At 36.4% G+C, this 72,089-nt stretch overlaps 5 protein-coding genes across 8 annotated transcripts in view; 2 read left to right on the top strand and 3 right to left on the bottom strand.

Moving 5' to 3' along the window:
- The window catches only part of LOC132050166 (urease accessory protein D), a 9,405-nt gene extending 2,038 nt beyond the window's left edge, over positions 1-7,367 (bottom strand). Inside the window, exons 1-8 of one of the 3 annotated variants that reach the window (XM_059441259.1) lie at positions 7,160-7,367; positions 7,001-7,066; positions 5,896-5,970; positions 5,745-5,789; positions 4,904-5,137; positions 1,066-1,148; positions 735-903; positions 1-90 (exon numbers count right to left, since the gene is read on the bottom strand). The exon at positions 1-90 is cut by the window's left edge and continues 622 nt beyond it. In XM_059441259.1, the coding sequence (XP_059297242.1) occupies positions 10-90; positions 735-903; positions 1,066-1,148; positions 4,904-5,137; positions 5,745-5,789; positions 5,896-5,970; positions 7,001-7,066; positions 7,160-7,258 (852 nt within the window). In that variant the 5' untranslated portion in view covers positions 7,259-7,367 and the 3' untranslated portion in view covers positions 1-9. The remainder of the gene's footprint in view (positions 91-734; positions 904-1,065; positions 1,149-4,903; positions 5,138-5,744; positions 5,790-5,895; positions 5,971-7,000; positions 7,067-7,159) is intronic. The other 2 variants (XM_059441258.1, XM_059441260.1) reach the window with 2 other exon arrangements.
- Positions 7,368-16,739: 9,372 nt separating this feature from the next.
- LOC132050164 (uncharacterized) lies at positions 16,740-17,754 on the top strand. The gene has a single exon (XM_059441256.1). It carries the CDS (start codon positions 16,852-16,854, stop codon positions 17,497-17,499), a length of 648 nt encoding a protein of 215 aa, XP_059297239.1. The 5' UTR covers positions 16,740-16,851; the 3' UTR covers positions 17,500-17,754.
- A 603-nt stretch (positions 17,755-18,357) lies between these two features.
- Positions 18,358-18,932, bottom strand: LOC132050165 (pectate lyase-like). The gene is made up of 2 exons (XM_059441257.1): positions 18,646-18,932; positions 18,358-18,542 (listed from the first exon to the last, which is right to left on the bottom strand). Exons 1-2 carry the CDS (start codon positions 18,846-18,848, stop codon positions 18,497-18,499), a joined length of 249 nt encoding a protein of 82 aa, XP_059297240.1. The 5' UTR covers positions 18,849-18,932; the 3' UTR covers positions 18,358-18,496.
- A 9,895-nt stretch (positions 18,933-28,827) lies between these two features.
- Positions 28,828-42,333, top strand: LOC132050162 (uncharacterized). 2 transcript variants are annotated; one of them, XM_059441253.1, is made up of 9 exons: positions 28,828-28,969; positions 30,632-33,909; positions 34,021-34,101; positions 38,879-39,031; positions 39,444-39,607; positions 39,706-39,853; positions 40,383-40,505; positions 40,840-40,927; positions 41,862-42,333. In XM_059441253.1, exons 2-9 carry the CDS (start codon positions 30,946-30,948, stop codon positions 42,062-42,064), a joined length of 3,924 nt encoding a protein of 1,307 aa, XP_059297236.1. In that variant the 5' UTR covers positions 28,828-28,969; positions 30,632-30,945; the 3' UTR covers positions 42,065-42,333. The 2 variants fall into 2 exon arrangements, with proteins under 2 accessions (XP_059297236.1, XP_059297237.1); XM_059441254.1 differs by lacking the exon at positions 28,828-28,969 and adding an exon at positions 29,381-30,131.
- Positions 42,334-42,886: 553 nt separating this feature from the next.
- Positions 42,887-54,045, bottom strand: LOC132050163 (potassium transporter 11). The gene is made up of 9 exons (XM_059441255.1): positions 53,898-54,045; positions 53,239-53,419; positions 52,025-52,250; positions 49,533-49,778; positions 46,688-46,738; positions 46,309-46,569; positions 46,018-46,185; positions 44,640-44,894; positions 42,887-44,031 (listed from the first exon to the last, which is right to left on the bottom strand). The coding sequence occupies exons 2-9, from the start codon at positions 53,368-53,370 to the stop codon at positions 43,001-43,003; spliced, it is 2,370 nt and encodes a 789-aa protein (XP_059297238.1). The 5' UTR covers positions 53,371-53,419; positions 53,898-54,045; the 3' UTR covers positions 42,887-43,000.
- Positions 54,046-72,089: the final 18,044 nt, after the last annotated feature.

Below are 72,089 nucleotides of genomic sequence, written 5' to 3'. Positions count from 1 at the left end.
GCGTACACTCTACACTTCCCAGACCACACCTGGTAGGATTATACTGGGTATGTTGTTGTTGTTGTTGTGGTCAAAGAAGAACCTCTTTGACTCTCCAAATAGTAGATGTGTCAAACAGAGGGAATAGCAACTAAAGCATTATGGGTCAGATATTTTTGAAGTCTTGAAAGACCAACATGGAGAGGGGGCCAATAAGTGAAGGGGGGAAAAAAAAAAAAAAAGAGGACAAGAAAACTACAAAATAAATCAAATGATAATGAAAGCAACACATGCACGATCCGAGTTGAAATATTTTGGGGTTGACTTGGTTGTTAAAGCAATTAACAGATTGAATAGATAACTGTCTCAAATTTATAGGAGTGGTGTATTGAGAGCAATGATTAGTCTTATTTGCAGAAAGACCTACTCCCTCCGTCCCAATTTATGTGACACACTTTCCTTTTTAGTCTGTCCATAAAAGAATGTCACCTTTCTATAATTAGAAACAACTTAACTTTAAAATTCCCCTTTTACCATTAATTAAATGATTTACAACCACACAAATGCCTAAGGTTTGTTTTAGACCACAAATTTCAGAAGTGTTCCTTTCTTTTAAAACTTTGTGCCTGGTCAAACGGTGCCACATAAGTTGGGACGGATGGAGTAATTGATGTGCTCAAACACTAGCGTGAAATGCACAGGTCCTGCCCCAGCAAGGCAACTACAGATATGGAGTAGGTGTTGATGTATGATACCTTTGGACCAAATACGCTGCACGAAGCAAGGAAACTTGGTTTGGTCAAGTGATGATCATTATGTCTACTAGTGTACTGTCTTGAACCAATTGTAATCATGTGTAAACTTTGAGACATTATTTTCTTTACATCTTCCTGGATTTGGTTTTGGACATGCTTCAACTTTGGCCTGCAAACAAGTAAGAAAGATTCATAGGTTAGAGCAACCTCCTTTTTCGCAAAACAGATGAATGCTAGCTTAAAAGGTAAAAATTACACAAGGAATGAGAAAAAGAATGACAATGGGGGAGTGAAGAATACTTTAAGTACCAGGTGAGTAACCTATACATACCCCAATAATATCACCATCGCGATCACTTGATAGTCTTGCATACGCTCAGCAAGACCTGCATCTGTTCCTTGTTCTAACAATATCTGATTAAAAGTAAAACGGTTAAAGGCTGAAGCATGACATGAAAAAAACATGATGTTCAGATGAGTCGCTCTAAATATCTAAGTTGAAATAGAAGATCAGTGTGACGGAGATTGCCTATTGGTAAAAGGAGCACTCATGGATATGCAATGGACTAAGTGATATTCATTAGTGGCTAAGATCTATGTTGCTCGTACTCTACAAAATCCTTGCCACACCCGTGTCGAGACAACATGGGTGTGGGTGTGGTGTGGGTGTGGGTGTGGGTGTGGGTGTGGGATGCACACCGGATTTGGTAAACTGAATTTAGGTACTTTGACTACATCTGTGACCGAGAAGTATAGATTGATTGGGTATTTGGTTTAAATTTGGGGAGCTATATAAAGTAAGAGAATGTTTTGCTATTACACGAGATATCTTATGAATGAAATATAGGTGTTTAAAATAATAACTTTTATTAGTTTGAGTTCAATAGCTTTAATTAATCGAGACATATACTCTATATGTCGTAATATACATTTATTGGTCGTATCCCAACACCCGTATCCCGACTTGGATCCATACACTGAAATCCTAAAATTTATATGATGAAAAAACTGACCTTTAGATCCGCACCCGTATAGGATACCTGCACCCGAGTCCAAACAACTTAGGCTAAGACCCTTATGGAGATGGAATGGGAACATCATGAGTCATGCTCAAAATGAAAGGTTGGTTCCGTGTTATTGAGGTATAATATAACACATTTATGGAATAAATCTAGTAGAGCGACAAGCGTAGAGAACAGACATCAGGGTTCCAGCTAAAAGGCAGGGAAGTGTCTAGGGTGGAGATGTTGGGGTTGATATAACACATTTTTGGGCTAAATCTAGTAGAGCTTAGTTGGAAAATGGAGAAGAGATATGATATATCATTTAGCAAAAGGCATTATGAGGCAAAATTAGGAAAAACTACAAGAAGCTCAATGGAACCATTGAAAATCTCCAAGCAATGTTATCTACAACACCAGTAAGAGAAGAATAGGAGCTTCTTTTTTTTTTTTTTTTTTTGATAAGTAAAGATTTTATTAAGAAAGTACCAAGTTGGTACGGAAAAAAAGTACAGGACCTAGCAGCAAACTCTTTAATCCATATTACATATTATCTCCTAGCAAGTGTAAAAAGTTCAAATACTTCTCCATGCTATCTATAGTACTGCTATTACACCAAAAGTACAGATTTTTAAATGCATTTGTTTTGTACTCTAGAAATCTGTAACTTCTTTCCATCAAAGCATGCCTTGTTTCTTTCCAGCCATAAGGTCCACATTATGCAATTGGGAATAGTTCTCCATATTGGTTTTAAGCTCTTTTTAACCTCCTGAGATTGCCACACTTCCAACAGGCTACTAATTTTCTCTGGTAACACCAAAGATATGCCCATTATGCTAAAGAAAAGTTCCCAACATTGACTTGAAAATCTGCAATGCAAGAAAAGATGTTCAACTGTTTCCTCCTCTGAATTGCAGAAATAGCATCTACGACACAAGGAAAAAACTCTCCTTTGTAACTTGTACTGTGTTTGGCAAGCATCCCTAGCTGCTAACCAACCAAAAAAAGCTGCTTTCGTAGGTGCTTTGGTTTTCCAAATCATCTTCCATGGCCAGTTAGGGATTCCTTGACTAAACTGTTGCAACAACATTTTGTAGCAGTTATTGACTGAGAATACCTTATCATTGATGTTGACCCAAACTAGCCTGTCTGCTCTGTCTTGTTCTATTGAGCATGAGTTCAATTGTTGAAGTAGTTGGCAAAAACTGTCTATTTCCCAATCATTTAGATTTCTTCTAAAAGTAACACTCCATCCAGTTGCTGAATTAAATTCTACAATATAACCCTCTTTATTCAAAGCACAGTTGAACAAGTCTGGAAACCTGCTCTTGAAGCTCTCATTTCCACACCATGTGTCCATCCAAAATTTAATCCGCCTACCATTTCCCACTTCCGATATAGTGAACTGTAGAAATTCATCCCACCAACTACTAATCATCTTCCAGATTCCCCCACAACTTTTCAATTGTGAAGGATTTTGTTTCCACCCTACCTTTGCACCATATATAGCATCCAAAACTTGCTGCCAAGTCTCATCACCTCCCTTACTATATCTCCAGAGCCATTTAAAAAGTAAACTCTTATTATGTATTTTCAGATTCCTTACCCCCAGTTCACCATCCTTCTTCTCTTTAATAACCATTTGCCACTTGATCAGATGAGTCTTTTTTCTGTTTGAGTTTCCATCCCACAGAAAGTTTCTCCTATAGAGTCTAATTTCCTTTCAACTGTTGTAGGCATACTGAACAAAAGATATAGTGTATGTAGGAATCTCATCCAAGACACTGTTAATAAGAATCAGCCTGCCCCCAAAAGATAGGTATTGTTTTTTCCATGGAGTGAGCTTATTCTTGCACCTATCAATGACCCCTTGCCAAATGCTATTGTCCTTTCTTTTTGCCCCTAAAGGCAGCCCCAAATAGACAGTAGGAAACTTCTCTACTTTACAACCCAGAATGTCTACCAGCTCTTCTATATTCTCATCAACATTTATGCTAAACATGCTACTTTTAGCCAGGTTAACTCTTAGCCCAGTGATTGCCTCAAAACAAAGCAGAACCCCTCTCAAATGTAGAATATGATCTCTATCAGCTTCACAAAACAAGAGAGAATAATCAGCATACAATGTATTATTATCATACCCTCCTGGTCATTTCTGCCGATTTTGAGCCCCCTCATCCAACCTAGAGATTCTGCCTTCCTCAACATGTTGCTGAGGATTTCCATTACCAAAACAAAAAGATAAGGTGAGAGAGGATCCCCTGTCTGATTCCTCTTTGCGAGCTGAAACCTTGAGGGTTACCATTGATTAAAATGGAAAACTTCACTGTCGAGATGAAAAATCTTATCCAATCTGTCCATTTCTCACCAAAATTCATCAACTTCAACAAATACAGTAAGCCTTCTCTAAATCAAGCTTGCAAGCCACACCTTTTTTCTTTCTCCTAAACAGATTATCTAGACTCTCATTTGCTACCAGGGAAGCATCAGCTATTTGTCTTCCTTTCATGAAAGCATTTTGATTAGGAGAGACCAACTTGCTAATACCTGCCTTAAGTCTCTCTGCGAGCAATTTGGAAACGATTTTGTAAGTCTCTCTGAGAAAGCATAGCACAAGGGAGAGAATTATTCTTTGTAAGTTTTTTCTTATACCATTGTTGAAAACGTTTAGCTGCTTCTTTTTTTTTTTTTTTTTTTTTTTCTTCTTCTTTAAGGCTTTCCTGTTAACAAATCATGATACCATGTTCTTTTGCTTTTGATTCCTTGTTATGTCAGTACTCGACATATCAGATTGTGCAGGGTTACAACCATCCAGGGGCCATCTGCAAGGAATATCCAGTCCTTGTTGACACTCTTAATTTAGATGATGCTAAGATCGCTATACATAGCAGGTTACGTAAGATAGAGCCAAGATTGAAGGGGAAAAATAAATAAAACTCTAACATGAAATACAGGCAATAAAAGAAGTGATGGACAGGTTAAAGGCAAAAACCACGAAGTTTATTCCAGTTATCTAAAAAGGGAAACTCCTACTGATGTGACTATCTATGTTTCTAGCTATGGAAATAGTAGATTGAAACAACTGATAAAGTTATACTTTATAAGGAATATATAGTATTTTCTACACATTAAATAAAAAATACAGACTGATAAAAGGAAGAAACTTACTGTATCAAGGAATAAAGGTTCATCACCATCATGAAAGATGTGATTCGTGCTCTTATAAAGATCAAAATCCCATTTTTCTCCTCTTTCATGACGGCCACTAGTTATCCAATCGACAATAAGCAAACTTGAGTCTGACATAACTTTGAACACTTGCCTCTGAGAATATTTTGCGGTGGAGAAACAGGTCACTGGATCTGGAATTACAGCCAAAAAGGCATTGCTTCCTATTCTTGCCTACTGCATGGCATAAACAGCCACTTTTACTAAGATGGCTAGCTAGGGATCAAATGAGATACTTAAAAGGAACCAAAATAACAAATAAGAAAACGAAGATAATGATATGCTCTTTAGAACTTACTACATGTTCTCCAACAAACCTCATCATCTGTTTACCAATTATTACATTTTTGAAATGTAAATTCTTTGGAACTGATATTGACAAAGTTAGCTCATAACTCTACCCATCGTATTTGATTGCTAGCTCCCTATATTAACTAATGCAAACACTGAGAAACAAGGACTCCATTCACACATAACTTTCACCTCAACCATTTTGACACTGATTTCAGGTTCTCAATTTCCCTTTCTTCCTTTTCCTTCTTGTCCTACGACTATCTCCCTAAAATATAGGGTTCTTTTGCTTTTTCTGCGTCATCAAATTCAATGAAATAACATGCTGACTAAAACCTATTTTTTCTTTTTTTGGATGCATGCAATGGCTTTTAGAATTTGCAGCCTTATGCAAGTACCATATTTTTGGGATTTATCCAAATGCATTAAGAAGTTATACACCTAAATAAACACACAGAAGAATAATTTAATTGTCTTAGAATGGCATTACCTCCAACACTTGTTCAGAACACTTTGATTCCACAGCTTTATAGACCTGCAATGGAAATTTTACTGTACTATAAAACATGAAACAAGCTAAAAAGGCCACACAGATATGAACTTATCTATTTGTAAATAATAAAAATCCAAAGAACTATAACCTTGGTAGAAGCTTGAGTGGTCAAAACAGTGGTGCAACCATCTCCCACTATAATATCACATGCTATAGAATCTCCCTGGAAGCAAACATATACCCACATTGAATTAGCTTTAATCAAATATAGACATTGAATGAATAAAACCCATAATGCGAATCAGCATAACTCTAGGGGGAAAAAATCTGTTTGCAGCCACAATTTCCTTAAGGCTTAATACATAGTAGCCCCTTGAACTTGCCAACGAATTCCATTTAGATACTCGAACTAGGGTTTGTTCCAACTGAGCACCTGAACACATAATAAAGTGTTTTTATAGACACTTAAGCGTCTATTAGGTAGTTACGCTAACCACATAAAATATGTCATCTCCTTTAAATATACACATCAGCCTCAATTGGAATATGACTGAGGTTTTGCGGCTTATTGAGGCAAATGCATATAGTTAAAGGAGGTGACATATTTAAGTGTTTAACTTATTTATGTAATCGACGATTGAGAACACGCACTGAAGTTTTAAAAAAATAAATTGAGGTGAAAGTGTGTAATAGGAACAATTTATTATGTGCTCAATGTCAGGTTTTCCCTGAATTTTCCTATCTTGTTTGGATTCTACCATAATTATGTTTTATTTCAAAAAAAAATCTTGATGGAAAAGGTTTCCTTGGTGGAAAAAATCTGTTCCATATTTGAATAATCCTTTCCTGGAGGAAAAGTTTCGAACTTCTATAAATTGAAGATTCGTCTCTTTCACACAAAACACAATAGTATCCACAATATAGTCTTTTGGGGTCAAGAGTTTTATTCAGAGGGAGATTTTTCTCTACAATTTTTATAGTGTTTTATATTAGTTTTTCATACGTAGGTCAATTGACCAAACTATGGAAGAATATTATGCTTATTTAAGTATAGTTCTATTTGTTGTCTGATTTATCTTGCAATTATTAACTTCTACATGACGTCGTGTTATTTCGATTCCAACATTCAATTGGAACAAGCCTCAGTTCAAGTGTCTAAATGGAATTTGTTGGGAAATTTAAGGGGCTGTCTATGTATTAAGCCTTTCTAAAACAAATTTACAATTTTGGGTTCTGGAGGGCAGATGACCTACAGAGACAATTCCTCCACCATAAGTGATTGTGTAAATCCAAACAGCTTCACTTTCAGAAGAACCCACCTATTAAAATGAGATAAACAAATCAAGATTATAACTTTAGTGCATATTGAGCTATGCTAGGTGACAAACTGGGGAAATGATTGATAAGCTGACCTTTCTGGGGATGATGAATTTGAGGGGATACTTTGAGAAGCACTTTGTAACTGTTGATTTTCCTCTTACTTTCTCCACTATTACTTTCCCTGTTTCCATCTCTCCAATACTGCTCTAATTCAGAATTGGGTTATTTTTTCTTTGTTTTGCCTAGCCTTTTGAGTGTTCCCTTGGCCTTTGGTCTGTTACTAACCCTATGTTTGGAGAGTCCGCGACTTAAGTGACACCAAAAAAAAAAAAAATTGAAACTAAAATAACACAAAAAAAAAGAAGTTATAAAAGTAAGTTTCACGCACTGAAGGACCAAACCGTAACTATTTGAATTTGGTCCTTTCACACACAGATTCTGTGCGTGAAAGATGCTAGGCTACTTTTTTTTTTAAAAGCTATCAAAATCACGTTTTTTTCATACTTTGGGTAAAGATTAGTCGTATTTTAAAACCCCAAAATATCAATATTTTATATAGAACTTAATATATAATTTTTTGCGTACAATAACGTCGGCTCATTACATCAAGTATACCTAAACATTTGGATCGTCGTTTTAGCGGTTGTAATGCCCTTAAGTAAGTTTTGTTTGTTTGGAAACTTGTCATCTTTAGATCTAAGTGTCATATTTTATAGGGTTTTGATTTAAGTGTTTTATTATTTAGCCAAGTCGAATGTACAAATAAAAATATTAGATTTAAAAATAATTCATCCAATACGAGAGGTTCAACCAAGGTATAATATATCTCATCCAATGCTCCCACCAAGGTTTGATCTAATGTTGTTGGCATAAAAAAGAAGCAAGTAAAAAAGAGAGGCTAAACTACCAAGCCAAATTGGTGAAAGCAACAAAGTAGACTATTTTTTATTATGTTCACTAATGCTATCTAACTCGTTTTCATAAATTGAATTTCGAACCTCGAAATTGACATTCAAAACATCATCACCACGGGATTTTGATCTTGAAATCTACTTTTTATCATCAAATTTTCACCAAGCAAGAATGAAAATCGTGCACCAATTTGGGGGAAAATTCAAATTGAATGGGATAATGGGCGTTTTTTGGAAAATCGGCCTAGCCAAACTCGAAAAAATACCCTGAGTAGAAAAAAAATCGCGTAAATCGGACATCCGAGCGCAAAGTTATGACCATTTAAAGTTTTAACAATTTACAACTAGTTTTCTGCCTATACTCCTATTCTTATTTTTTATTTATGTCAAATCTTCTATGATACATAAATTAATTAAGGTCATGCCACAACGTTAAGGGTTTAGAGCTACTCAAATTTAACATTTAACTTGGGAATATATCAATTTTTTTCGTCCCACTGTAAATACAATTCAACATTTGTTTCCATTAGCAATCATAAAAATGCAAATTTGCCTCCCTCTATTTGGATTATTTTCAATGTATATACCTCATATGTATGGGCAACACGTTTTTTGGCCTCTCATTTTTTGGCATCTCGTGTGGGAAACAAGGCCGTGGTGGTGCAGGTATGTCTCGTGGTGGCAGAACATTTCGGAGTAAAAGAGCCTCTCGTACTTGAAGTTTTATTTTAAATATTTTGTTATTGTAAAAATGATGTATTAGTTAATGCAATGAATTATTTTGAACCTCTCGTGTTGGATGAATTATTTTTTAATATAATATTTTTATTTGTACATTCGACTTGATTAAATAATAAAACACTTAAATCAAAGCCGTATAAAATATGACACTTAAATCTAAAGATGACAAGGTTTCAAACAAACAAAAATTATTTCGGGGCACTTTACAACCCCTAAAACGACGATCCAAACATTTAGGTATACTTGATGTAATGAGCCGACGTTATTGTACGCAAAAAAATATATTAAGTTCTATATAAAATATTGATATTTCGGGGTTTTGAAACACGACTAATCTTTGCCCAAAGTATGGAAAAAACTTGATTTTGATAGCTTACAAAAAAAAAAAAAAAAAAAGTAGCCTAGCCTCTTTCATGCAGAGAATCTGTGCGTGAAAGGACCAATCCCAAAAAGTTACAGTTTGGTATCTGTGCATGAAACCTACTTTTGTAACTTCTTTTTTTTGTGTTATTTTGGTTCCAAATTGGATCTGATCCTACATCGCTGCTCAAGACTTTAGTGGATCGACTCTATTACATAAGTTAATTCCTAATTTTTATCTCACATCATGAGATAAGTACGCAGTTATTATTGTATCGGCCCAAAACCTCGCAAATTGATCTTTTTTGTGTCACTTAAGTCGCGGACTCCTATTTGGATGGTTGTTTCCCGTGGTTCATTAATCTACAGTATGGTATGGTACAGTATGATGTTGTATTGTATTAGACTGTATTAATGAACAGAATGTTTGGATAGAATGTATCGTTTGTTGTGGTTTAATAACATTTGTATTGTTTGGTTTAACTATATGGTACTGTATAATAACTTGTAAGTTTACTAAAATACCCTTAACTCTTAATTAAAAATTAGTTTATATATATTAATAAAACTCAGGTAAAGAATAAAATAGGAACTTTAAAAAATAAGTAGGTATTGGGTGGGGGTGGTGGAGGGGTGGGTGGTTATGGGATGAGGGTGGGGGTAAGTGGTTATGGGAGTGGGATTGGGTGGGGGTGGTGGAGGGGTACGTGGTGTGAGATGGGTGGTTGTGGGATGAGGGTGAGGGGTAGGGTGGGGGTGAGTTGTTGTGGGGTAGGGTTGGGCGATGGTAAGGGGTAATAGGTGGTGGTTGGGGTGGTAGGGGTGGGTGTGTGTGTGTGTGTGTGTGTGTGGTTGGGGTGGGTGTGGATGGGGGTGAGTGGCAGGGGTGGGGTAGGGTGGAGGGTGGGGCAGGGGTGGGGTGGAGGTGAGTGGTAGTGTGGGGTGGGGTGGGGTGGATGGTGGGGTATAATGGAGAAATGAAATACGTAACCACGAAAAAATCACCAAATCCGTGGTTACAAAAATTGAGACTTTTCATGGTTATATAACTATGGGATCAACTACGGGTTTACAACACCATACCATATAATTTTAAGAACAAAATTAGAAACAAAACATGGTTTCATAGAAAATCATATATTAATGAACCACGGGAAACCACCATCCAAATAGGGGGTAAGGAAAAGAAAGTAAATGAAAGGATTGAGGTATGTTCAAAATAGTCCCTCATGTCTGAGGTAAGGTTTAAAATAGTCCCTTAAATATGCACTCAACAGTTTTGACTCTTTTGAGATTGTCAAAAACTTAATAGTTTAGTCTCCGTCAAATATTATTGAAGTTTTCTGTTTGGTTTGATGGAAACAAAGGAAAAAAGGAAATTAGCGGGAACTCACATTTAGAAGTATAATTTTTATAGTTTCTGCTATTTTCATTTATTTCTAGAGTGGGGTGCAGCCTTTTAAGGTGTAATTTCTATAGTTTACATCTTTTAGTGTCCAGTGTAGTTTCTTGTATAGCATATTTTAGAACTTCAAGGAACGTTAGTTTTTTGTGTTATACTAGTCAGTGAAAAGTATCTAAATGGCACAGTCAGAACCTACTTTAAGTGTGTAAATGAAACATGATTTAATTAAGATATTTAAGTGAAAAATCTTGACGACCACAAGGAATTGTCGATGGATTTGGCCATAGAAATTCTGCATATGATTACTTAAACTTAAAATACAAAAAAAAACAAGAATATTTCTAATATATCTTCAAGGAAATAATTCGACGATGTGTTTCAAGATTCTGAACTAAGTCACACGTGTCTTATTGAGTTTCTCTATGTTTAAATCTCTATCTTTGGGTCCCGTTTGGATATAATTTGAAATTATGATATGAAATTAGTGATTTGAAATCAAGATGATTTGAAATTGAAGTTTTGTTTGGTCATGCAATTTAGATTTCTTAAGTTGTATTTTACTCATAATCATAAAACCCCATAGGTTGTGAAAATCATCAAAACTTTCTCAATTCGTATACAATCTTACCTAATGATCAAATCACAGTTCATAACAAAGTTAATACGCTACTAGAATACCTTTTTTTTTTTTTTTTTTTTTTTTTAAAAAATAACATTTATTGATCGAACTTTTGCTAAATAAAAAGAAAATTTGAACATAAATTGTAGTTTCACCACTCTTTAATATAATTCTCTCACATGATATGAACAACAAGTGAACATTAATAAAGGTTGGTAGAAGTAAATTTAGTTGGTAAGAGTAAATTTTTTATAAATATACTACCAACTTGTAAATCTTATTTTATATTTGATATAAATGATTGGCAAATATTTCTACCAAAGATCTTTATTTTACAAAATATAAACTTATGGGTTAAGTTTTATATTTAAAAAAAATAAATTGAAATCATGCCTTGTTGGAGAATTTGAAATTTGAAATCATAATATGAAGTTGAAGTTGAAATTTTGTGTAAATTTTATAAACAAACACTGATTTAAAATCAAAATATGAAATCATGATTTCATATCGCATGTTCAAACGCTTTCTTAGTAAGATTATTTAAGAATTGAAAAAGTTTTGATAGTTATCACAACTTGTGGAGATTTTTATGTCTATGAGAAAAAGTACAACTTAAGAAATTCAAATTACATGTCCAAATAAAACTTTAACTTCAACTTCAAATCATCATAATTACAAAATCATTAATTTTAAATCATGTCCAAATGGCTCCTTAAAAAGAAGTAAACTAGTATTATGTGGAATGAAATTTATTTTTAAAATGTCGCAGATCATTCCTTTTTATTTACCCAAAAAAGGGGTGTGTTGTTTTCCATCCATTTCCAAACAAATAGCAGAAGGATAAAGAAATGACATTATTGTTCCTGTGTTTTAGGAGAAAAGGCTAAAACTAATTTTGAGATTCATTTCTAAGGGTTCTCCCAACTATCTGCAAGTGCCGCTGTCATATTCCTTCGTCAACTTAAGGTCAGTCCTAATATAGTTTGCTCTATCAACACCCAATATTCATTTGCTGATTTGTGGTGGTTATTCAGTTTCATTTCGATCTAGCAATAGATAAAAAGAAACAAAAGTAGTTTATCTGGAAACTGCGTAGTCACCCACTTATTCTAGTTTCGTTACTCATGAAAACAATAGAGCGCGGGTGTGGCTCCAGGCCAAATCCCAGTTTTTTTTCCTTCAAAATTATGCAAGATTTTCACCAAGCGGTTCCTCCATTTCAAAATAAGGAGCCACACCCCTTGAGAAAACTACTCACTTCTAGAAACCAACATGTATTTTTACTACTCCCTCTGTCCCAAAATAAGTGTCAATCACCCCCATTCAGAAATTAATGAATACAACATACAGTTTACTAAACTACCCCTATATTTATTGGATGCTTTTTGAGAATTCTGCAATATTAAACAGGACTACTTCATTAATGCTAAGGGCATAGTTGGAAACATATGTCAATTTTTGTCTTGAATTCCGCAGGTGACACTTATTTTGGACAATTTTTTTTTGCTAAGGTGACACTTATTTTGGGACTGAGGGAGTAACTTATTCTTAATAAATACCTTCAAAAAGACTAAACTCTTTAGTAGTTTCTTGGTTATGTAAAATTTCCTTTATTTAAATAAGGATAAAATTGGAAGTACATCATTAATGCCTTCTTGATTATGTGAAACACCACTTATTTTGAAACAAAATGAGAAGGTAAAAACACCACTTATTTTGAAATGGAGGGAGTACTACATATAAATAAAAAATGTTGACCTTGTATATACAGTATGATTTCAGGCTAAGGGGGTTCGGATGAACCTTTTTTACTCCTCTAGCTCCACCCCTGGGTACGGGGCATTGTGGTTTTTTTTGTTCATTTTCTATACATGTAGCGGAGGCAGGAGGCCGATTTAAATGTTTGTGTCAGAGAAATGATGTAGTTGTTCTTTTATTTTTAATTTAGGAGAAATAATCATCCTTATGTTAAAGAGGACCACGAATCTGCGATACCTTTTTAAGTATAATTAATCTTATTTGGGGTATGAAAAAAAACCTTACTAGCATCCAAGGATGTGGCCTAGTGGTCAATGAAGTGGGAGGAGAACCATGCGGTCTTAAGTTCAAATACCAATGGAGGGTAAAAATACTAGGTGATTTCTTCCCATTGGTGGACAGAGTTACCTTGTACCTGTTGTTGGTGTGAGGTAACAGGTATTCCGTGGAATTAGTCGAGGTGCCGGCAAGCTGACCAGAACACCATGGTTATCACCAAAAAAAAAAAAAAAAAAAGAACAAAAAAACTTATTGGTGTATCTGCTTCTATTTACGATGCTTCATTTCATTATAAGGCTTAACTAAGGAGCATTGGTTCAGTACATGTCAAGGTCATGGGACCTAATAGCGTTGATCACCTTTATCATCATCGTGTCCATTGTGCAATCTGTCTTTTGTATATATAAAGTAGCAGTTATATATTCTTAATAAGTACTGAAATCATGCAAGTATTTCAACATAACATTTGAATTTCTATTTCTCAAAGGAAATATTCGTACTCTCTTTTTGTCTGATATTTCTAAGATTAGCAACTGAAGCTCCAAAAGGCTGAATTTATTTGTATAACTCCTCATCTCCCCGGCTTTGCTTTTAATATCAATCTTTGTCTTACAGTTACCCTGTTCTCATGTATCTAAATTGCAATCTTTGTACTTGTTAGTCCTTAATCACTATGCCGCTAGCCTTTATACTTTCTAGGTATAAGTTCATTTATGTGTGTGTCGCTGTGTGTATATATGTAGTGCTCACCTAATGTTTTGCCACACTCGTAACACATGATATCCTACAAAAGGAAGAACTACAAAAACAAGCGCAGTTCACCAAATAGTTCCATGAAATCTTTTTCTTTTTTCATTGCAACTCTTAGTAGTTTTTTTACTGAAAAATTGTATTAAATTTTCATTTAGCTTTTCTAGATTTGGAAAGAAGACCTTAAGCGGGATGGGGTGGGCTAGATTTGTTGCAGGGAAAGGCTTCACCCGCTCCGCTTGCCATCCATAGCTGTTGCCCCTGCTCTAACATCTTCTATGAGCTTTTTCAAAGTTGTCATTTTGCTTCTGCTTCTCCTTCGTAAACACCCTTCTATTTCACAGACTACTCACAGTAATTCCTTTTTGCTCTTGGTTATTAAATTGAAATTGAGGCTGCTATGCTGCTACTTGGATTCGATCGAATTACCATGTGCAAGACCATGCACAAGTAATTGCGGACATTAGCATTGTAACTTTACTATCACACATTAATATGTGATTCTCCAAGTAATCCTTAAGGGGGGTGGTTGAGATATAGTAAGTAACAACCTATAAATCCCTTGTTCAACTACCAGTTACAACACATCAGTTTGAGCCCGTCTACTCGAGCTTTAGTGGGTAGGTTTACTTGGCACACGGACAACTGGAGAATCTCCGAGGACTCTTCAAATGTCTTGGTTGCAATTAGCATATTCGAGCCACTAAGGGAGCAAAGTGGAAAGAGAGCCATTATTGGTTCCTAGACAGTGGGTCGGGGTGGAGTTTAGCATATAAAAAAGGGGATCTAATTGGTACCTATGCTTGTGGGCTATAGTAGGTTGCCGGGTGAACTAATCGAGGTGCGTGCAAGTTGGTCTGAACACTATCGTCATAAGAAAATTACTCCATACCTGTGTCCCGATTCAGCCACCTTTGCTTGACCTCGAGTAATAAAGGAATACTGGGTCAAGAGCAAACATTCAAACCCATTCAACATGCAATCCCAATTCAAAAGTGACGGTAAGCATTACCAATGGAGAAGGAAATATATGCAGTAGCGTTCAATTCCACCATCTCCTTTTTTCAAGGCATAATAAATATCAGAGGATGTGTATCCAGATTTCTGGAATTATTGCCGCTATGTTTCTGTGAAATTGCATAGTTGGTTGGTGCCTTTCAAAATAAAGTGTCTATTGGTTTTAGAGAACAATTGCTATCTAAACTTTTATCAATGCTGATGCAGTGCAAGCAGGGGCGAGCCCACATATTAACGAGTGGGAGCTCGATCACCCATGATTTTTTACTTGAAGTATAAATTATTTTACAGGTCATTAGTAATAAGTTATATATGTGGTGACCGCCCATGATACTACCAAGTCACTAAATTTATTTTACAGGTCATTAGTAAGATACCTGTCGAAATGATTAATTTTCTTTCTATTTTTCTTCTTTTTCTTAATTCACATGGATTCTTTTGTTTTTTCTTATTTTCTTAATTCACACGAATTCTTTTGTTTTACCTTTTTGGCCTTTCTTTTATTCATCGTCTACAACACACCTGCTATCTTCTCACCTAGAAATACAAACTTCTTTTTTTTGGATAAGGTAAAGTGATGGCGTTTCACTGGGACATTTGGTTCTTCTCTCTTGCAGCTAGGGACGAACCCTCTTAGAGCCAGGTGGGTGATTGAGCACCCATGGCTTTAAAATCGTGGGTCTGCCAGTGTTTGAATGTTACACTTCTTCATGACTTAGATAGGTTGTTGTAGAGAGAATGACTATCCTTACTGTTGTGAAGTGAAAAGACCATCAGATATTGCACAAAAGAAAATACTTATTGTTTTCCTCTCAACAATTTAAAAAAAAAAAAAAAAAAAGCTTACCATTTTCCCCTCAGGTTTAATGAAGCAACAGATTTTACGTTTTTGTTGTCCATTAGACAATTGGTAATATATGTTCCGAGTAGGAAATATAAACTTGAGCAAATGCTGCACTTTTTTAAGGGAGTTTTCAAAAACTTATTCTATATGATTTTATCAATGTTTGGGTGTGATTCTGGTGGTAAATTGGTATGTACACTGTGCAGTGGTGTATATACCTTCTTATTAGTGTAATAAGCTTTAGAGTTGTGTTGCACCGAACGGTGTGGCCTAGTGGTCAATGAAGTGGGTTGAGCACCATGATGTCTTTAGTGTAAGAAGATTTAGAGTTGTGCTGCACCCAAGGGTGTGGCCTAGTGGTCAATGAAGTGGGTTGAGCACCATGAGGTCTCAGGTTCAGTACCCAGCAGAGACATAGCACTAGGTGATTTCATCCCATCTGTTCTAGCCTTGGTGGACATAGTTGCCTAGTACCTGATGCTGGTGGGAGGTCGCAGGTATTCCGTGGAATTAGTCGAGGTGCGCGGTAGCTGGCCTGAACACCATGGTTATCAAAAAAAAAAAAAAGCTCTGGAGTTGTGCATAACATATACAGTTATGCACTTGTTAACTTGCTTCTAGTTCATGCCTGAAACTTTTTGTTTTTTCTTTTTGATCCTAAGTGCTCTCACTATATAATTTGGAAGTGGAATTAGAGCTTCCATCTTTTTCTTCTTGTAAAGTTGTGTATAATGTATACAGTTATACACTTGCTTCTCATTCATCCCTGAAACTTTTTATTTGTTCTTTTGATCGTACCTGTCACTATATAATTAGGAAATGGAATTAGAGCTTCCATCTCTTCTTCTTCTTGATATATAGTCTAATATCTATATAAAAGCTTTAGAGTTGTGCATAATATATACACGTTCACACCTGAAACTTTTTATTTGTCTTTTTGATGCCAAGTGCTGTCACTTCATTATTTGGAAATGGAATTAAGAGTTTCCATATGACCTTATTGTTGCGTTTTGGTTTTTGCAGGTCGTTGATTGACCTTTTGAAGGATCGGTAGATGGTTACTTTCTAGTTCTGTTCCCCGTGCAGAGGAGGATTCGGAAATGAGTTTGATTTCACGACTGCGGCATCATTTGCCTGGTGTACTCTTGAGACAATCTGTTCAATCCAATGTGGCTGCCTCCCATTTTGTTACCTCAACTGTGTTTACTCGACACTTTGGTCAGCCTGCTAGGAAAGAAGAAGAAGAGGAGGAAGAAGTAGATATTGACCAGAGAAAGCTTCCAGCTGATTATGATCCTGCAACTTTTGATCCTACTGAGCATCGGAGTCCTCCATCGGATAGGGTATGGAGTCTTGTCGACGAAGTTTCGGGACTTACCTTGGTTGAAGTTGCAGAACTATCCTCCATTATTATGAAGAAGTTGGGTATGAAAGAGCAACCAACGGTTGGCGTTATGAAGGCAGGGGCTGCTGGATTGGCAGCGGCAGCTATGAAGGGAACAGAAGCAGCTAAGGAGGAAAAGAAACCGGAGAAAACTGTTTTTGAACTTAAATTGGAGTCATACGAGTCAACTCAAAAGATAAAGATAATCAAAGAAGTCCGAAGTTTTACTGATTTGGGACTCAAGGAAGCAAAGGAGTTAGTCGAGAAGACTCCTGCTGTTTTCAAGAAGGGAGTGTCAAAGGAAGAAGGTGAACAAATAATTGAGAAAATGAAAGCTCTTGGAGCAAAAGTTGTTATGGAATGATAATGAACAAAGTATTAGGTTTGATATCGGGTTCATCCAAAAGTATTTTGAAACTAGATTATGCTTCTTTCGGCTATGCAGTTTTGTAGTCTACTTTTCATTCCTTTTTCCAGAACCAGAACCCCTCGGTGTGGCTCACAAATAATTTTGTCCATCGTGTTTGTTTGACATGCTTGGCAGAAGATGAACGTGACTTAGTTGTAGTCTGCTCTTCTTTGACTCTTCTGCGGGATGAATGATTCTTTTCTTATGGGTGGTTGGTTTGGAAGGAATTGTGTCTTACCGTGCTCGTTGCATCTAATATGCACAGAGGGATATGAACTTTTCTCTTTTGTTCAATATGTTCTATGCAAAATGCTTAGGCTCGACTTAATTCCTTATGCAGAATCCTTGATTAGCTTAAAGAGATGCTGAATATTGCTGATTTCTAGATCATTTGAACTTCCATCTTTTGCATGGCAGAGATTAGCTTTATGATTAGTCTTGTAAAGTGCAAATAGATCTGCATTTGTACTTTGTTGTGTCGAAGTATAGAGAACTGGTAATTGTGCCCAAGTACACAAAATGAGGAAGATAACTGGTGCAATAAACATCCTCTTCTCATGGAAAAGCACAAAGTGACATTAACATCCTATTAATGCATCAAGGCAACGAGGGAAGAAACAAGAAGTATGATTTCCATCTCAATCTTAAAAGTGTGAAAATAAAATCAACATTTGATAAAACTATATCTGCTTATATTTGAAGTGTTCATTGGTTCCGTTTTGGGGGTTGAGGTTCTCTAACCACTTTGGTGTATTTGGTACATAATAAAGTATCTTCTTAGACAATATTTTTGATGAAATTAGTCGCTTTAAATTTCTTAAGAAGTGTTTTTCTCAATAAGAACATTTTACAACGGGAAACCAAATAACACAATTTCTAAGAGTATACCACTTTCCCTTACAAGTATTATTAACTCTTTTAAGTCTTAATTCATGTCTCAGCACCATTATCCTCATATCATCTCCCTCAGATACCTCCTTGTGCCGTTTAAGATTGTTCTGCAATGTTGGAGAAGGACTAATGTTAATTAAAATTCATTTAGCTTTTGATAAAAAAGTATTTTAAGAAGAAAAAAAAAGCAAGAGTTACAGAAGCAGTTACTCTCCAACTTCCTTGTTGAAAGTTTCAGTGAGTTGCTCAGGATTTTCATTATAAGCAGCAAGAGAAGACTTGATGGCTTCTTCAGCTTTCTTTTCCAAATAAGGGTCAAAATCAGCAATGTTGGCATGCAACTTTGGGATTAATGAAGCAAAAAACAAAATGGAAAAATGCAATATAACTGAATTACAACTAACAGAGGCCATTGTTTTCCTTTTTTCCCCCCTCTACAACTGTTGATTTTGGTATTGCAGGTGAGTTCCCAAAAGGTGGGGAAGAGAATGGCGACAACATATACACCATACAAGGAACAATGAAAGATAGTAACTTAAGGGGGAACAACGTACGGATGACCAAATAATAATTTGAGGTTGACCCCAACGGTTTTCCTAACTACTACTTTTGAATGGTTGTGTGGAAAAAAAAGTCTAGGGGTATGATTTCTCTCTCCTTAATCAGAGGTCTGACGATTCCTAAGAATGAAAATGTTTTAGTAGGGAAGCTTATCCTTATAGAGACTTGCGCCACGTGAATCCAGATTAATCGGACCAATAAATACCAAATGCCGAATGATTAGGGAAACAAAAAGACAAATAGAGAAACAACAAAGCGGATTTAGAATATTGTTAAACTATATTTATAGTAGTGCAAATTCGTAGTCTTGAAGATGATAAAAAATGTCATAAAGTCGGACATTCACTTTAATTTACCTTTGTTATAGACTATAAAAATGCCCTTTTAGGGAAACAAGTCTCTATCTCCGGCTCTAATGTCTTCTTTTTCAACAAATACGTTAAAGGAGTGAATATATAATACCTATGGGTAAATGCTAAAGAGATGACTCACTGATTATGTTCATTCACGAAGATAAATCGGGGTAAAAGATTCTCCGCGTGTAAATTAGAAAGGGCGCTGAGCTTTGCAATCAGCCCTGAGGTCTTGAGAACTCGTGGATACAATCAAATAAGAATCTAATAGAGCCCACATCTCCCCTGTAGAACAGAAACATGTCATCTGCAAATCCCAACTATACTATCTGGAGCATATTGGGTGGTAGTTAAAGTTGAGATTCAATATCATTATCTTCAATAGTCTGTTCAGATTTTCCATGGCCAAAACAAATAAGAATGGGAAGAGTGGATCTCCCTATCTCAACCCCTCTCTAGCTTGGAATGGTTTGGACTGTCTCCGTTTGGACTGTCTCCCATTTATCACAACTGAACAAGATACAGTGGAAACACAAACCATGATCCAGTTAATGAAGACATCAGGGAAATTTAAATTGTGCAGTACTTGTTGCAAGAATAGCCACTCCAAAGAATTATATGCCTTCTGCATATCCACCTTTAGCATACGTCTATGGGATATTCCTTTTCTACCATAACCTTTTACCAGTTCATGTCCAAGTACCAAGTTGTCAGTAATGACCCTGCCAGGAACAAAGGAACTTTGACTAGCATCAACCAAGTAATCCATTACCCTTTGTAATCTCTTTATCAGGATTTTTGAAATGAGCTTATACAAGATGGTACAACAAGAAATGGGCCTAAATTCTCTTATAGTTAATGGATTCTTTACCTTTGGGACAAAAGTGACAATTGTTGCAATTTATGGGTCTATGCCTAACACCTGTATTGAAGAAGTCCTAAACAACCTCTGTGACATCCTCCCCAACTACTGTCCAAGCTTTCTTAAAAAAGCAAGCATGGAAACCATCTTTCCCCGGGGCTTTCAAGTTATCAATATCCTGTAAACACTGCTAATTTCCTCTATCTTGATTGGTGCAATAAGTTCCAGCTACTGACTCCTACACAAAATTGGACCATTATTCATGACAGTAACTTGTATGGCTGGTAGTTTATCAGCTGCAGTACCCGATAGACTTTTATAAAATCCTATGATTTCTCGCTCTATATCCTCCTCATTATGTAGAGTGGACCCATCTGTATCATTGAACTATGAGATATGATTCTGGGATTGCCTATTCTTCATATTGGCGAAGCAAAAGGCAGTGTTTGAGTCCCCTAACTGCAACCATTGAACTTTAGACTTCTACCTCAATATACTTTCTTCAATATTTACCTATTTTTCAAGCTCCAATTTTAGGTTCCTTTTCTGGTCAAATAAGTCATGATTATGATAGGGAATCCTCGTATGTTCTTGTAGCTCCAAAAGATCCTTCCTCACCTGTTGTATCTTATCATCAATTTTAGGGAAGGCTGCATTTTGAAGTTTCTTAATAGCGGTCTAAACTTTGGCCACTTTGAACCACACCTTTTGCATATTAGCTCCCTGAACATTACTAGTCCATGCTTCTTACACCTTCCCCAAAAAAAATTGTTGTTGAGCTAGATAGTTAAAGAATCTGAAATTTTTAGACCTTGATTTATGATAGCTCTAAAAATTGATACACAAGGGAGAGTGATCGGATATAAAAGGATCCATTGCTAGTACTTCCAATTGGGGCCAATTTGTCATCCATGCAACATTTACTCGTGCTCTATCTATCTTGCTATGCACACGGCTATTTGTCCATATGAAGAATCTCCCTAAACTCTTCACTCAGTAGTTCTAATGTCTGTAAGGAAATCAACAACATTTTGTACTTCTCTATCCTGTATTTGGGCACCCCTGTTTTGTCATCAACTGTTAATACTACACTAAAATCCCCCATAATCAAACATGGGCTAGAACAATTTGCATCCATCACTCTAATCACTCCAAAGGCTTCTTCTATCCTCCACAGTGTGTAAACCATATATCCCCACTTTTTTCTTAGTTAGAGAGACTTTAAAAGAAAAGAAATAAAAAAGGGGTTCTTTAAAAATAGTTATTTTATTAGGAAAAGAATGTATTTTTTTTATTTTTAAAAAATACGTTTATTGAGAAAATGACATTTTTAACCCAATTAAGTAACAATAGACTCATTTGGACCAAACTATCAACAGCAAGGCCATTTTAGACCTAACTATTAACGAAGAACATTTTTATTCAATTTCGCTTAGTTCAAGGGTATTTTGACCCTTTCTCACAAAACATTTACTCCGTCTGTTCACTTTTACTTGTATACTTTTGACTTTGCACGACCTTTAAGAATTAATAAATGAGGTATATATTTTATCATAATATCATATTAATTGGTGTATAGTTTCAGTAGACTTGGAAAATAATTCAGAAATGAGTAATTAATGCTTAGGGTAAAATAAGAATTTTATTTTATTTTTTATCTTATTATGTTAAAGTGGATAAGCAAAAATGAAAATTTATGTCATTTTTTTGCACGGAGTGCCCTTCTTTTGGGGTGGTCTTTAAATTTTGCCCCTCATATTTGTGGTCTTTAAATTATGCCCCTCGTATTCATTTCGTCTTTAATTTTTGCCCTTCGCATTGCAACTTTGAGCTTTCGCGGCTGTAGAATAATGAGGTTACGAGTTCGAACCCCGCTCAAGCATAAATTTAAAAAAAAATCGCAAGACAAGGTTTGGGTCGCGTGTATCTTGCGGACCGTATACTTTTTGTTAAGAAATTACACATTTTATCTGGGACCGACATCTCATGCCTTATGGGCAGACTTGGCGCTATAAAATGTCTTGGGTCCGCGTAACTTTGATAATTCCTTCACAAAGTTATGGATCAAGATAAAGTACCCATTAAAAGTTTGGTATCATGCATTTTGATAAGAATAAAAATTATGAGAATTAACCATTTCTATCTTCGGAAGAAAGAAGTGGACTCAAAAACCAGTGTTGAAATCTTCTAGTTTGTTCGTTTGTTCATGAATTACATGATAAGAAGATAGTGATGAAGCACACAGCAGTTTCAAGATTTGATTACAAACATAATCACGGTTAAGGCATGATACCAACCTTTTAATGGGCATACTTTTAATGGGCAAAAGAAACTTATGCGGCCGATAACTTTGTGAAGGAATTATCAAAGTTATCTTGGACCCCGATACTTATACCAAGTCTGCTGCCCATAAGGCATGGTATCTTGGTCCCATAACTTTGGTAATTCCTTCACAAAGTTATCTTAGGTGGGGCATACTTTTAATGGGCAAACTTTTATGTCGGATCCGGCGTAAACTTTTGAAAACGAATTATCAAAGTTATACATGTTTTAGGACCGGCATACTTATGCCAAGTCTTACATAAGGCATAAGCATGTAGGGTCCGCATAACTTTTGGTAATTCCTTCACAAGTGTATGCCGTTAGGGGGGCATATAGCGAAATTTAAACTTGCCTTGCGAATTTTTTTTAAAATTTTATTTTAACGCGTGGGTTCGAACACGAACCTATGGATTTTAGCCGAAGGGCAAAATTTAAAGATTTCAAATATGAGGGGCAAAATTTAAAGACCACCCCAAACGAAGGGCAATTCTGCGAATTGCCCACTTTATGTTAAAGTGGACAAGTAAAAATGAAAATTTATTTTTATAAGAGTTGTAACATAAGCCCGGCCCAGAACAAAAATGATGCAAAAAAAAAAAAATTTAACCAAAATACCCCAAAAAAAAAAAATATTACCAATATACCTTTAGCGCGATTTTCTTTGCGCTAAATCCTAAATAACGATACGCATTAAGTGTTTTTTAGCGCGAAGATAAAGGACTTTTGCTTGTTGTCCTATAGCGCAGTAAAATACTGCGTTATAGTTCTCAACTTAAGCCGATCGGGTTCCACTGCGATCCCTCCAAGTCGATTGAAAAAAAAAAAAAAGGAAACGGCCGTTGACGAAAAAAAGAGGTGGTCCCACTTCCAAAAACGTCACTTTCTATTAAATTTCGTCCGGAAAGTTTAGATTCTCGGTATATTCAAGTCGAGGAGCAAGATTCTAAGTTCAAATTTTGGGGAAAAGCGGCGTAGAACTCGATTAAATAACTCTACAAAATCTTGATTAAGGTTTTTTACTATGAACTTTTGTTATTACTTTGTTATATACATTATATTCTAAGCATGCTAAACATTTAATCCTTGCTATGTTTTTTTTTAAAAAAAAAATAATTTTTTTTTGTTCTTTTTCGGACTGGGCAGTGGCTGTTGCCACTGTTCCGATTTTTTATTTTTTTTTTGGTTTAATTCAATATTTGTTAAATGTTTATGAATTGTTAATTTATTAAATGTTTATGAATTGTTAATTTGTTATATGTTTATGAGTTGATAATTTGTTAATTATTTATGAATTGTTAATGAATTATTATTTTGTTAAATATTAATTATGAATTTATTAGTTGTTAAATATTGTTTATGAATTGAAAGAAATTGATTGGTAATGAATTATTATGTTGTTAACACTTTGATTGGATGATTGTTATGTATTATTTTGACATTTTTAGTATTGTGTCATATTGTATAGGACCAAATCAATGATTACATAAAATAGGACCTTTCTGGAATTTACATAAAAATTATCTAAAAAAGTAATCAAAAACAAACATTGTATTTAAATTAACAACATAATATAATACAATAGGTAACAACCATCCAGATAAGTTGTAAATGATTATGAATTGTTATCTATATAATTTTAAAAGCGTGACTATATATATGTTAAATAAAAAAGATTATCTAAAAAAGAATAGCTAAGTTCTTCTTTTCATAAATACATGGTTAACGATAAAAATGTAAAGATTATCTAAAAAAGTAACAATCAAACAAATTGTATTTAAATTAACAACATAATATAATACAATAGGTAACAACCATCCGGATAAGTTGTAAATGATTATAAATTGTTATCTATATACTTTTAAAAGCGTGAATATATATATGTTAAATAAAAAAAAATTATCCAAAAAGAATAGTTAAAGTACTTCTTTTCATAAATACATAAGTTAACGATAAAAATGTAAAGTATGTAGAAAAATATGTGGTCGACGAATATACTTTTTAGTCTAATTTTATCGTAGCTGTGTTGGTTATTTGGTCAACTAAAAATATATCACATATTCAAAATAGAGTTCTAAACAAATATTACTATGAATTTCGATTCTCAAACTAATTAACATAAGATGATTCTCAAAAAAGTCTTTGCCATCACATATGTGTCCTTACTATCACATATTAAATTTATTTATATCCATATTAATTATTCACAAGATATAATACTACATAATTCACATATTCCCTACAAATTATTAATTAGTTAATATAATTTATCTTTCATTTCAAGAATAATGACTAATTTAGTTTTGTACGGATCGGACTCTTTCATGGATCCGAATGTTCCCCACAGGCCCGATGTTCCCCCGGGGCCGATGCTCACGCGGGGCCTCTGTTCACCGGGACCCTCTCGATAGATCAAGATTGTCGTTACAAGACAATCATAGATCGGTCTTATTATGGGTCGGTGCTATAGGGATATCTACTAGCTCGCCCCCGTCAGGCTGAGAGGCAGGCCGGCTCTTTTACGCGAGCACCCCCACGCCCTCGCGTCTTGGAGATATTGTTTCGGGGCGGCATCTACCGTTGCGTGTCCGTTGGTCGAGTACGGTATGATTGGGCGCTCACTGCGGCCATGGTTGAGCGGTGGAGGCAGTAGACACATACCTTCCATCTTCGCACCGGTGAGGCCACGATTACACTTCGGGATGTGGAGGTCCTATTTGACCGGTAGATGGAGAGCCATTATACACTCGGTACGAGCCTCCTCCTCGGTCGGACGTGGGCGACGAGTTGACTAGGCTCACCCACCGTGCTGTTGCCCCGGGCCGGATGTCGGGACGTACTCGGGTTCGGATTAGTGCACTCGCACTTTTTTGGAGGTCTTGATCCGGTTAATGACGGCACCCCGCGGACGGCTCGTCGATCGTCATGCCCGTTTGTGTCCGCTTATTATATTCGGGGGCATCTTGTTCCCGAATTCATCGGTGCCTTTGTCGGCTTACGTTATTTGGTTTTCTTGGAGCATCCGGACCGCCCGGGGAGACTAAAAACAGGGGGGGGGCGTTTTGGCGTATCTTTACGGATGTACGTGCCGAGCGTCTATTGGAGTTGTGCGTATGTGTGTGGATTTTTTGTTGTTCTCCGTAATATTTTAAGTATGCCTTCCTTTAATGTAGACAAAACTGAAAAGACGATTTAAAAATCGTATTTTCTAATATCGCTGTACGCTTATGGGCATGGGAGAGGATGCTGCCTTTTCAGCCCGTACCTAGGCATCACCTCGACATTGACATGCCTTATGCGAGGAGGTGGACAGCGGGTTTTGATCGGGATGTGGATATGCACCACAGTATTCTACCATTCCGGGACCAGCTTGATCACATGACGGACGATGCGGTAAAACAATTTAAATTTACATTAATAATTTAATTAAACGTCTTTTCGACTTGGTGATCACTGATTTGTATGTATATGTTATGCAGCTATTTATATGGACGCCGTACGCTGCTATATTAGATGGTTTGCCGGCCTTCGTAGGAAGGTTGGGGGGTTTAGATGTCGCGGTGTCCATTGATACACTGGACATCGTAGAGGAGCATGCCCGAGCGTGTCTTACGGCGGTTGGGCATACACGAGGTATACCCCGACTGGCCGTCATGAGCTCCGACACTACCCGTCGGGACGATCGAGTACACTTGCCGTTGATGATGATTTCAGTTTTCATGGATGTACGGACTCCGCCGATTGGGAGAACACAGAGCGCTTGCGTTTATGCGTCGGCCATTTGACTCCCATTCGGCATTACATGCGCCCCGTATCATCAGATCACACGCCGATTGATCGGCAACCCGGCTTGCGTCCCCACGGGATGTAGGATACTCGACACGGCTCGCATTTGGCGGTATTGGTAAGTTTATCGTATTTAGATTTATTTAATCGTTAAATGTTACGTTTTAAAAAATAACTTTTTTTTTTTCTTGAACACAAATACGGTGGTGGCCGTACAGCGTTTACGCATGTTGGGGTTAGAGCATATGCCTTGCCCCCGGCTTGCGGGGCTTGCGGCGGAGATGGTACGGATAGCGAGAGGATGGTATCCGCGGTGCATGCGAGATTAGGCGCGAGGGAGGAGCCTATTCGGAGGGGTGACTATCGAGAAGCCGCTGTGAGGAGGAGGGGGTGCTCCCGAGAGGCGCGGCCGTGCGTAGCCAGGACGCCGTGCTTTGCCGGGGACGCCGTGCGCGTGGCCGCGGTGGTCTTTGCCCGAGAAGACCTGGTAGTGGAGGACACCATCTGGTAGATGAGCGCGGATGAGGCCTATCCCATTCCGGGGCGTTCACGGTCTGTCCATCCGCCCGTTCCGGGCCGTGGCAGCTTCACGCTGGGGACTCACCTACGTTTTACGCCGGCGCTCTTGCTTTGAGGATGCCGGGTCGTCATCTCAACCGAGCCGTAATGCATACATGAAGGAGCGTGATAACGTTGATTGGGCGGCGTTACGCGCTTCATTAGGCGATGAGCGGCTCGCGAGGAATTTAGGACCCAGGATTCTTGACTTCGATGAGTTTTTGATCCCGTTAGTATTTAAAATGCTTATTTGTTCATTTAAATTATTTATTTAAATATATATATATATATATATATATATATATATATTTTATATTTTTTAGGATTTTAGGATTGGTCCACCGTGAGCCACCCACTCGTGAGAGCGTTTTCTCATGGGTACGTCGAGCCGGTACGGCTTTCTCATTGGCTCCATTATTCGTAGTCTCATCCCGAAAAAGGTTCGGTGTCTTCCCATATGACCTTTTTATTACAATTTCTTTTATTCAACATAAGGTCAATATTTAATATATATATTTTATTATTTAAAGTACTTATTTTAAATATGTATGTTACTTATTATTTCGTTATTTTGATATTTTAGGATTCGACGCCAGCGGGTCCGCAAGAGCGACCCACTCAGGGCATTACGGGTCGACTGTAGAGGGAGTAGGTGTCTTCTCATGAGACTACTGAGGCGCATGTAAGTTTTTTACTTAAAACTACTTTTATTCAATATAAGGTAAATATTTATTTAATTTTTATAACCTTTACTTGGACTTCGAACAACATCTCGTCCAGGAGACTACCTCATATTCACCACCACACCCATCTGAGGAGCCTACAGACCCATCTCGGGAACTGCTGCGCGCCGTCGACACACGAGTTTTGATTAAATAAATAACGTTAATATATTCAATATAAATAAGAAATGGTACTAATTATTATATACTTTTTAGGTTCATCCTTCGGCGCCTGAGGTAGCGACTCCGGACGAGGAAGTGGTTGGAGTCTCCGGACCTGCTAGGCCTGAGGTTCCGAGCGTGCCGGCGGGAACGGATCCCAGAAGAAGCACGTTCTAGTCAGGCGCACGGGTTAGGGGAAGAGGAGATGATCATGACTTGGAGCGTCGGTTAGTAAGAGGAAGAAGGACGATGGAGACGACGGCGAGGCGGTGGGGATGGCCGAGCCTTAGGCCTAGGAAAGTCTCCGGCATACTACATGTGGGACCCATCCTCGATAGTGTATATACATTAGTGTTGTACAATTTATCGTAAATATAATATATTTTTTTGCATATTTATACATATTATCTTAGTTTTTATTATTATTTATAGTTTCACACCCTAAATTGATTAAAAAAAAAAAAAAAAACTGACACGTTCGAAATAAAGTTAAGCATTAATTTAAAAATAAAAATGAAACCCTAAAAGATAAATAACGTAAAAGTAATGACTACAAGTCTTCAAACAAAAAAGGACTTGAGCACTTTTCAACCACTAAAACGACAATCCAAAGTATTGCGTATTCTTTATGTATTGAGCCTATCTTATTAATTGTACAAATATAAGTAGGTTCTATATAAAATATTGAAGTTAAGTCTCAAAGTGATTAATATCGGGCTAAACTACGAAAAAATAGGAGTGAAAATTGAGTGAAAAGCGCTTATAAAATCTTGCGCTATAGGCACTGAATAAAGTCCTTTAGCGCGATATTTTCTTGCGCTAAAGCACTTAACGGTAATTACAGGCCCGGGATTTGATGCTGCGATAAAGGTATATTAAACATTTTTTTTTGTTGGGGTATTTTGGTTAAAAATTTTTTTTTTTGCATCATTTTTGTTCCGGACCCACATAAGCCTGGCGCGCGTGCAAGTGTTTTGAGTGGACGAAAAGAAAACTTTGTGGAAAAAGTAGCGTATCTAAGCGTACTTTAGGGAGCAAGTAGCAAATTGTTCATTATCAGTCAGTCCCCTTTAACTAGAAAACAAGACAACATTTGACTCTTTCGTTCTTACTAACTATGGCAAAACTGTAGAGATCTATCAGTTCCATACGTCGATTTGCTTCTGCTATTAAATGTAGATGTTTGTGATGACAACTTCCCATCTATTACGGTAATTAAACTGTTTATCATCATACAAATTGCTATTTCTTTTTAAGTTTGGATTTTAAATGGTATGCTTGATTTAACTGAAATATTTGGGTTTGTTGATTTTCTGCCCCACCTTGATCGTTTAATTAACTACGTGTTTAGATCATTTACATCAAACTTATTTTTTTTGTTGATGAAATAATTGATTTCATTAGAAGCATCAAGAAGATGCAATTACAGGTAAGGTTATGCTAAACTCAGCATTATATAAAGACACTTATGAGACGTCTTTTTTACTTTCTTCGGAGATCATAGGTTCAAACTTTAGTAATCATAAAAAAAAAATGAAATTAGTTGCTGTGAAGGTTGAAAGAGTGAGGAAAGTAAGTAAAACAACAACAAGAAGATCCACAGTATAGTATAATCTCACCAGGTGGGTTCTGGGGAGGGTAGAGTGTACGTAGACCTTACCCCTACCTTTGAAATGGTAGATAGGTTGTTTCCAATAGGAGAGAAGAAAATGCAGCAAGATAATAACATAAACAAAGTGAAAGAAACAAGCAGGTAGTACTAGAGATCTAAGAATAAGCAAAGGTAAAAAGATACTAATACTCCTGACACGGAAAAAGATACTAATAGTGAGGAAAGTAAAACAAAGGAATGAAAGGCCGCCTTGCCTTTGATGTTGTCTTGTCTTGGGGAGCATCGAAGCTTGCTTCATCTCCAGAGTTTTCTTGGTCACCGAGGTTAGTGTGTCTTGCTGGGAGTTGAATTCTGGCTTGTTAAAAAAAGGGTCTGGAAAAGTGTGGCTAATTTGTTCTTTTATCATATTAGCCACACTCTTCTGTTAGTCGATCTTGATAGGGAAAGAATAACTCCTCTTGGAAGAAAACTAAAGTATGTGAGGAACTTTTGGCCGAATTTTTTTTTACCAGCACAAGGTCTTTGCACCAAACATATATGAATGACATGTGTGTCTTGACCTTTTTTTATCACGAATTATGAATATAATTAGTTAATTCTTATGTATTCTCTCCTTGGTTTGTATTTAATGATCCTCTTAGAGTATTTTTAACTTGGCTTGGTACAAGCGTTCAGTCCCGGATTGTGTGACGTGCCGCTTTTGAAGACATCTTTTTATGAAATGGAATAAAGTTTTAACCTTTAGGTGGAGTTTTAGGATGGTAGATACATTTTGAATGATATCTTTACGTATGTTACCTTGCTTAGGGCATGTAACATGTCAACCCTTAACTTTATCTGGTTTATCATATCCTGATGATATACTAAGAGCCTGTTTGGATTGGCTTATAAGTTGGTCAAACCAGCTTATAAGCCATTTTTAACTTATTTGGGTGTTTGGAAAAAAATAGAAACAACTTAAATTAAGTTAAAAAGTGCTTAAAAATAAGCCAAAATCAAGAAGTTGCTCAACCCCACCTTATTTTTTTTTTTGGCGTAAAAGCCATTTTGGTTTGATCAACAACTTTACCCTTTTATCCCTTATATTTTTTGTTAATTCCGATACCACCTTTACTTCTGAAAACCCTTTAAGCACTTTTATCCAAACACGTAACTGCTTATTTATAAAATAACTTTCAGCACTTAAAAGTACTTTAAGCACTTATGCTTAAAAGCCACTTTTTTCAGCTAATCCAAACGGGCTCTAAATGTTCGTGTGCAGGTTGTAGCTCTTTGCAAGGATCAGCTTTTACCTAAAAAGGGCAAGCACAAGGTACACCATTAGAAGTTCTCAGTTAGGATAACTGAAAAAGAGTCAGCTATAGCACATCTGTCTATTTACAAGGGTCTTCTGTTACCTAACTGCTCGATCAAAAATTCTAAAAGAGATAGCTAAATAAAATCAGTTATTACTCATTTCTTTTTAAAACATCCTATTGAGAATAAAGTTTGCTGTTGAGATTGGAAGTGCTTACTTGCTTGCTGTTCCATGGTGATTAAGTCTCCTTATGGGGTGAATGTTAAGAATCAATTACAATGGATAGGGATTTTGGAAAGGGCATGACGGGACAGCAAAATAACTTTGAACAAGCTCGTTATAGTTCTATAGACACTAGAACACAGGTCATTGGTTCTTCAAACCAGAGATTTTTCCAGGATCCATCCAGTTCTATCAATACAAACATAAGACCACCTGATCTCGCTGTACCAGTTGGAGCTAGGCCAGTAATGAACTATTCCATTCAGACTGGCGAGGAGTTTGCTCTGGAATTTATGCGCGAAAGAGTTAACCCAAAGCAGAACCTCATTCCTCATGCTACTGGGGGGACTGCTGGTGCAACTTCTTATATGGACCTGAAGGACAGACATGGAAAATCTCATGCAGGTTCTGAAAGTGGATCAGATATTTCCATGACCGCCTCAGTTGGAAAAACTCGAGTTCAACATCACGAGAGGTCTACGTCTGTAAATGAAAGGATAAGCAACCACCAAGCTGTGCAAACTGGAACTAGAGCCTCATCAAGAAATAACAACATCCATGGGATTCAAAGCCATATGTCTTCCAGATCTGGTACATCAACAAAGTTGAAGTTTCTCTGCAGTTTTGGTGGTAGAATTATGCCTCGTCCAAGTGACGGGAAACTTAGATATGTCGGCGGTGATACGCACCTCATCTGTGTAAGAAATGATATTTCTTGGGAGGAACTCAGGCAAAAGATGTTGACAATATTTAACAATTGTCATACAGTAAAATATCAGCTTCCTGGTGAGGATCTTGATGCATTAGTGTCAGTTTCTTGTGATGAAGACTTGCAGAATATGATAGAGGAATGTAATGTACTAGAAGGTGATGGATCACAAAAATTGCGGATATTTCTCTTTTCTTACAGTGACTTGGACGATTCTCTGGCTGGTGTGGAGAATGTTGAAGGAGATTCAGAGATGCAGTATGTTATTGCTGTCAATAGCATGGACTTAGGTTCAAGAAGAAACTCCATTGCTCTTGCAAGCACTTCAAAAAATACCCTGGATGAGTTTCTGAGTGCAACAATTGCTGGGGAGAATGGTCAAGTTGCTAAGCGTGTAGCAGGGGCTGATACTTCTGATCCAGTCATTGACATGCCTCTAACAAGTCAATCTGCTCATGAAGGAGTGTCAATTTCTTCACATACCTTCGACTCCAATCAACCAAGATACTTGGGTCAAACTGTACGTCATGGCGCTGAATGGCAACCTTTACCCTCTTCCATACCAGTTGACAACTTCCCAGGTGTAGATGGCAGAAGCCTGGTTCTTCCATCTACGCAAGTGCAGTATAACCATGGTTATCATCCACCAAACTCTTCACAACTTACAGATGACTTTCTTGTAAACTCGGCCCACGGTTACATGAATTGGAAAGAAGGCATGGCTCTCGAGCAGTCTCATCAGAGCTCACAGGTGAATGACCAAGAAACACATGTTACAGTAGTGAATCTGAAAAGAGATAACTCTCCCCGCAAGATGTTAGAACTTAGTAAAGATCTACCTCGAGAGAAGGAAGTACATGAGAAGGGAAATAGAAAGATAGAAAGCTCTTCACAGAAAATAAATGAGCCTGAAAAAATGTGGCCTTTGGAATGCGAAAAAGTTGGCTCCTCAAATGCACTGGATGATTCCACCTCAAGTCACATTTCTAGAGTTGAGGTATCGACCTTCACTGCTGTGGCAGTTGCTGGAAATGCTGTTATACAATCTAAAATTGATGAAAAGAGTCAGGAACAAGTGCAGAGTTCAGTGTCTGCTGAAGCTGTTCAGGAAGAAAAACTTGATAGGTTTACTGAAGATGGCTTCTCTGGATCTGGTAGAACTTCAAATGCTGGTTATGGGGACTCAGGGGCACATCCACATGACATTAGTTATGAACAACCATCAATTCCTCAACGGACTTTTCGTTCTGAATGGATACCCAGGGAACAGTCGGGCCTCAATCGTTTATCTAAATCTGATGATTCCGCTGCTTCACAGTTCATAATGACCCATGCACATTCTGAAGGATCACAGCAGATCATAGAATCAGTTAATAAATTGAACGATGGGAATGTGGCTTCTCAGACTGAGCTTTTTATACCTTCTGGAAGATCTTTGTCTGCTAATCAAAGTGCTACTGCAGAGAAAGGGGTAAAACTTCCGGAATCTCTGGAGTTAAGTGTCAGTGCCAGAGAAGTTTATACCAAGGGTGGTGGAGAAGTTTCCGAAGCAAATCTCTATAAGCCTGAGTTGAAAGCAGCAACTTATGCAGAGAAAGTGAAATCTGGACTAGGTGATCATATCATAAGCAATAATGTCCAGGCTGAGTCTGCTTCCGGGCAGACAGAGGTTCATTGTGGTGATGCATCTACAAATAGAGCCGAGGGAAATAAAGCAGCAGAGCAAATACAATCTTTGGCTGAGAAAGAGTGTCAGGTTGGAGAAGCAGTTTCCACAGGGAGGCCCTCTGTTACGGTTGGCACACTTAAGCATGGGAGCATTCTTTTTGACATTAATGACCGCTTCCCCCGTGATTTTCTCGCTGATATATTCTCCAAAGCCAAACTTATGGATACTTCACCAGTCCCTGCCCCACTGCACACTGATGGAACTGGTTTGAGCTTGAATATGGAGAACCATGAACCAAAGCACTGGTCCTTTTTCCAAAAGATAGCTCAAGGTGAGTTTGTTAGAAGAAATGTCTCTTTGATGGATCAGGATCATCTTAGTCTGTCTTCTACCCGTGCAAATGTTGATAATGGAGTGTCTACGGATTATGGTTATCCTCCTTTCAAGGGTGATGGACCAATGATAGATCATATGGACCCTCAGCTCAATACTGAAGCTGAGTTCCAACAACCATTACCTGAAATTGTTGTCCCAGACACCATGGATTTGCCTTCAGAGTACAACCCTTCTCAATCCACTGACGTTCAAACTATGCAGTATGATGTTGAATTGAATTCGAAAATACCTGAATCGGGCTATCAGGTATTTAGCAGTTCAGATTTCTAGCAGCATTATTTTGCTTCAATTTGAAATTATTGTTTTTCAGTAACACGTGCTAATATGTTGAAGTAAATCCTTTTATGTAACATGAAGGATGAGAACCAAGGAACTCAGAATGCTGGCTTTCCCCTTACCAATCTCTCGCCTGGAGACTTTGATCCCAGCTCCTTGCAGGTAGCATGGACTTTTGCTAGTAAATTTTTAATATCTTCTGTTTCACCTTGGAATATGTATTTTTAATTGGTGGTTGGATATAGGTTATAAAAGATTCATGTGAATCAAAAAGAGAACTAAACTTTTGGAAGGAAGTGAGGGATCGAGATGAATTATGCTACTCCACTAATTATTTACTTATAGTACATCACCCTTTCCTTTCCTACCCTTTTCATTCCTTGAATTTCTATACTAAAAAGTTCCTTTAGGAAAATAAAATAAAATAATCTAAATACTTACAAAGTATATATCAAGTCTAAGAATCTTCTTCACAATTAAGTACAAGATATAGAAAAGCTTTGAGTTTCTACTTTAAGGTCCGCGATGTACTTGCACAAGTTTCATCGAACAACTTATAATTTTTCTGAATCGTTCTGTTTGCTAAATCAAAATATATTAAAGGGTAAAGACTCAAATATGCCACTCGTTAATAGTTGGGCTCATTTATGTCATCGCCGTGTCTGAAATGGCTCATCCATGCCACTTGCCATTAACAACTCAAATGGCTGGTTTTCGAAAAACCAGATTTGACACGTGGCCTCCAATTAGAGGTCCAGATCGCCAAATTAAACCAGCCCAAGTAAAATTAAAACCTGTCCCAAATAAAATTGAAACCCGACCCACCCAGAATCCTTTTAACGCAAATCCCTATTCTTATTTCCCCCATCACATTATACGATCAAAACAAAAAACCTTAGCTATGTTAGATTGAACGTAATGGGAAGTAAAGAAGCATGATCCTGTACAAAGTGAGAATTATAAACTTCACATACTGGATGAATCCTTTTAGAGCAGTAGCTAATGGATCTGACCAATAATTTCATATACATTATTAAGATTGGTATTTCTAGCTAATGGATGGTCGGACAAGTAGCTAATGGATGGTATTCATATCCTTTTAGAGCATTAGCTAATTTTCAATCTAACATACGCATTTTTTTTTGAGATGGTAACAAACTGTATTGAAATCAAAAGTGCCAGTGGAAGGCCGTAGTTATGGGGTGTCTAGCAAAAGCTGCACAAAAATAATAAACTAGCAACTAAAGAGACTCTAGAAATTTGTGGATTAGATGTGGAAACAAACGACCACCTTTTCATTCATTGCAAGACAACTGCAAATCTGTGGTACATGTTCTTTTGTATTCTTGGTGTTAGTTGGTTCATGCCTAAAACTACTTTTGAACTACTCAACAGTTGGCAAGGGATTGGCAATAGAAATGGAGAAGAGAACTGGTGGCAGGGATTCCAGCTAATCCCTGCTTGCATTTGGTGGATAGCTTGGAAAGAGAGAAATTTAAGAGTTTTTGAAGACAAAAGCAACTCCATCCATAAATTTAGGATGAATTGTCTTAGTGTCTTATATTTTTGGTGTAAACAGAACTTATTGGGGGATATAGGGGATTTGATAGATTTTATAGGCCAATTGTAATGATATAGCAGACTAGTTTTAGACTAGCTTTTGACAGCTTCACCATCGCTCTTTTTATGAGCTTGTAATTACCCCTTCAGCACTTCCAGGTGCTGCTTTTGGATATGAATACAAGATGTTACCTTTATCAAAAAAAAAAAAAAAAAAAAAGACTCTAGAAATTGTATGAGTGTCTCTGCGTCATCTATGTACTTTTCTTTACGCCAAAAATACAAAAGTCGAATACAATTAAGCTTTATCTTCTGGATAGGGTTGCTTGTTATCAAAACATCTTGAATTCCTTTCCTTCCAGATAGTCCACCATATGCATCCTGGGATCATACTCCAATATTTCTTTGAGCTTTAGTCTCTCCACTTCTGTTCCAACTAGATATCATACCTAATGTATGAACTGGCATTGCCCAACTCAAACCAATATTAGCAAGAAATATGTCCCACAGTTGAGTAGTCCCCCTACAATGCAAAAAAGGTGACTGTTTGTTTCTGCAGTCCACATAAGTGACAGAGAAAGCAAAGGTGTATTCCCCTTCTTTGTAGTCTGTCTTGTGTTAAAAAAGCATTCTTTACTACCAACCAAACAAAGCATGCCACCTTGTATGGTATGTTTGTCTTCCAAATTTGTCTCCAAGGCCATTGTACCTGAAGATTGTTGTTGTGATTAATCCAAAGGTAAGCTGTCTTGACTGAAAAGACTCCTGATTTGTCTCTCAGCCGCCATAATTCATCTTGCTCAGGTAAGACTCCGTTGAAGAGATTAAGTGTGCTGAGGAAGGCACTGAATTTGTCTATTTCTCAGTCATTCAAAAGCCTTCTGAAGCTAAGGTCCCATCCTTGGTTGTTCCATACCTCATTGATATTGGCCTTTTGCTGCTGATTTAGGATGTAAACATCTGGATAGAAGTGCCGGAGAGAGCCATTACCTAACCGGTTGTCTTCCCATAAAGAAATATGTTGCCCATTCCCAACGTTGAGTCTGGTATTAATGCTGAAGATACTCCAAAGATTTCTGATAGTCCTCCAAGCCCTAACCCCATATACAGTGCTGACAGCTTTGGTTTTCCACGCATCATCCTCCCCAAATTTTTCTTTAATCACCTTCTTCCATAACTGATTGATCTTCATTTGAGTACCTCCAGAGCCATTTCATAAGTAAACTCTGATTCTTCTTTCTAAGATTTTTTATACCATTCCCTTCTTGTTGTTTGCTTAGTGTCAGAATTTTCCACTTGACAAGATGGATACCCCTTTTATCATAAGCATTTCTTACTAATGGGTTTTGTTTTGATCGTATAATGTGATGAGCGAAATAAGAATAGGAATTTGGGTTAAAAGGGTTCTGGGTGGGTCTGGGTCGAGTTTTAATTTTATTTGGGACAGGTTTTAATTTTATTTGGGCTGGTTTAATTTGGAGACGTGGACCTCTGACTGGAGGCCAAATGTCAAATCTGTTTATTGAAAACCAGCCATTTGAGTTGTTTATGGCAGGTGGCATGGATGAGCCATTTCGGTCACGGCGATGGCATAAATGAGCCATTTCGGATAGTTCAATGGCATATTTGAGCTTTTTCCCTATATTAAATAGAGAAAGGTTCTGTTCTTCTTCTTGATGATCTGGACGTAGTTACAGATACAGATTTTGCTTAGGCCATGCATGCCATATATACATCAGTCTGTATTCTGTCTAGTTGATATTGCCAAGTAGTGGCGCCCTGTAGGGTTGTACATGGAAGAGACCCTGGCATCACTTTTCCCGTTCACTTCTCTTTTTTGGTGATGGTGGTGGTTGGTGGGGGTGTGTGGGGGCAGCCGGGCAGCAGAAGCTGGAGATAGGAGTTAGGCGACGGTGGTCGCTTCTCAGTTAGGACTTATTAAGTTGCTAGCTAGAGATGATGTGCTTTCCCCCCACTTATCAGTTTGGATTCCTAGGGCGCCAAAAAGTGTGCTTCTTCGCATGGTTCGCGGCTAGAGGTGCGATTTTAACCACCAAAACTTTGAGAAAGAGAAGGATCAACTATGTTAGTTGGTGCTTTATGTGCAAAAAATTGGGAGAGGACACCTTCTCCTACATTGCCAGACAGCTTCACAGTTGTGATGGGAAATCTTGAGATGGTCCGAATTATTGTGGACCATGCCGGTTAGTGTGAGGGACGCTTTATTCAGTTGGGCCTTGAAAGACGGAAGAGAAGATACACGGTGTGGGGTATTGCTCCGTTAGCTCTTATGTAGGTGGTTTGGAAAGAGAGAAATATGAGAGCTTTTGATGGAAACGAAATTAGTTTTGTACATATAAGCCTTTTATCCTTAATTTCTTTTTGGTGTACCCATTAGGTTCCTATTTGTATTGAAGGATGAGTGTCTTTTTAGAGAACAATTTAGTTTTTAGTTTCTCTATTTTTTGGTATACAGGTAATACATCTATATGAGAGTTCTTTTCTCCATTATTAATGAATATATTCCTTACTTGATAAAAAAAAAAAAAAAAAAAAAGAAAAGGAAAATCAGTGTTGGAATCTCTATTCGGACCCTACGACGCCGAATCTGCAATTATCCTATCGCCTTCTCTGCATTACCAGATTTTGGGGACACCTCGAACGTGAAACTCGATTTTTAAATCCAAGATCTAAATAAAATGAGTCCATTTTATTGATTCCCAGCAGGGTAGAAAACCAACAAAGAAAGAGACCCAGATGGAGAAACAAAAGAAAAAGTGTAGCTTTTGGTGGAACGGTGGGTTCATGCCTTCACGGAGATGCAACACGTGTTTGTTAGTTGAAGCATCTGGGAAACAAATAGAATATACTTAAAAGAACTCTTTTTTTGGTCAACTTAAGAAAATGTACACACAAACACAGTATTTACAATTGAATTAAATTCAAATTCCCAAAGTGCCCTTGTTCGTCCTAGGCAACTCCCATGTGTATATAAAAGCAGACTTTTCCTAAATCAAGAGAAAAGGTAGTATGGTTTTCTTGTCCATGCTTTCATTTTCTTAAGCAATAAAGGTAGCTTTAATCAAGCCTTGTTTAGTGTAGCAGTCATTTTTGCTTTAAGTTTTGTTGTTTTCTCTTTTTGATTGTGTGTGCCGCGGGAGGAGCAGAGGTTGGTTGGAGAGGAGAGCGCTTGTCATTCATATTGCTCTTCGTTTTTGCATCTGGCTTATATATAGAAAGCGTTTCCGACTTTTTATTAGTCGTTTCTCATGCATTGATTATAGTTAATTAAACATCCCTTCTATTTGGGGCTTTAATGGATATTTGCAATAATCATTCTGTCAATCTTTGTTGTTAACTTGTTTCCATTCCATTATAGATTATCGCTAATGAAGATCTTGAAGAGTTAAAGGAACTGGGTTCTGGAACATTTGGGACCGTATATCATGGAAAATGGAGAGGAACTGATGTTGCCATCAAGAGAATAAAAAAAAGCTGTTTCACAGGTCGCTCATCAGAGCAGGAGAGATTGGTGAGTTTGATCTCGAACTGCAAAGTTTGTAAAATTAAACTAACAGAAGCTAAAAAGTTATAAAACCATGTTATTGTTTGCGCTGTCTGTATCATGGTAGAAGCTGTGAAGCATTTTCTTGTTGACTCTTGGTTTATGAGATTTAGCTTAAATTGTACACCCAATTGATATTTTGTATCATTCCAAGTTACTTTATACATACTTGAAATGGTTTTTGTCGCAGTATAGAAAGAGATATGGAGTGAGTTTCATTGCAGTCTAGAATTTTATAAAAAATAAAACTTGTAGAAGCTTTTAAGTACATACATTTTCTTTTAACTGGTAAGTAAGAGCTTTTAAGTACATACATTGGCCATGCTTCTGCTTTCTTTGCACTAGCTATTTTATGACAGAACTTGGGAACTATTTCCAGACTGTAGAGTTTTGGCGTGAAGCTGGAATTCTTTCAAAACTTCATCATCCCAATGTGGTGGCATTTTATGGTGTAGTGAAAGATGGGCCAGGAGGGACTCTTGCCACAGTAGCAGAATTCATGGTGAATGGTTCTCTTAGACATGTTTTACTTAGCAGGGACAGGTGCAGTTACTGGATAATACACTTAAAACTATTCTTTTTGTGTTCTCTTTTTGCTCAAGAAAACTTATTACATTGTCCTCCCTACTCGAACTGCCCAGATACCTTGATCGTCGCAAGAGGCTCATAATTGCAATGGATGCTGCATTTGGAATGGAATATTTGCACTCAAAGAATATTGTGCATTTTGATATGAAATGTGACAATTTGCTTGTCAACTTAAAAGATCCTTCTCGACCCATTTGTAAGGTAACCTTCAAGAATGTGCTGCTTTTGAATTATTTCAATGGATTCTGCATTTGCAAGAATGTGCTGGTTTTGATCTGAAATGTGACAATATGCTTTTTCTTTCTATAGCATACAAGTCTGATGAACATAATCAGCTTACTAACCAATATACCTTCGAAAGTAGTAGATCCAAAACATATAAAATGCAGTAAATCCCGCCATGGTCCAAGGTATCATTGCCACAATTCGTGATACAATCATCCATCATTAAGAATTTCATGTCTAGACCAAAATCAAGCAACAAGTGGAATACCACAAGAGAACTTGTACCTAATAAACATGTGTGCATGCTTTCTAGATTGTCTTTTCTGGATTACTAGCTCTAAAAGGCATAAAAGGAGTTTCTAACCCCAAACTTTAAACAGCTTCTTTAGTCACTTTGATAACCACTCATTATACCTAGTTACAAGTTTAACATGAAAGTTAAAGTCTTCATCAAGTAAAGTGTGCGGATCAGTCCCAAGCTAATGGAAAATTGTGTTCTGTGTAGGTGGCTGATTTTGGACTGTCAAAGATTAAGAGAAACACCTTGGTTACTGGTGGTGTCAGGGGAACGCTTCCATGGATGGCTCCAGAGCTATTGAATGGTGGCAGTAATAAGGTTTCTGAGAAGGTAAGCTTTCGATCCTTTTTTTTTTTTTTTTTTATTTAATGTTAATCTTTTGACATGTGAACGCAAAACTTATAGTCTATTTTGGATATCATTTTTTTTCACTTCGTGTTGGGGGCAGCGGTGCTTAGAGCTTATCATCTCAACATGTTGTTATAAATTTTTTGCCAACTTCAAGCTTATGTATTTTCTTACAACACTTCTATGTTCCCTTTGAAATGTTGTTTCATCATAACTTTATCAGCAGGAATTTCACTTTTAAGACGGAACAAATCATGAAAAAAAGCTAATCCCAGCACTAGTTGCCATTCCTAGTGACAAATTTTGAACTTTGCAGGTTGATGTCTTCTCCTTTGGGATTGTGCTTTGGGAAATCCTCACTGGCGAGGAACCTTATGCAAATATGCATTATGGAGCAATTATAGGTTTATTTTACTATATCCCTTCCAACATCTTGCTCTTGCTATTTCCCTTGCAGTTTGTGCTGCCATTGCTGTCTGCATCTCACAATGCAAATTACTTATTATATGCTATATTTCCTGCTAAGTACTGCCTTAATGAAGGATCAGCAGGAGTGTTAAGAGTCCATTCTAGAAGTAAGGAACAGGAGGTTGCTTTTTCACTGGAAAGTAAAGCACAGCAGTATAGACATATTTGGTCAATAAAGCTGCTTCCAATTTTTATCCTCTAATTTCTGAAGCAGCTACATTCTTCCAAAATAAAATAATCAATATCTAGAAGTTCGTGATCAAAACTTTGGGTCTTCTCAAGCCACTATTTAATTGATGTTATACTATATCTGGTAGGGCATTCCGCAAGTGCCAATATAATAAAAGACATTGAAGCTTAACATGCTTCTATTATTTTTAGTGCTTATTTCTATTCCCGCTAATCTTTTACTTAGGAACCCACTTAGAATGTTAGGTGCAACTTTGAACATACAAGAAAAATTGTATGTGGAATTGAGAATTGAAGTGGGCCGAAAAGACAGTATGTATTGGTGCGAAATGGGCTCGAATAGAGCGATAGAGGATTCTTGTAGCTGACCCCAACTATATTTAGGGTTAAAGTGTAGTTGATTGATTGATGGAATCTAGAATAGAACCACTCCTCTCCACCCCACTTCTTTATTCCCTATAATTCTCTCTTTGCTTTTTTCATTCTGTTCCACTCATTCTCATGCAATATCCCCCTTGTAGGTGTCCTTCCCTGTAGTTTTTGCTGGTTCTAAGCTACGGTAGAGATATGAAAAGACGGGCCTAAAAATGTGATCTAATCTTATGTAAAAGTTGAAACTGTATGAACCACAGATCCAGTTTGGAAATTAATGCAGTCCTATATCCTTCGTATTGTATGCAGGTGGTATCGTCAACAACACATTGAGACCGCATGTGCCAACCTTCTGTGATACTGAGTGGAGAATGCTTATGGAACAGTGTTGGGCTCCAGATCCTGCCATCCGCCCATCTTTCACTGAAATTGCCAGACGCTTACGTGCCATGGCTGCCGCCTGTCCACCAGGACGTCAAGCTCATCCAGCACAAAATCAGCAATCCAAGTGATGGTATGGCGTCTTCTTCCTCGGTATCCGTGAGTTTCTTCTAAGTATACTCTGTTTATTCTTTGTCATTCAGAGAGAGGAGAGTGGTCTCCTTCAGAGTGTGAAACAACATTGTCGAAAAACTATTGAGCGACATTATATATATACCCAGGAAACATGAAATTCTAGTTATATGTTGCAATTTGTAAAAGCATAATTTGTATCTATGATAAATGGAAATGTAGCTTTGGCCTCTGAAATGCTTGGTGATATTATAAGTTTTAAGTGATTTATTCTCGTCTTTATAATTTGCCTCGTTTGGCAACTAAAGGTGGGACATAGTTCCTTTTTTTGTTTGTCATACAAATGCAAAATGGAAAAGAGCAACTCACTTTTTCTCCATTATTTTAGAGGGGAATATAGTGAAAAATTGCAAAGAACTATGGACATTCTTTTCGTAACAAAGTATATTCATTGTATCAGCTTGTATAAGCAAATTAGGAGAAGGTTATGTTCACCAGTTCACAATGCAAATGGATGTTTACAAGAGATTATTTGAATTAGGAAACTGGCCGTCTTTTATGTTCCCATCGAGGCAATTATATTTTAGGATTTCACTTTTTTAAGGCGTATTTTGTTTACGTTTAATGCAACCAGTTGTACAAATACTTCTGTGCATCCATCTTTGAAGAAGCAATAATAAAATAGTTGGCACAATAAAAGTTGGATTCAACTATATATAGAATCTAATGGTTCTATTTGTCCACTTATTCAAACACAATAAAATCTTTAACCACTTGAAGCAAGCTTCCACTGTTGAATTACAATCTACCACACCTGAACATATTGATCATTGTAAGAAGATATCATCAAGAAAGTTATATACATATTCGATAATCCTTTGATGCGTGAGATCTGAACAAAGTCCATAATATCTCGAATTGATCATCTAAATAATTTACACATAAAAGATCTGTCCAACATTCAAGAGGCTCTCATGAGGTACATTGAAGATAACACTATTTTCCCTGCATATTTTCCTAAGAAATGCATATATATAGTCTATAGCAAGTTTCTTATAAAACCTGGATTCCCTTCTTGCTCTAACTACAGTGTTCCCAAGTATGTGTACAACCCCAGCATCTCTACAACTATTTAAGAATTCCAATTCATCAACTTCGGTGTGGTTGCTCTCGTGGCCTGATGACGTGAATGTGTTGTTACCCTGAGGATGACATCTGACAGGGGCTATCGAGTCCATTGATGAGTAACTGAGTTCAATATTTGTAGTAGATGAGTTCCCATTATAATCTCTTGATTGTTGTGTTTGCTGTCCATATAAGCTGTACTCGTCCGAGTCTGAGCAGCCATCCATCATGGAATCCAGCCGTACAAACATAAAGAGATTATCAAAAAGCTTTTTCTCAAAGTCATCATCCTTCTTATGTAGGTCTTTGTAACCATACCTTGCAACACACCGGAACATGTGGAAATTCTTCGGTCCTATTCGTTTCACAAGGAATCTTTCATCTTCTGGAACTGTGTAAACAGGAAGGTACTTCACACAGACAAATACCACAACTGAGTGTATAGCAGGTAGGTTGGTAATGAAATGAGAAAAGATGTGAGGCACTCCACTAGCTAGCTCGGTGTACACGAGTCCTATTCCTGGCACACGTACCAGCCCTAAACTGGGGCCAAGCCCAAGAATCCATCCCATAGATACCTTGCTATGCATCTCAAATTCATAACGTTTCACTGTTCCATAATGCCATACATACATGATGAGAAGAAAAGCTGCAGCAATCACAAGTGGAACCCAACCACCCTGGTCAATCTTAAAAAGTACTGCAGAGAAGTAGGTACATTCAACCACCAGAGATAAGACAGTGAAGAGAAGGACAACAGCCCAATGGCAGTGCCAAACTAGTAACATTATCAAAGTCATTAGCAATGTCGTCACCAGCATGACTATCACGACTGCTGTGCCTGTTCAAGAAATGCCATGTCAACAAGTGAGGCTCTCATATGTTGTCAACAGTAATGAAGAAACCAATTACAAGAAGACACGCCTTCTGGTTTGATTTTGTTGGGACAACTTTAAACTGATGTGCTGCTTTCATTTTATTGTTGAACCATTAGGCAGACTTCATCTTTCTCTCCTCCAAATTGAAATGCAAATGAAAACAAAAGAACCTTAAACCATAGACGACTGATTAACTCATGCTAGTACTAAACTCTATTATGTGGGATTCAATTATTGAACTCCAGACTTCATTTTATAAACATAAAACTTCAGCATACATGTCAGCGACAGCACCAAGGAGGAGAACTTTAAGTGATCTACAATGACCTGATTAAGTACCACCATAAAGATAGATTATCAACATGCATCTGCTCGAGTGCATGTAACTCTATTGCCGGAAATAGTTATAAACCATTAATAAGGACCATAAATGAAGACAAACAAACTGAAATAAATTTATAACTCGAGCAGTGTCCCTTCAGGAATTTAATCTTATCAAGACTTGAATCTGTCTTTGCATGTTTAAAACGCCAAAGGAATCAAGAAATATTAGATGCAAGGCAAAACTCACCATAAGCGTTGCCAATTTGGCTTTGGTTTTGAAATCCAGCAGTAACGGCAATGCAAAGAACCATAAGAATCCAATTTATATCAGGAATATATATCTGCCCTAAGAACTTCTTTGATGTATGCACAACCTTTACTCTCGGGAAACAGCCAAGTGCTAGAGCTTGCTTGATTATCGAAAAAGTTGCAGATATAGTCGCCTGACTTGCAACAATAGCAGCTAAAGTTGCAATGACAAAAACTGGCCAGTATATGCTTTCTGCATCACGAAAAAAGATGAGTTTTTGTCAGCTACATTATAACTTCTATATTTAGTAATTGATGTCACCTTTTACTACCAGTCTACTACCATATCTTTATCTACTTTGTTTCCCTATTTTTTCTTCAAAGGAGGGCTGAAATGGTAATATGTTATAGAGATTGTACACTATAACATGATGTATAATCTGATCAGTACTTGTTACACTTGTGTGTAAATAGAAAGAGGCTCAGTTTGTACTATTAACATAGTAAATGATCAAACAATATCAGAGATACATGATCAGCTTATTTAGGAATTTATGAACATGTTTCCGAGCCACAACCACCGCCCCATATTCAAAGATCCTGTCCTAGCTAACGCATGAAAAATGAATCCTTAGAGCTTGTTAAGTTAGTAACAATAAATAGGAGAACGGTGGACGAGCCTCACTCATAGTATTCAAGTCTTGTTACATGGAAAAAAAAATCATCTGTGTCTGATAATCACTAGAAAGAAAAAAATGGGATGTTCAAATCCGTTGACTCAATTAACATACCTATAAGGGTCATTATCTAACTCATAATACCAATCATCAGAAGCCCACTCTCAAGGAACAAGGCACTAAGGAATCTCTATAGTTCCTTCAATAAGCCATAAATTTTGGGCCCAAGGCACAGCTTGAGACTCCCTCTCTTAATTTTCCATTACAGGAGAAGGTTCGCTTTTTAGCTTTAATAGGTAACTGGTGCATAATTTAAGAATTCTATATTTGTAAAAGATCATTTAAAAAGAAATTGGATGAGTCCCTATAGGAAAAAAAAAGTTTCAGATTCTCCTCTATCACCATTCTTCTGCCTCAACCTTGCTCGTGACAACCCCACATTTTGTTTCTCTTATATTTCCTCTCCAATGAATATGTTCTCTAACTCGATGATTAGATAAAGTTGTAACAGGCTATTTTAATGTCTACTGAATGTGCACTGTGCAAAAGATACTACAATCTGCACTCACAGCTCTCAGAGACCAGAGCTCTATCGATATTACGACTTTTTGGGTCAACACAATGTTAATCTATTTTATCATGATTGAAAAGGAAAAACAATCACTTTTGACATTATCAACGTTCGAGAGCAAGAAATACCTGGAATAGATCGATAGAATGCATCAACAACGTGATCCTTATTTTGCATGAGGTATGCTGCTTGTCCAGAATAAGCTAAAAGAAGGCAAGGGAAAACAATAACCGTGAAAGCAAGCCGTATCGCTGACAGTGGAAAATGAGCAAGATCAGCAAAAAGTGCCTCCGTTCCTGAAATTGCCAGCCAAGCAATTATAAGTAGGAGCACATGTCTTTGCGCTCTAATAAGCTATTGACAAATAACACATATAAAAGATGTTTGAAAAGAGGGAAATGGGGAAAGAGGAAAAAAACCTGTAATGCTGAGCATGATCCCTCCCAGCGATGTCCAACCATCTCTTTTTCCCCTTCTAAAATACCGATATATGTAAACAGGAGAAAAAGCCCGCAGAACAGAGCTATCATATTTCCAGATGTTAAAGATACCAATACCTCCTACTAAAAGAAACCAAAGCAGCACAATTGGAGCAAACAGCCAACCCACTCTGTCTGTGCCATAATGCTGTAAGCTAAACAAACCAACTAATATAATGACAGCAACAACGACGACTACATCTGCAACGAGCATAAAAATGAATTTCTTTGTGAGAGTGTCATGAATAACTTAAAGAAATGCAAGTAAGCAAAATCAACAAGGACACTAAAGAAAGGTATTTGGAAGGTAGTGTAGTACCATTACTCATCTTCGGATGGTCCACCTTGATCCCACCAGAAGCTGAAAGAACTGAGAAATATATTCTGCATAAATATTTTGTTGCAAAATAGAAGTATACTTTTCTTTGATAAATAAAAAATATTTTAGTTGATTATTACACCTACACAAGTGTCATCCCATACAAAGTCATGACATGAAGTTCCAAAATGCCATCCAACTAGTTCGACAAAAAAAGGAATTTTTCCATTACACCAAACACAAATGAAGTAAAAAATCTTAAAATACACACAAAAAAGGCTGCTTTTATTTCTAATCCTCGAACTTGCCTTAGCATTTCCCCACTGTTTAAGAGGTAGCCTAAGCTATATTAAATAAAAGTATAGTAAGGCCCATAAACTGCAATAAAATTACAATGCAGTACTAGGTGGTCCATGTCTTTCCCACGTGACTAACACATGCAACACCAACTCAACATACATCATCTCCTCTTAGTAATCTGCTGTTAAGAAATTACCTATTAAAATAAAAAAATCCTCTTTTTTTTTTTTTTTTTGAAAATGTAACATTGGTGTGTATTGACTAAGCCCCCGTTTGGTCATAAGAATTATTCACTTTATTCCGGAATTTTTTTTCACTTTTTCCCGGAATCAGCGTTTGGCCATGAGAATTCCGAATACAACTTCCGGAATACCAAAAACTCAAAAAACTTGTTTTTCAATTTTTTTTCACTTTTTTACAACTACATTTCACCAAAAACTACAATTTCAAAAACTATGGCCAAACACAACTCCAACTCCAAAATTCCAAAAAAAAGTGAATTTTTTTTTTGGTATCTATGGACAAACGGGGCCTAAATCAGGGCATAGCTTGCACTGAAGCCATATTTACAGCAAAAGTGAGAAAACTGATCCAAAATCTGAAAATCTAACAAGAGCCTAGGATTTCAATTATGGAGTCTCCTCTGGGTAAATCTGCTCACCAAAAACAAAATAGTTTAATGCTATTCAGCTTGGTCTTTTCTACATCACTACTACTGTCTTCAAAGCACCTTGAATTTCTCTCTTTCCATATTGTCCACCAAATGCAAGCTGGGACAATCCTCCATCTATCTCTGTCTGAGGCTCCTATTCTTGCCTCCTCCCAACTATGGAGTAGATTAGTAATCCTATTTGGCATTAGCCAAACAATGCCCCTAAGATTAACAAAGATCCTCCAAAGCTGCATTGTGATCCTAAATTGTAAAAATAGATGACCGTCTGGCCCTCTTCACCACAAAAGTAACATCTGGAACAAAGAGAGAATGCATTTCATGTCGATACCATGAGAAAATCATCACTATCTTAGATGCTTTCTTCTTCTACACTGACTTCCATCCGAACCTCCTTCCCTCTATTGCGAAAGCATCTATAGTTTACCCCTTTCAACATCATTTTATCATATTCTATGAACTCTGATGGCCATAGATCTTTGTTAGGAGACTCTTGAACTCGTCTCATTCCTAATCCGAGATGGGTCTTCTCAAAGATACTTCCCAGGACACTTTGGTCTATTGTTCTTTCTGAGTGTTTCGGCTACTGTGACATGCTTATTGACCATGATAGAAAATAAGCTTGGAACTCTTCCTTCAAGGTTTACCTCCCCCTCTCCCAAAAATACATCGAGCCAGAATGAGATATGCTTATAATTACCAACTGTGGACCTGATGAGTTGAGAAGTCCTTGAATCCATATCATTATATCCGTCCACACTCCTGCCCCCCATTAGGTCACAACATGCCTCAAAACCTATCATGCCCTCAGCATCCGTGCTAGCAAGAATCACTTCCCACGAGAAGCCCTCCTTTTAACTTTGGATTTTGTACTACTAACAACTTCAAAGTAAGCTTTTCCGGAGAAGCAACAACAAACGTATATAGCCTCTTTGTCCCGCTTCATATGACACTATCACTATTTAGAGAATTAAACAATTGTTTCTTTAATTATTGCTCCCTCTGTTCCATTTTATTGGCACTATTGCAAGAATGTCATATTTATATGGAAACAATTTAACTTTAAACTTCATATTTTACCCTTAATGGCATGCTTGAACTGCCACAGAAATCTCATGGAATGTTTAAGACCGCAAGTTTCAAAAATCTTTCTTCTCTCATAAACTCCTTGTCCAGTCAAAGATCGTCACATAATTGAGATGGAGGAATTTTTTTTAAAGAATATGTCTAAATATTTAAATTGTCAATATATGTACTTTCTGAATATGTAAATTCTATTTCAAAAAAGCTTGAGGAAACAAATGGATATCGGGAAGCATATAATTTAGATTCTTGGCAACTTAAATGGCATTTTCATCATCAAATGGTGAGTTTGGATGTACAAGGGAATAGCTACTGGAACCTTTGGATGTACAAGGGAATAGCTACTGGAAACGTACAACGCTAGCAATAGTGGGTTCTATCGAGTGCAACTAAAGTACTTTTTGTTAATCATTAAAATGCAAGATTAAGAAATAGTCAACAATATAATCTAATGTAAATAATGGATCTTGGGCCTAACTCAACCCCAAAAGCTAGCTCAAAGGGAGAAGGATTTCCCAAGCCATATAAGGAGACCAAGGACCACTTACCCACTGATGTGGGAGAACTCAACATCTAACAACAATAAAACTATCAGCAGGTAGTAAACAAAATCTTACTAGAAATGTATTCAATTGTCGTTTCTAATCATCGATTTTTATCTAACACCAGCTAATAAGATTGTTTTCTAAGAGAAATGTTATCAGGTAGAGTTTTTCACTTGATAATTAATGAAGAACTTCAACTTAGTCAGTAACAGCTGACAAGTATAAGATGAACTTCAAACTAGTGTACCTGATATGGCAGGAGTGAGAATTCCATCACCGATTACCATGCAGGTGCCAACAACTACAAGGATAAGAAGTGCATTCTTCCTGAATGGATATGCCTCCAACCATCTTTTTGTTTTCGCAGCAAATGAATGCTCATGGAATGTTGTACGGCTATAAGTTGTCAGCTCCTCATCAGTTCGGTGTTGGTTCGGAATTGTATTTATCTTAGCATGTCGACAGAGTAATGAATAAAGAGCAAAAGTCCCACCTGAAAATGGTAAATTCAGTTCTTCCACCCTAGTGCATCATAAAATACTTATATCGGTGCTTCTTTAATTTATCTAGTTCTTGCATTAGGAACGTGTAGCTGATGATTCTGGCAGAGAGCAGCTACAATTAGATAACTGATAAGATACCAAGTAATTATCAGAAATGTATCTCTTGTTTCACTATAGTTACACAACAATGAGGAATTCATCAAAACATAGAGAAATGGACAGTAACTACCTTAACCAAATGTGACAAAATCTGATGAACACATACAAAGTCTTATCATTTGATTTGAAAATGAAGCTCAATTTTACTTTGTGAAGCCTATATTGTCAAATTAGAGAATTGGTTTACTGCAGCAAACAACTAGCCACAATTTCTAAACAAAACAATGCATACAAATAGCATTAATATTCAGCAAAGCATTCCTATCTACTAAACAAACACATGAGAAGGTTATTTTTGAGTATAATCAAATTAACAATCCAAGTCCCATATTTTTGTCAAGCTAGAAAATATTAAGCAAAGGCATTAATGTTGATGAAAGATAAACTCTCTTTTGTCTTATTTCATATTGTTCCACTCTGTCCTTATAGCAATATGAGCTACTTATAGCTTAATAGCTTATTGATGGACCATCCAGTATCAGCACGGGTTCTCTTGTATAATGGAGGATTAGCGTCAGCCTAATGGATAATGATAGGCAGACCAAAGACTACATATTGCAATCTAGGAGGCATGGTTGCTTAGCACCCCAACATAGTTGGATTCTTACTTGTACTCTTTGTTGTTTTAAGGTATCATATGGTGGCAATAGAGGGCACATACTTTCGAAGATTCGGTTCACATTTAACATTTTAATTTGAGAGGACTTCAAGAGACAAATCCTTGTGATGAAACATCTCCAATTAGTCTAAGCTGAGGGCAAAAGAACTGGATAGACTGCTCATATCTCCAATTAGACTAAGCTTGGTCTAGCGGTAAGAGCGCAGAGCGTGATATGTGGGTTAGGCGCACGTCCCGAGTACGAGCTTTACCACAAACAAAAGCATGCTATTTAAGTGGAGAAAGGTAGAGGAGCGGGCCCATTATCCAGGGTGTTTCGAATTGTGACAACTTGGCCTCGGGCATTTCTTGGTTACTAAAACAAAAGAATTGGGCAGACTGCTTTCAGGATGCTAGACAGCCTTTTCCTTCTCGACAAATCGATATTTGTCGATTGCGCAGTTCGAATGCTTCAATGATGCAGTGACTGAACAAATGTGCTGTGGTGTACCAGGTTAACAATAGCTAACCCACTTTATTAATTACAGTTCTAGAACAGATAATCAAGTGTCATATTTCTTGTTATGAATCTTATTATACCTCCTTAGAATTCAGCAATGGTGCCTTATTTTGAGAGGCGTGAGATGAAATTTCAGGGTTGCATGTAAGTAGTATTGAGTGGCTAAGACTCATACTAAGTTGTCTTTATATTGTTCGTCGCATTGAGGCAGATGGCAAGAAACTGTTCGAGCGGTTTGGGGAACACTGTGTTTCCACATCTTTGCTAATGAGTCTAAACTATTAAATATTGTGATTATGGTGACAAGAAGGATGGACAGATACTATGCTGTTGCTGGTAGTGGTATGGTGCACAAGGTTAGAATGCGTGCCTGGAATGTGGTGTGTTTCTGCAGGGTATAATCTCTAACAAGATCAGAAGTCTTCTTTTTTGTTGATTAACTTTCTATTTACTCAAAATAGTATAAAACTCATCCACTTCTGTATAAATTTATTGTAGATTCAGAAAACTTAAGCGATGGGAATGAGAATATCAGTCATGCTCGAATGAGAATATCAGTCATGCTCTAGCATTCTTGAAGTTCTTTCCACTTAATTCTATCTATGTGAAGCAAAAAATGGAGTCTTTCTGAAGGTAAGTACAGGTGGATTGTTGTCATATACCAACTTAGGTGACATGAAAATGAATGGGGAGAGGAAGAGTATGGAAACATTACTTACAATGGATACTAAAAAGAAAAGGAGTGGGAACTGAGAAGCATCACCATCACCAAACTTACTTAAGGAGAAATGACCATTTTGCTTGTCAAAACAAATTTTAAAACCATATTTGGATTGCTTTGTTAAACAAATCACATAAACTAAATTGCCCGAAGGAGAATTTTATAGGACATGCATGCAGAGGTATGAGGTATCAATATATTTATCAGATGATTTACTTTTAGTGCAAAATCAGCTTACCTTGGCCATTGTCGTTTGCTCTACATACTATGAAAACATACTTGAGGAGAGGGATAAGCGTAAGAGAGTATATAATTAATGAGAGTGCTCCAATGACATCTTCTGTATCCTCGATTCCATGGGGAAATGTATTATTGTAGACATACAAGGGAGATGTTCCAAGGTCTCCATACACCACTCCAAGACTCTGATAAGCAAGCCGCAATAACAACAATGTCGAGAATTTCTGAATTAAGACAAGTGAATCAGACAACTCGCTAAACAATGAGCAGAACTAAAATGGTTCATAAGTCACTCATTTTTGTGATCAACGGAATTACAAACAAGCACCGGTTCATAACCACATTCGAAGAAATGCAAGTATGAAGTTTGCAGATGATGTACAATATCAATTATCTGCTTTTGATCATTCATGGCTATTGCGTTCATAAAGATGAATTAAACAAGTGCATACATGACTGAGGGGTCATTTGGTTGCTGGTTAAGAGGTGAACTAGTCATGTATTAAAACCAGCATAACTAATATCACGTTTGGTAGCATTTTAGTTGCTATGTATAAAATTCAATACATCAAGTACGGTGTTTGTTACCTACTTACAATCTCGCATAACTAATACATGCATAAGTTATGAGGGAATTTATGTATTATTTGATGCAAGATAGAAGATGGAATAATTAATACATGAATAACTAAACCCTGCATAACCAATCCCTTCATTACTAATATCTGCATAACTCTAACCAGCAACCAAACGACCCCTAACTACATATGCATACATTGTATTTGTGAACCAACACCAACACCACCACCACTGTCAGACACACACACAGATATTTGTTATCAATCTAAAATCTCCTCTAGGTATAATAGAATAGCTACCCAATCATCTAGTACAGATAAACTAATTCATGTAATTCTTTACATACATATTTTATGAGACTGCAAATTATTCATGCATTAAAATCAAGTATGTAACAAACCATCCAAAAGCTTATTGAGTACTAACATCTAAAGTTCAATTAATCAAATTAATCCAGCAGTGCTTTGACCCCTCTAAAAGAAAAAGAAAAAAGGAAAAAGAAACACTAAAGAAGTAAAGAAAACATAAATAAATGGTCCAAACAAAAAAGAAAAAGAAAAAGAAAAAGAAAAGTATCTTTGACATTTCTGATGAATCAATTCATGCACAGAAAAAAGAAAGGTACAAACTTACCTTTTCTCTATACATATTTCTTAGCCTTCCAGCTTCCTCATCCATAGGCTGATCAAGTTTTTGCTCTAAATCCCACATCCCTCCTTTATTTTCATTATTATTTTCTTCATCAATTTCCATCACTGAAGCCATCTCTCAAATAAATTCCAAGAACTACTGTTTCTTTCAGGCCAAAAATCACCTAAAGCCAAAATTGGAAATGAAACAGTTCAAGAACACAGTGTATATATCCAATAAAGATTTGATTTTTTTCTTTCTTTTTAATTACTAACTTGTATTCTTAAATGTAATCAAAATTCTCAAGTGGGGTCAACTCAATCAATATCAGCCACAGAAGAAAGCAAACCAATTTGGTAACTTCAACCCTTTCATGATTAGTAATAACAGTAACTTAATTCTCCCAAAAACTAAGTTTACTGAATTAAAGAAAGATTCTTTTTTTTTTCTTCTATTCAGTAAAAGAGTTGAGAAAATACAATGTTTGAAGAAAGTGACTAAAACCCAACTCTTGAAAAGGAAAAGGAGAGAGAAAAAAGGATAATTTGTGGCTGTTACAAAGAATAAGAGTTTGTTTTGGTTTTTTGTATTTTTGCAGTCATTGCTGCTACAGAAAACTTACTTTACAAAGCAAACAAACAAAAAAAAAAAATCCAACTCACTCTCAAAGGTTCTTCATCTCCATCTCTTGCTAGTTGTTATGCTGCTCTCTGTGTGTGTGTGTGTCAGAGAGAGATTTGATAGAGTGATTGCATGCAAAGCTGGCAGTTTTGGATATTAGTAAGATGTTACTGCGATGGTTAAATTCTTTATTATTTTATAAGGAATCTGTATTCCACTAGTACCTGTTTGGCCCAAACTTATTTTTCTCTAATGGGTCTTTTGGTATATGGTATTAGCTAGGATACCTAGCATTAATTGTGGGATTAATTTTATATCATATTTAGTGGAAGGTATAAATTATACCTTGTATTAAATAAAGTATAAAGTGCATCCCAAACTTAAAGATGGAATATCCCATCTTATCTCATTAATACTGGTATTATTTTATCGATAAATTAGTCCCAAGAGATGGGATAAATTAATCCCAAGATTATAATCCTGGGATAATTTTATCTTCGTACCAAACGACCCCTTAAAAGTACTTATTTTTTCTAATAAGTGCTTATTTTAAAAAGTGAGGTGTTTGGCTAAGTTTTTAGGAGAAAATAAGTGCTTTCAGAAGTAGCAGAAGCAGTTTTTCAGAAGCTAAAAAAGAGTTTCTGCTCAAAAATACTTTTTAAAAGCTTGGCCAAACACAAATTGCTCCTCAAAAGTGCTTTTTAAATTAATTGGCTAAACACAAGCTGCCTTATCTCCAAAAGTACATTTTTTATAAGCACCTTTGAAAAAAATACTTTTGAAAATAAGCTGATTTTAGAAGCTTGGCCAAACAGGCTACTAATCAAATAAGATTGTTGTTTAATGCTCGCGGGTTTAATTTATACATAGCATTTTTATACTCCCTCCTTAGCAATTTAAATATTTTAATTTGACTAGGCACAAAGTTTAAGAAATAAAAAGAGATTTTTGAATCTTGTGGTCCTAAAAATATGTTTTGAAACTTGTCTGATAAGATGTTTGAATTGTTAACCCATTAAATTTTCAAAAGAAATACCCTTTTTTAAACAGATCAAAAAAAAAAAAAAAAATAAGACACTTAAATTAGAACAGAGGTAGTATTAAAATGTTTGATTGCACTAGCAATGCTCTTTTCTGTCTCAACTCATGTGAAAGTGTTACTATCTCATAAGCCAATCATTTTCTTTGGCTACGACTTTCTTATACTTCTTTTTTAAAAATATTACTTCCTCCGTTCCAATTTAAATGTCTTAATTTAATTAGACACGAAGTTTAAGAAATAAAGACGGAATTTTAAATCTTATGGTCCTACATTAAAGATGTGTATAATGTATTAAAATATTTTTTTAATCTTGTGGTTATAAAATTACCATGTAAGATGTTTGAATTGTCAACTTACTAAATATAGAAAGAAACATTCTTTTTGGGACATATAAAAAAGGAAAGCAAGACACTTAAATTGGAACGGAGGGAGTAGTAATTATTTTAACATGTACTCCCTCTGTTTCAATTTATATGAACCTATTTCCTTTTTAGTCCGTGCCAAAATGAATGATTATTTGGAAATAAATTCACTTTATGTGATTATTTTTCATGTAATTTTTAATTTTAAAAGTAAATTTTATTTTTAAATATTGAAGAAGTATTTTTCATGTAATTTTTAATTATGTAAATTTTATTTTTAAATATTGAAGAATCTATGCTCATAATATATAAGAAATGAACCTTGGGTCTAACTTACTCCGAAAACGAATTTTTTCACTCGCACCCAATGTTAAACCAAACCATGATAATATGACATGTGTCTTCTGCATACTTTATATCACTTAATAATGATTAATTATTGTGCATAATTACATAATTTATTACTAATCATGAAAAAGCAAAGTGATTTTATATAAACACCGAATGCTTATAAGTTTTTACCAAAGAAAACTAACTCATGAGGCGAGGATTGCTCAAAATCATATAAGGAGATCAAAGTACCACATCCCTACCAATGTGTGAACTCAACACTCATCCTCACCCCCTCCTCTCGGCACGTCAATAACTGAATATTTGGAGCATCAAAAAACATAAAAAGGAGGTCTACTATCGAGTAAATTATGTAATTTAAGTTTAGTCTGGCTCTCATACCAAGATAAAAATTGAATCTTGGTTTAACTTAACACCAAAAGTTAGCTTATGAGATGAAAATTGCTCAAAACCATATAAGATGACCAAAGTTCCACAAATGTGAGAACTCAACAAATTCACATAAACAATTAGATGTTTTGACCCTTCATATAAATTGTGACAGAGAAAGTACATTCTATCTAACTTTGTAATTGTATTTTATCTATCAAATTTACTTTTTAATCATTTTTAACATTTTCATTTATATAATTGATATAACACGTAAATTAAGTTCGTACTTCGTTAGTGCTTAGGCAAGCCAAACAGTACATGAGTTTGCGTCTTAAGGTGAGGATACATTAAAGTAAGTTGATGAATCAATATTGAAGGATCTGTGTAAATTTTATTTTAAAAATCTTGAAGGAAATTTTATTTTAAAAATCTTGAAGGATCTATGCTTGAATTCTCATCACGAAGTAGATGTTTTAACTCCCGTACTCCGAATTCCTTCGCATGATTTCAAACGGTTGGAGCAGTGGCAGCGCCAGGATTTTCATTAAGAGAGTTCAAAATATGAAAAAATACATACACGAAGAAGTCAAAGGGGGTTCAACGTCTACCATATATACATAAAATAATTTTAACCATGTATAAACAGTTTAATTTTCCGCTGAAGGGCCCTTGGCCTTCCTCCCTCCACCCCCAGGTTGGAGTACTATTTTACATAGTTTTTGTAGGTATATTTTATCTACAAAATAATTTTTATTTTATCATCACTAATATAACTCATTTTTCGTAGCTCTGAATGAAACAGTAGAAAAGTTTGTGTCTACATGTTGAGGGTACGTTAAAGAAAGTTTACAAATCAATACGTCTAACTTATTTTCATATGTACGTGGAGGAAAGGTGACGAGTATTGAGATTGCAGCCACAAAGGAATATACGTTATGAATTAAATTAGATACTATTAACTTTCAACCCAGTATTCAGTCAAACGTGAATTAAGATAAATACTGCCTCTCAAAAGTTCCAATATTAATTAAATCGCGCATCAGATAATTATAATTACTCCAATATCATATTGAAAAATGTAAGAGAAAATGATCCTGGAATATATAGAACAAAATAGATATTAAATAGTAGTACTATATTTTTGTGATTATTGAGGCATTTTTGTCACAGGATCTTAAACCTTGGCAGGTACAAAGGGGGAAAATAGGTCCATTCTTGATTGACCATTCATTAATAAACAAACGTGTTAGAATGATCATTACATGAGAAGATAATGGTATTTAATAGATCAATAATCAGTAAAATAGTTACTAGGTTTTGAGAGCCTTATTATTAGATTTATAAGCAGTAGGGAAAGATTTAACTAGTTTAATGTAATGTTAAAATCATTATTTTTTTCTGTCTTTAGCCAAAAAGTGAGGGACCACCATTGATTATGAGTGTTTAATCTAGTAGCCCACCAAATTGCATAATTCATGTCATCTAGTAAATAGCCATCATTTGGGGGACACTAATTTCTCCAGTTGGCCCTCCATTTTCCATAAAATTTTCCTTTTCCTCCCACTACATAATGGAAAAAATGTCAACCTCAATACCTAAAAAAAATTAAGAATAAAGAAAGAGTCCTATAAATATATTCAAACTAAAAATACTGATAATACACCACATCTAAAGTTGAATGAATGTTCTATCTCTGTCACTATACACAAGCTTAATATAATATATAGAATAACATAATTATGTAAAGTAGTACTATGAAGTTTGTGAATTGTAGTACGAGTGTAATGGGTTAACTTTCTTGATAAAATGTCCTTGTTCTTAAAGTATCAAACAAATTATACATTTTTGAGGATACATTCACCTAGAGCTAGCGGATCGAATTGTATTAGTGTCTATAATTGATTTTTTTTGTGAAATACTAATCGATAGGACCTCATTGGTAAGTGCTACAAAATCTCTGTGATAGATAATTAGTTAAAGCACTAAGTTTAAATATCTGAGATTTACAGCTGAGGGTACAAAGGTTTTTTTTGGTGGGGGGGGGGGGGGGGGTGGATGTGTGTGTAGAGACAGAGGATAAAATAGAAAAATGCTGCTTTAACACGATTTTTTTATTCAAATATTATATTAATAAAAACCATATATAAGTTAAACTGCCGCTAAGGGATCATTGTAAAATATTGGCATACTAACAAGTGTTTAACTGTAACATATAACTTAAGAGGATCTAAAACATTGGGTAAATCCGGAATAAGGGTAAGGATGGGACAAAAACTGCAAATTAGTGTGTAACAATGATGAATAGTGATGTATGTAAAACTAGCGAGTGACGTCGGCATTTAAAGTGTGACTAAGTGAAAATATCATGCAAAAATATTATATATATATACACACACACACACAACACTTTTGATTTTGATTTAAGTTTATCAGTTTGTGACAATACTTTTGCAAAACAAAAGCACCCTGGTACTCTCAGATTTGTTACCATAGGTTTTTCTCCCATACAGTCTTCATAAGGTGATTGATTTTTTTAATACACTGCTAGGAACTCTATTGATCAGATAAACTGCTGCCAACCCACAATGACCCCAGAACTTAATGGGAATCTCAGCTTGAAATCTTATAGCTCTTGTTACTTCTAATACATGTCTGTGCTTTCACTCATCAACTCCATTTTGCTAAGGGGTATAAGCACATGATTTTTGATGCATTATTCCCCATTTGTTTGAACAAATTATCACATATACCGTTGACAAACTCAGTTCCATTATCAGTTCTTATAATTTTTACTCTCTTGTCAAACTGATTTCTAATAGAACAAAAGGAAATGCTGAATAGAAATACAAACATCATATTTGTGCTACAATAGAAAGATCCAAATCATTCTAGTAAAATCATCCACTATGGTAAGAAAGTATTTATTTTCATTATATGTAGTTGTTTTGTAAGGACCCCACAAATCTACATGAATCAAATCAAAACAACTGATTGTCTTAACACTACTAGTAGGAAACACAATTTTGGTCTGTTTAGCAAAATGGACAAATTACACATTTGTCTACTTCCTTACAAACACTTTGTCTACTTATATCTAGTACCTTATTCAACACATTAGAAGATATGTCCAATCTCCAGTTCCTTCTTGTACCCTTGAAGTTTCTTTAGTAGCAAATGGTGATACTTTGTCATTCTCAGTAGTTAGCTTATTCAATAGTAAGTATAATCCTACTTCTTCCTTATAAATCTCTGTCACTTTTCCAGTACAGGAAAGAATGTGACTGATAAGCCTAACTCTCGGGTGATCGTGCTGACATACACTAGATTTTACTTGAATTATGGCACATGAAATATATTTGTAATTACATTTCTTCTTGAAATTGAACTAGCACCTGTATTTTTAATTAATGCAACATCACCATTAGGTAATGATACTCTTTTTGGATCATCTGTCTCAACTATAGACTCTTTAGATAACATTCCTATCATAGAGATCATATGATTTGTAGCCCCTGTGACTATAATCCAAACTTCACTATTTTCTGTAACTAATAAAGTCTTACATGCTGCATTAGTAGATTCATTACCACTCATAGCAAGATGACGATTCAACAGTTGAATAATCCGATTATATTGATCCTTAGTGAATGTGCACCCCTGCAACTGAGCCATTACATTATCACCAGACCCTTGAGATACATTTCTTGCAAAATTGAATTGACTACCTGCTGCAACATTAGTATTTGTTCCATATTTGAAACTATCATGATTATCAAATAACACAATATATGCAGCACCATTTCCACCATATGGATTCTTCTTTGACTTGCAATCAAGTGGATACCCCACCAATTTGTAAAACCTTTCTTTGGGGTGATCATCTTTGCATTTGCAAAATTCACAAATGACATTATATTTGGTATTAAAGTTCCTTTTGAGTTTTTGATTACCACCGGTATTACCACCAATCTTCGAATACATTGTAACAGCTTCAGGATTACCACTGGTTGAGATAGAACTCATCTCAAGAACACTAACATTGGAACCAACAGCATTCTGCCCCCTATTCCTAACTATCATAGCATAATCTTGATTCATGTTTGGAAGGGGATTCATCAACAAGATTTGACTTATTGCTTGCAAATATGAATCATTGAGAACCATATAAAATTGATATAACTTCTGCCTTTGTAAAACTTGCACAAAATCTTCAGACTTATCACAATTACATGCTGGTGAAGGAACCGGAATTTCAAACTTAGTGTACAAAGTCTAGTAAAATATGAGTAATAGTTGAAGAGTCTTGATTTAGGGTAGCAATTTCTTTATGGAGGTTAAAAGTTCTTGAGCCATCAGCCCTATTGAACTTTCTTTAAGATCCTCCCACACTTTATGAGCACTCAAACCAAACACTACCCTCCCAACAATGACTGAGAAACATAATTCATCAACCAAGAAAGGACTATTTCATTTACCCTTTCTCATTGATAAGCTAGTTATTATCTGAATCTTTCTTTCTTACATGAACCATCCACCATCCCCATTTTATTCATTCCTAACAGCGCGATCCTCATTGATCTATACCACACAGTGTAGTTTTTAGTCTCAGTTAACTGAAAAAGAAATTATACTAATTCCAGTAATATCAGTAGGGCTGAGGAATAGAAGATGATTATAATCAATACCTTGACCAGAATTCAATAAAAAACTAGCATTTTGCCCGTAATTTGCCTATTTCTGCCATTGTTAGCATTGGTGGGTTGTGCAGAAACTCCAATGTTGCCATTGTTGAGATTCTGATCGAGATCACTCCTTGATTGTTCTTCAATTATTCCATTGCAGATTTCTTACAATGTGACAAATTTGAAAATATTTCCAAAAATTGATTTCAATTTTTTTGAATCTTCGCAGAATTTTTAACGATTTGAACCTTTTCGAGACTGCAATGTCAGTCAAGATACTCTGATACCATAAAGATAATCAGGCAAGAAAATGAACTAGAGAGAGAAATTGTGTGATCTTTAATTTTGTATTGAAGATCTGATCTATACAATGAATGAGCATAGCTTAATATAGTTATCTTAGCTCTTAACTTCCTAACTAACTAATCTTAGTTAACTAACTAATGGAAGATTAGTTACATAACTAACTTTACACTGAAATGACTAAACTACCCCTGCTAGATTGCAACTTGTGTTCTTGTGATTCAACATCTATATATATATATATATATATATATATAGTGACACTTGTTCCTGCCCTCTACAGTCAGCGCCCATAAAGGCTGTAACACTCCGTAAGTTCGGGTTATGTAACACTCCATAAATTCGGGTTAGGTGTGATTGTGTATAATGAGTGTTGATGTGACATATTAGCTATATGAATCCTTTCGGGACGAATTTTGGTGAAAGATAGTCGTTTTGAGGTCAAACCAAATAGTGAAGTTCATAAGAGTTCTTAAAATCATCTAAGTCTGCGGTATTCCTAACTGATGCCCATTTTTTGGGTAGTTATACTAGGGATATGAGAAAACACATAACATGAAAGTTATAGATCTTTGAAATAACTTTCCAAAGGTATAATGTGAAGCTCAAATGGAGCTCTGTCCTAGGAGTTATGCCCATTTTACCGAACGCTGTCGACAAAGTTGAAAAACGTGAAATTTTGACTAAGTGTGAAAATGGACCTAGGAGCTCGCTGAGCTAAGCTCAAAGTGAGATAGGGTCATGCTATAGACCTCGCTCAGTGAGGTGTAGGGTCCCAAAATGAAAAATTTCAGAAAAATTGGCAAAATATAAAATGGACCTAGGAGCTTGCTGAGCTAAGCTCAAAGCGAGATAGGGTCATGCTATAGACCTTTCTCAGTAAGGTGTAAAGTCCAAAATTCCCCATCCTACAAATTCAACACTTAACTCGACATTTCGTTTATCAGACATTCCAACTTTGTAGAAACCCCTTGAAGGATGACTTTTTGAGAGCAAACAACCCTAAGGCTTCCCCAACACATCTAAGGTAAGTTCTTTATCAATTACTATGATTCTTACCTTAATCTAATGAAGATTAACACTAGAAACTTCACCTATTCCATAGATTGTGAAAATTCGATTCAAGAACGGTGGAAGATGAACGTTGTTGGGAATTTGTTGTGAGGTAAGTTTATGAAATTTAAGTATAGTTATGGGGATTGTTTTGGGTTTATAGATCATCTATATACCGTTAGAATCCATGGGTTAATCGCATGAAAGCAAGAACACAAAATTGACTTAAAAACCCTAGTTTTCAAAAAGGGTGGGAATTCAAAAAAAAGTATAAAATTCTAATCTTTCTCATCTAAATCAATTGTATAGTGATTGTTGAACCTCGAAAAAACTCGTTTGCTAGATTTTAGTGGGAATTGAGGTATGTCTACTTTTTTTTTTAAAAAAAAAATCTGTTTTGGATGTATACCAATATTTGGGAAATCTTCTTTGAAGTATGTTTATGTTATGAAAGCATGATTGATGTTTAAGAATTCTACTTTGATTGTTTGTACTAGTGAAAACCCTAGTTTGGTGGTTTTTCTTTGTTGAAATTGTTTTTGAAATAAAAGATGACTTGTGTGTTTGGTTGTGTTTGGGCCCATATGGGCAAGTTGTGCTAGTCTAGAGGACGATTAGCCATTATGGACACGCGTGCCTCGTGGAAATGGCTTAAACTTGTGCTGCAACTACTAACTATATGAACAATTGTGGTATGCAGTGCACATTGGTCGTAATGTATAGTGTGATAGACGGTACGAAGTCGCTTGGATTCAATAGTAGGTGTATATATATGGTGATTATAGGGTGTAGTTGTTGATAAATTGAAACGTGTATAGAAAAAATAGTAGTTCTAATTACGGGGAATACTCTGCCGAAATCTTGGTAGACCTACGAGAATTGTTAAGATGGATAAAGTTTTCAATGGGACAAACATAACCTCTGCTAAGAAAAAGAGATGTAGTAGCCAAAATATGAGATAGTGATGGATGAAAATATGTAGCTGAGTGTCGTTGTTTTGTTAGGTGAAGAATGAGATAGTTATGTCCTTAGGTATTGACAAAGGGGTAGTGTGATTTGGAGATATTTCGTATTGCAAGTAGAGAAAAGCATATTTAAGAGATACATTCAAAAGTTTAAGGTATTAATACTTATACTCATTCCTTGTTACCTTACATTATAGGAGCTACCATTTGAGAATTTAATGATATTTTATTTAACAAATGAGAACCATAGAGTTTATTAGCAGTAAGTTCCTCAAGATTTCTATTTTTGAGATCAACTCAGGAACTTTGCAATATATTCTATTTTGAACCTGGCTCATAACATGACATTAGTGGTAGTGGTTACTTACATTAAATTAATTGTTTATTAGAATATGTGTTGAGACTTTCTTATGATATAATTATTTTTTATTAGAACTTATTAAAGTGTTGTAAAGAATTTACGAGACTTAGAGTATATTTGAAAATGGGGTGAAATATTATGATGGTCTGTCATTATAGTGGTGATCATAAAGAAGATCTAGTATAAGGTATGATAAGAGGATAAAGTAGTTAGGAATTGAAAGGTATTGCGCTATACTTTTGGAATTATGGAAAGGGGACTCTATAATTTTTGTGGGGCTATGAATTTAGTTGCGATTAAAGTATAAAGAATAAGAAATAATTAGATCTTGAAAAGAGAGTGTGCTTTTAGACTACATCCTTTGGGGATTTTATTCTTTCTTCTTTTGCTTGTTCTCTTTTGATGTTTGAAGTTTAGGATTTAAGGTTCAAGCTTTGATATACCTGTAAATTTGTTGGTGTGACTAGATCAGGGACAAGCATAGGCATATTTCTGAATTGTGTTATGATGTTACTGTGCTCTCTATGGGCTTAAGTAGAAGGATCTATATATTTTATGGCATTGAGACATATTAAGATGTGATATGTTTAGTGTACTGGAGATTAGGATGAAGAGAAATTTTAGGACATCTCGTAGTAGATTAAGAATTATTATACATTGAGGTTATGTTCTTATTTAGTTAAAGGATCTGTGCTATTTTGATGTTTGGAGGGAGAACTATATTTTAGGCTTGAAACTCGAAAACAATCGCTTGGGGAAGAATGACTTAAGAAGATGATGGAGTTTGTGTTAGGCTTTAAATTGTTGTTATAGATTTTGATATAAGAAATTTTGATTTGAGGCTGCAATTAGATGGACCTATGATTTGGATGAATTACTTTTTGTCATGGACTCTCAATGGACTAATGTTTCTTTTATTATACTTTAACAACTATAATTCTATAGCTCAAAAGGATTTGTGTTGCTGCCCATGTTTCGTACTAAATATTAGGTTGAAACTTTAAATAATCACCTTGGTGGAAGAATGATAGTATGAGAGTGGTAAAGACTAAATTTGATCTAGTAGGTTTGCTATAGAGAATACAAGAACCCAAGTCAATAATCTATGTCATGTGTGAAGGTGTGAGTAAGAAATATGTGAGTTTTAAGATGAATAAGTGAATGAAGGTTAAGACACTAGATAAAGAGGAAACCTTAAGAATCACAAGAGTTAGATGGTGTGCCCAAGGAGGAATGTTGTTGCAAAACGAGATGCTAAACTTATTTACTATGTGATTCTAAATTAGTATTCTGGAGTTGCAATAAGTGAGAAGACACTAAGTATATTTTATGGTGTCCTTAAGAGTCGAGTTGAGATTTGATCGAACTAAGATTAAATAAATTCTTGCATTTTAAGAGTGACGATAATGTTGCAGGTAAGTCATGAAGTCGAGAAATATGCTTATATCGTATTGTGAATATTAGTTTATTTAGTTTAAGGCCGATCTATTATGCATTAAAGATAGTATATGTTGAAGGTAGTCATAAATTTCTCAAAGAAACCATATGAGGAATCACATACGCGCGAATAATAGTTATACATACATATACATATATTTATTATATTTAGAAAGTAATGTTGTTTTTGCTATGACTAATGAGATTATAGTTGTGCTAAAGAGATTAGAGAACAAGGCCAAAAAGGCAAGGTGTCATAATGTATCTAGCCTTAGAGAGCAGGTCACTAGAGTTATAAAAGTTTACAAAGAGGCCAATGGCCAAGATCTAGGGGAGATACCCCCGGTAATTTCAAAATTTGTACGATTTAAAAGGCATATGGTATGTGAGAGTGTGTGTGATAAGGGCGGAAAGATATTATGTTAGACAAAGTTAAGATCTAAATCAAATAAAGAAAGGAGAATATATGAATAGTTGATACTCCCTCTTATTGGAAACTATAGGGATGCTTGTTCTTTCCAAATTTGATGAGAACTGGAAGTAACGTAAATTAGGCTTGAATCATGTGTTGTTGAATTAGCCTCCTTGTCGGAGTGTAAAGTTTAGATTGATATATTGTCTGTCTCCTTGTCGAAGAATATATGTGTTGAACCTTTTGGTTATCAAATTCGTGCGATAATGTAGACTAAAGGCGTAGACCCCTTATTTCATGCTTAGGCTTATTTGTTGTAGTTGTGGGAGTCCCTATGGGGACCATATGGTTATTGTTAGGGTATAAGAAGAGTTTTATAATGGGATAACTTGCAATACAAAGGAACTTTAGTGAAAATTTGAAAACTTGAGGTTTATTGAAAAATCTTAGGCCATAATTGTCACACCCCAACCTAGGTGAAGCATGACTGGCACCCGGTGCCTTACTAGGCCCGAGTGAACCAAGCTGTGACTCGTATCATCTATGTCTAGAAAGACAAATTAGGCCAAGGAGGCCAATCCATAAATATTATATCATATCTAGGGCCGACGAGGCCCTAAGCTGTAATGTACTCCAAACTAGCTTGGGAAGATGGGATCATCCCAACGCATACATAAACAACTACCTAGGCCGACTAGGCCAATATACGTCTCTGAAGTAGCAAAACCCAACAAGAGATATATACAAGGGCTAACAACGCCTATATATTGACATACTGTACTGGCAAAATAAGTCTACAAGACTCTATAAGAGTGTAACTGTAACATGGTCGGGAGAGGGCCCCGACCTACCCATACTGCATATACACAAAACTCTGGACCTGGTAACTCCGAATGATATGGAGCTTACCACACTAGCTAGTTATCGGCAAATCTTACGGGCGCGATCCTCCCGGCAATTTCTCTGAACCTGCGGGCATGAACACAGTTTCCCCAGGCAAAGGGACGTCAGTACGAAATAATGTACCGAGTATGTAAGACAGAAATGAAACACAATAATAAGACATAATAAAAAAAGGCATACAAATCAACCTAAAGCTCTAAAATGCCACTAAGGGCCATGATACGCATAATGATCATACTTAACTTACAATGTTATTATATGGCATTACATCGATGTCGTAACTTTAATCATCCAACTGCCCAACTGATTAGTGGTAACTGCCTGACCGGCCGTAGCTCGGTGATAAATGCATAGCTTCCAAATCGATCGTAGCTCGGTAGTAAATGCGTAACTGCCCAACCGGCCATAGCCCGGTGGTAAATACGTGTCTGCCCAACTGGCCGTAGCCCGGTGGTAAATAGAGATGCATAACTGCCCAACCGATCGTGGCTCGGTGGTAAGATAAGAGTACAATAGTCAAGTATCCATATGTACTATATATTTATGCTTATATAATGCTATGTCTTACCTTCATGAATGTATACAAGGCATAAGGAATCCTTTAGGATCTTAGAACTTCCTTCGGAGTGACGTAAGGTCGTTACACCTCCGAAATCATCATGAGCATTAACATTATCATTATGTGCCTCAATGGGACTTAGAATCTGATACGTAACATGCTTGAACATTATAAAGAAAGGAATGACACAGACAGCCTTTACTACTAAGAGTGGAGTCATTTTGGAATAACATTCGTTTATATTTCGCTTCACTTTGAACATGCTAAGTGAAGAAATGGTTTAGCCTTAACATACCTTACACCAAACACTTGTCAACCACAGTGAACTCAACTCATAACACCTCAACCTTAACCAGCAAGAACAGTCCCCACCTGAGCTTACTTCAACTTGGGATTATCCCTAATTTTGCAATAACAAGCAAGAACTCGATTTCAATAGCACTATGGGGTTCCCAATGATGAGTTTAGTTGTTTCACCTTTGGTTTCACTCTTTAATCACTTATGAACCATTGAAGAACTTTGTAAGGGTGTATATACTCAGTTGGGTAGAAATAAAATGAGAAATGGGGCCTCCACCGCTTAAATATATAGAGGGAAAATTCCACCGCCTTGCAGATGCCATATGTGGCTACATTTGCCATGGCATTCCAAAATAGAAAATTTCTCTTGGCTTTTTCTTCCATATGCACCTCAATATGTGGGGAAGATCCCTTTACGATGCATAAGTCCCCTCCTACACTTTTGAGATAAAATTTGGGTGAAAGATAGTCGTTTTGAAGTCAAACAAAATAGTGAAGTTCGTAAGAGTTCTTAAAATCGTCTAAGTTTGCGGTTTTTATGACTTATGCCCAATTTTAGGGTGGTTACACTAGGAATATAAGAAAACTCAAAACATGAAAATTGTAGATCTTTTAAATATCTTTCCATCCATATAAGTTTGAGCTTAAACAGAGCTCTGTGCTAGGATTTATACTCATTTTACCGAACATTGTTGACAAAGTTGAAAAACGTAAAATTTTGACTAAGTGTGAAAATGGACCAAGGAGCTCGTAGATCTAAGCTCAAAGAGAGATAGGGTCATGCTATAGAGTTCGTTCAGTGAGTTTTAGGTCCAAAATGCCTTATCCTATAAATTCAACACTTAAATTAAAATTTCATTTATCAGACATTCCAACTTCGTAGAAAACCCTTGAAGGATGACTTTTTGAGAGCAAACAACCATAAGGATTCCCCAACACATCTAAGGTAAGTTCTTGATCAATTCCTATGATTCTTACCTTAATATAACGAAGATTAAAAATAGAAACCTCACCTATTCCATAGATTGTGAAAATTCGATTCAAGAACGGTGGAAGAGGAAAATTGTTGGGAATTCATTGTGAGGGAAGATTTTGAAATTTAAGTATAGTGATATAGGCTATGGGGGACGAACCTGGTCATGTACCAGTTCCCTTATGCAATGCAGTAGGAGAATCAACACAAGATTTTTACGTGGAAAACTCCTTGCTCAAGGGATTAAAAACCACGACCTACCCCTGTAGGATTTCAACTCCACTAACCGAGCAACTCAGGTTACAACTCTATCGTAAGCTAGGAATTAACTCCTATAATCCCTCACCCTTACAATAACACTTATGCAATCCTCACACTTGACTAACCCTAGCCAAGCACACTAATACACCTAGACTCACCCCAGCCTAGTGTGCCACTCAAAGGCACCCTTTGAGAATTCACCACAGTGACTAACTCTAGCCACACACTAATACAACTTATCTAACCCTAGCTAGTATACCACTCAAGAGCTTGTAGAAGCAGCCTTGAGAATTTAGAACACCTACAAATAACTTCTTTTTATGGAAGAGTAGGCTTAAATTTTAAGCACAAAAGAATAAAGACTCAACAACCTAAGGACCTAAAATATCTTCAGTTCTGGACCTGGTCCTTCGGGTTGCTAAGGCTCTGTTCTTGAAGAACACCTTGAAAGGTGGAGACTTGCACTTTGTATGGAGTAATTTTCGGATTGTGCAAGAATGAGTCTTCTCTTGGAAGATGATGTCTTTATCTGCATGGAGAGAGAATGAAAGAGAGAGAGAGAGAGAGAGAGAGAGAGAGAGAGAGAGAGAGAGAGAGAGAGAGAGAGAGAGAGAGAGAGAGAGTAGAGATGACCGTTAATCACTCGGCCTTGATGAGCTACTGCTATACAGCTGCATTGTACTATTAAGCCGCTCACTTTACAACTGTGAATTTGGACTTTCAGCTTCAGTGACCAGAACATTTATCTGGAGGAACCTGGTTCCTCATCTGTTTTTCGAACACATTATAAGTACTAGATACACTGTCAGTAGCTCTACAACTGCATTGTTGGCTGAGCAGGCTGGAGACCTGATCCCATGTGGTCCTTCTGAATCAACATATATGGTCTCTCATATATGAGCAGTTTCTGTAGGCATCTGATCCTTCAAGAAACAAGTTAGACAAGTAGCATATGAGATATCATCAGGTTAACTAAGTTCAAACAGATGAACCTAATTGTATGTGGTTCCTTAGGGTTTTTCATGTCATCAAAACATATCATTTCTTATCAATTTTCCCCTTTTTTATGATGACAAAGAGACATCCTTTGTATTGCCCCTAAGGACCAGATCCCTTACCCAGATACCTCATTTGTTCCCCTTGAGACTCAGACCTCGAGATACATAGTAGTCTTCTAGTTCTTTTAGTAAGGTTTTTCAAATCATCAAAACATGTCATGATATATCAATTTTTCCCTTTTTGATGATGATAAACTCATAGACAAAGTTCCCCCTGAGAACCAGATTCCCACTCGTCATTCCAGCCTTCCCCTCCCCCCCCCCCTTTCCCCCCCTCTTTTCGATGATGACAAACTATCTCTCTCCACTATACAATTATCAAAACATACATATTTTCCCCCCCCAAACTATCTCTCTCACACCATTTCTTCCCCCTTTTAGCATTATTGAAAAGAGTAATAAAAGTAGCATAAGCCAAAAAGAAGTTCAGTAGCATTAACTCATGGCCACTAGGGCAACACAACATAAGCAAGAATAGTAACAACAAGTATTAAGATCATTGCACAAGTCAGAGTAGTTGCCCAGATTAGATTAAGCATATCAAAAACATAGTAGCCTTAATCAGTACAAAAAAATGATGCTTAAACTGTCATGAGTTCTATATCCATTAAGCGATGAAATATAAAGGGTCAGATATTCAAGGGGACTAGGAGGGGCTCAAGAACTAAGGATTAATGGGTCTATACAGAGGTTTTCAGGTTCCTTTATAGCACCACTGAGACCTGGTCCCTTTGCCTTCTTGAGCATTTTCATTTCTCCATGATTTCCACATCATCTTCAATGTAATATCGTGCACAACATGCAAACAAATATGGATAATAGGCTAGTGGATTCACGGAGACCGAACGTGTACACCTTGCATATGTAGCATAGCCACGCCGGATCCATTCTCATCAACCAGTACATGGTAATGAGCTGGACGGCTAGTACTTCGAATTTTAGCGTGGCTATACCAGTAAATATTAGGCTCTATAAGGTGGCACATCTTGGTATCTATCACAGTATCTGGCAAGGTGTTTCCATCCTTGTCTATCATGTTAGGATCGTTGTGATTTTCAGGGAGTAGATGTGCATGATGTCTCTTCTGCACTACCACAAGGATTACTCGTGACAGATACCTTTCTTCCAATGGATTGCATGCCTTGCAGATTGCATCCATTTCTCCCCTAGTAGGTTTATTCCCTTTCATTAGCTTAGTCATCATACCCTTTTGAGTTCCCTCACCACTTTCTTTTGCCTTCAAGGCCTCTACAACCCCTTTAACAGTTTCAGTTCCTCCTTCCATGATATTAGATCTGTTTCTCTCCCTCGTTTAGAGTCATCAAGGAGAAGATTTGCACAAGGCTCATAGAGCCCTTTAATTATTCTAGAATGATCGATGGAAGAAGGGCTTACCCGAGTCAAACTATTTTTGGGATCTGGAAGAGATATGGTGGGGTTTAGGATCTAACGAGGTAAGAAAGACGATTAAGATTTAAGGAACGGGGAAAGAATTTCGCAAGATCTGAGGAAAGAGAGGTTTTCTTTTAAAGTATGAAGAGATCCAGGATGGTCATACATTTAAAGAGCTTAATTTGGAATAGGAAGCGAAAAAGTCTTAATGACGTGGCATTCTAGACAATTCGAAAATATATTAAGCACTGAAGAGACTACTAACCTGAGTCATAGAGACCAGGTCCCTTGACAATTTTGAAAAAGAGGCAAGAACTCTGAGATGTGCAATGTCACTTATGCTTGTGCTTTCCTGACCCTGCCATGCGTGTGTACCTGTGATGGTGCAAGAGTGAGTTAGATGTCACCAAACAACACCTTTTGACATTGTACCTTTCCTCTTAACATAGCCAAGCATGAGGAAATTTGAGGAAAGGCAACAAGTTGAGCTTGATCAAACCCATCTCCTATCTTCCAAAGTGCTTCCTATTTAGCTTTATTTCACAAGAGCATACTCCCATTTGAAGCTCCTTGAATGAGGGGAATCATCCATTCTCTCAGTTGTATGCTTTGGGCAGTCTCTCTTTTATGTAACTTCTGGCTGCCTCTTCTCACTCAAGCCTGCAACCAGATTCACTCATTTGATTTTGGAGCCCAAGGTATCTTGGTCTCATGCAATGATAGAACATGTGAGTTTAAGCTTCTTTTTGTCCATGTAGGCAGCACCTTCTTCCCTTTCTGGAAACTAGGTTAATCAGCTCTTGGCTTCTTCTCAATCTTTTGACTAGTCCCAGATTCACCCCCGCAACTTTTCATAGGAACATAAGGTTCATCACAAATGATGTCCCACAGCTTAGATCCTCATCCATGAAAAGTTATGCCTTCTCCCCTTCCACCATCCATGATATTCTCTGTTGGATCTTGGTGGTCTTGTGATAGATTCTTCTTTTTCTAGGCTTGGTGAACTAGCCATGATGAAGATCCTCTCCAGGTGTTAACCTTTTAGAGCGAACATGCTCTGGTACCAATTAATACAAGTTATGCATCCACCAAATAGTATATGAGGAATCTGGTTGTCTACCAGTTCCGTTATGCAATTGAGTACGAGAATCAACACAAGATTTTTGCGTGGAAAACTCATTGGTCAAGGGATTAAAAATCATGACTTGCCCCTGTAGGATTTCAACTCCACTAACTAAGCAACTCAGGTCACAACTCTATCGTAAGCTAGGAATTAACTCCCATAATCCCTCAACCCTACAATAACACTTATGCAATCCTCACACTTGACTACCCCTAGCCAAGTTCACTAATACACCTAGACTCACCCCAACCTAGTGTATCACGCAAAGGCACCCTTTGAGAATTCACCATAGTGACTAAATCTAGCCACACACTAATACAACTG

This window comes from Lycium ferocissimum, chromosome 3 (genome assembly GCF_029784015.1).
Source record: "Lycium ferocissimum isolate CSIRO_LF1 chromosome 3, AGI_CSIRO_Lferr_CH_V1, whole genome shotgun sequence".
NCBI classification, from domain to species: domain Eukaryota; kingdom Viridiplantae; phylum Streptophyta; class Magnoliopsida; order Solanales; family Solanaceae; genus Lycium; species Lycium ferocissimum.
The sequence above is the reverse complement of the archived record's forward strand: the minus strand, read 5'-3'. Positions and strand labels throughout refer to the sequence as shown.

Coding starts and splice junctions, on each gene's coding strand:
- LOC132050162 (XM_059441253.1), top strand. CDS start 30,946: ATGGATAGGGATTTTGGAAAGGGCATGACGGGACAGCAAAATAACTTT. Junction 33,910..34,020: donor TACCTGAATCGGGCTATCAG/GTATTTAGCAGT, acceptor TGTAACATGAAG/GATGAGAACCAAGGAACTCA. Junction 39,608..39,705: donor GTTTTACTTAGCAGGGACAG/GTGCAGTTACTG, acceptor CGAACTGCCCAG/ATACCTTGATCGTCGCAAGA.
- LOC132050164 (XM_059441256.1), top strand. CDS start 16,852: ATGAGTTTGATTTCACGACTGCGGCATCATTTGCCTGGTGTACTCTTG.
- LOC132050163 (XM_059441255.1), bottom strand. CDS start 53,370: ATGGCTTCAGTGATGGAAATTGATGAAGAAAATAATAATGAAAATAAA. Junction 46,570..46,687: donor CCATCCGAAGATGAGTAATG/GTACTACACTAC, acceptor TGCTCGTTGCAG/ATGTAGTCGTCGTTGTTGCT. Junction 46,186..46,308: donor GATCATGCTCAGCATTACAG/GTTTTTTTCCTC, acceptor TGGCAATTTCAG/GAACGGAGGCACTTTTTGCT.
- LOC132050165 (XM_059441257.1), bottom strand. CDS start 18,848: ATGGCCTCTGTTAGTTGTAATTCAGTTATATTGCATTTTTCCATTTTG. Junction 18,543..18,645: donor TTCAACAAGGAAGTTGGAGA/GTAACTGCTTCT, acceptor CCAACATTGCAG/AACAATCTTAAACGGCACAA.